At 43.0% G+C, this 70,764-nt stretch overlaps 5 protein-coding genes across 7 annotated transcripts; 2 read left to right on the plus strand and 3 right to left on the minus strand.

Annotated features, from left to right (window-relative positions):
- The first annotated feature begins 5,216 nt into the window (after positions 1–5,216).
- On the plus strand, positions 5,217–27,128 carry tmod4 (tropomodulin 4 (muscle)). Of its 2 annotated transcripts, none has more exons than XM_080470891.1 (10): positions 5,217–5,468; positions 15,900–16,076; positions 16,401–16,557; positions 17,998–18,117; positions 22,607–22,699; positions 22,786–22,916; positions 23,886–23,993; positions 24,691–24,834; positions 25,364–25,508; positions 26,671–27,128. In XM_080470891.1, the coding sequence occupies exons 2-10, from the start codon at positions 15,975–15,977 to the stop codon at positions 26,691–26,693; spliced, it is 1,023 nt and encodes a 340-aa protein (XP_080327017.1). In that variant the 5' UTR covers positions 5,217–5,468; positions 15,900–15,974; the 3' UTR covers positions 26,694–27,128. The 2 variants fall into 2 exon arrangements, with proteins under 2 accessions (XP_080327017.1, XP_080327018.1); XM_080470892.1 differs by having other exon boundaries at positions 5,467–5,697.
- A 2,773-nt stretch (positions 27,129–29,901) lies between these two features.
- scnm1 (sodium channel modifier 1) lies at positions 29,902–34,001 on the minus strand. Of its 2 annotated transcripts, none has more exons than XM_080471849.1 (8): positions 33,009–33,163; positions 32,825–32,895; positions 32,651–32,739; positions 31,765–31,859; positions 31,042–31,142; positions 30,842–30,954; positions 30,660–30,765; positions 29,902–30,578 (listed from the first exon to the last, which is right to left on the minus strand). In XM_080471849.1, the coding sequence occupies exons 1-8, from the start codon at positions 33,057–33,059 to the stop codon at positions 30,479–30,481; spliced, it is 726 nt and encodes a 241-aa protein (XP_080327975.1). In that variant the 5' UTR covers positions 33,060–33,163; the 3' UTR covers positions 29,902–30,478. The 2 variants fall into 2 exon arrangements, with proteins under 2 accessions (XP_080327975.1, XP_080327976.1); XM_080471850.1 differs by lacking the exon at positions 33,009–33,163 and adding an exon at positions 33,902–34,001 and having other exon boundaries at positions 30,355–30,578.
- Positions 33,548–36,687, plus strand: lysmd1 (LysM, putative peptidoglycan-binding, domain containing 1). Its single transcript, XM_080471851.1, has 3 exons — positions 33,548–34,081; positions 34,567–34,865; positions 35,973–36,687. Exons 1-3 carry the CDS (start codon positions 33,797–33,799, stop codon positions 36,154–36,156), a joined length of 768 nt encoding a protein of 255 aa, XP_080327977.1. The 5' UTR covers positions 33,548–33,796; the 3' UTR covers positions 36,157–36,687.
- On the minus strand, positions 36,603–45,244 carry tnfaip8l2b (tumor necrosis factor, alpha-induced protein 8-like 2b). Its single transcript, XM_080471852.1, has 3 exons — positions 44,772–45,244; positions 39,345–39,668; positions 36,603–38,182 (listed from the first exon to the last, which is right to left on the minus strand). The coding sequence occupies exons 2-3, from the start codon at positions 39,660–39,662 to the stop codon at positions 37,940–37,942; spliced, it is 561 nt and encodes a 186-aa protein (XP_080327978.1). The 5' UTR covers positions 39,663–39,668; positions 44,772–45,244; the 3' UTR covers positions 36,603–37,939.
- Positions 45,245–50,153: 4,909 nt separating this feature from the next.
- On the minus strand, positions 50,154–63,253 carry LOC308114444 (soluble guanylate cyclase 88E-like; the record flags this gene model as incomplete). The annotated part of the gene is made up of 16 exons (XM_080471317.1): positions 50,154–50,532; positions 52,550–52,665; positions 52,782–52,871; positions 53,317–53,426; positions 54,614–54,770; positions 55,657–55,803; positions 56,054–56,200; positions 56,536–56,665; positions 57,225–57,345; positions 57,600–57,728; positions 58,846–58,990; positions 59,080–59,337; positions 60,533–60,624; positions 61,211–61,385; positions 62,614–62,746; positions 63,126–63,253. The coding sequence occupies 16 exons, from the start codon at positions 63,251–63,253 to the stop codon at positions 50,154–50,156; spliced, it is 2,457 nt and encodes an 818-aa protein (XP_080327443.1).
- Positions 63,254–70,764: the final 7,511 nt, after the last annotated feature.

A 70,764-nucleotide genomic window follows, 5' to 3' on the forward strand; every position in this document is an offset into this window, starting at 1 on the left:
GCAGCGCTCCTCCTTTCCTCACAGATAACTACAACAAAGCCTTCTAGTGTCAGAGGACAGGACATTCCTCTCTCTAAGTAATACCACAGTCTGAGGAATGTCCTTCCTGTGCTTCTTTTTGAATATCTGATAAGTGTTTTTTTTTGTTTTTTTTTTCTTTTCTTTCCTTTTCGTTTTGTGAGCCACGAGGAAAACGTGCAGGACAGGAGCTTTGTGTCTGCTGTCAACATTCTCAGATGTTCTCTGGCTGCTTCACGGTGCGCACGTAACACACACACACACACACACACACACACACACACACACACACACACACACACACACACACACACACACACACACACACACACACACACACACACACACACACACACACAAAGGCTTTTTGTCTGCTGCACATAACCGGGAGATTTACGCCATCTAGTGGACGGAAAAGGAAACCACAACAACGTGCAGTTTTATTGAAATGTTTTACAAGAAACTCCTCAGTGTGTTTCCTCTTTTCACTGAATGAGGAAGCAGAAGGTTTCAGAGACATGAGAGGAAACTGAGAGAGTAAAAAAGAAGTAGGGGGGGGGAAAACAGCCAAGTGTGGATTTTGTGTCAGATAGAAGGAGGATGCAGGTTTGTGGTTTTCATGGTTAAATGTGAGAAATGTCCTGGTCTCATACTAAGGTTTCATCGATACCGACACTTTAAACAAGGTCCACTGTGTGACAGAGAATGTAGAATGAGGAAGGGGACCTTAAGCCTTATTATAGCTATTAAAAAGACACTAATAATATTGTTTCTTAAGGCCCATATACAAAACACAACACGACATCACAAGCAGACTTTTAATACATTGCATTGAATCTTTCTGAGCCTGTCCTTCTTAAAGCATCTTCATCGCTATCAAGTTTGATTTTGTTTGTTATGTTGAGATGGGGTCTGTTTTGTTGTAAAATGAAAGACCATAACAGCAAATGCAAATTTTTATTTTATTTTATTTTATTTTATTTTATTTTATTTTATTTTATTTTATTTTATTTTATACAGTTTAATTTAATTTAATTTAATTTAATTTTTTAAGAATATTATTTATACATGTGATACCTTCAGCATGTGAGCAATCCCATGCACTCCATCTATCCACATACCTGTAAATATATATACAAATCCATATATAAACCCTTTAGTGATGATACAATTATTTAAAGCATTCTATGAAAATATATCGAGAGAAAATAGACAATGTATATTCAAGTGTACACACACACACACACACATACATACATCCTATGTCCAAACTGCATGCCTATGAGCTTGGTGTCGTACAGTGTCTCTGGCTGCGAACTTATAAGTTTGTTAAAATCGCAAAGTCTGCAGGAGCGCTGAGGGTCCGTTACACGTTTGAAGTGAAAACGAAAGTTTCGCGAATACAGGGCAACGTGTTGAAAACGATGTCCATTTACACGGAAACGACAGGAAGGCGAAAAACGACGGGAGAACATAGACATTCTAGTGGACAGACAAGCAAGTTGGATTGTTATTACGGTGACTGTCAAAATAAAAGTACCAGATCCCAGGAGAATCAGGACTGGGAGAAAACGTTGTTCTTATTGCCCAGCTACTGAGCATGTGCAGAACAACTAGTTACACTGGAAAGTTCGCTTGGAAGAAACGGGATGTTCACTTTTCTGATTAAAGGGTTAAATTGCTTCGTGTGCAGTTTTGAAACGTGTGTGGATTTGATATTGATCCGGTGTTTGTGAGCATTTTAAAGTAGAAAAGAGAGAAACGTTGCAGCTCCTGTGTCAGACTGTTGAGTCTTTGTTGGTATGATTAGTCACTCTGAATTCAGTATAGTGATATTATGTCTTTTTCCAGGATTCTGATTGGCTATCATAGCATCATGCATCTCGTTACACTGCCCCCTACAGGTTAGGCTGCTCATAGTCGCTCTGAACCAGGTATATGTAATCGCAGGTTTGTGTCAGTGAAGATTTTTTTTTTTTGAGTAAATGAGACAGGGAATTATCAGTCGTCCGCACGATGCTTTAAATCAGGACTTAAAAGAGATTTTAATAATAAAAAAAATATGGCATCAAAAAGAAAGTGAGCGTTAGAGGAACTAACCCGACCTTCGGAGAGGGAAACGACACATTTTCATCACAAGATCACTTTTCATGACTCCACTGCTGTAAAACAATGTCGCTTTTCTAGATGAAACCGAGGGAAGAGTTTCACCATCATTTGGTTCGACGTTAAAATGTAACGTCTGAAGTTCAAAGGTTCAAAAGAGACGGAGTCGCGCAGGAACTGAAGGAGAAACTGGAAAACACACGGCACTGGTATGACACTCGGCAGAGGGAGGTAATCCGCGATCATCCAGAGACTCGAGGCCCCGTTCACACGAGGCTTCAAGTGAAAATGAAATCGCTTTTGTGTTCAAGCTTCTGAGAAGTTTCGCCTTTACACAGCAGCGTTTTGAAAATGCAAGATGCTGTTTGGCGGAGTGAAGAGATCCCTCATCCTTTAGTATAATAGAATAGCTCGTGTTGAGCCACTCAGGCTAAACAGTTAAAAAAAAAAACTATACAACAATCGAAACAACAATCTTACAGAAATATAATAGAAAAATTTCTTTTTAGAGTGAAAGGAGTTTTTCAGCACAAACTTGATCCGATTCAGGGTTGAGAAATGTCTCGCTGATAAAAATCTGCCTGAAGGAAGCAGGAAGATTCATATTTCTATAAAATTTAAAGATCATTTCCTCTCTGAAGTGACGCGTGAAAAAAAAAAAACTACGTGCCATTCACACACACAATTGCTGCAGACGCCGCAGATCATATCAGGACAAAGTGAACACAGGAACGGGTTTACGTGCCAGAAAAGGTAGAGGAGTGTGGGAGCGCTGCCGGGTCTCTCTTCACACTGGTTTCAGGTTTAAAAGGCTAAACGGACGGAGGGATGGATGCTGAGCTCAGCTCCGTCTGCTGAATGCAGTCAGGCAGCATTCATCTGAGAGGAGTGTGAAGTATTATACACCAAGAGATGAATGAAAAGAAACGAAATATGCAGAGTTAGAGGGATTTTACCACCATCACTCTGAAACTAAAGTGTTTTTTTTAACATCCAATCAGTTAATTGTATGTTTAAATTCACTTTTTTTTTTTTTTTTGTGCCTCATTTATAACCCAAGGAGAACATATAGTGGAGGGTGAAAACAGAGACAATGAGGAAGAGGAAGAGTTGCCTTCTTCAAGGCAATGATTTCATAAGAACTGCAAAGCTGCTGTTTACATTGATGGCGCGTGTCTGCTGCCACCTAGTGGTGGAAAATGGACAGAAGCGCAGTAGGAGTCTAGAAAATTCTGTTGAAAAGACTGAAAATGTTTGGAAATATAACATGGCAGACGAGAAAAGATTAAAACTACAAGTTTGTCTCATCAAACTTATTTATAATCTGAGTTTTTTTGTGGAACACGGGATAAATAAAAAGTTTTTTTTGTTGTTTTTTTCCCATCAAGAGAGATTATTCCTATCATGTCAATCAAGGCATTTAAGAAACCTGAAGTGGACAACTGGGGTGTCAAACACAAGGCCTGTGGACAAAAAACGGCCTGTAAGAGGTTCCAATCAGGCCCATGTCGGGATGTAAAAAAAGAATAAATACTGCAACAGCTGCAGGGGACATTTTTTGTTTCCGCTGTATTTTGGAAGTTTTATTAAAATTAGCATCATGTTGAGATTGTAGTCGTTTTCTGTATTAAATGTTTGTTTTTGTGAAAGAAGAGACATTTTCATCAGGTATAGTCTCCGCCACAACAACGTAAAAACTTCAAAATTTTAATTTAAAGGCTATTCTGGCACTATTTTACCAATCCAGCCCACCTGAGATCACCAGTCACCAGTAGAATGAATCTCAGGCTCCAAGTGAAATGGTTCATTTTGAAGCCAAATATCTCACACGGTGTGTAAAAAATCTTTTCTCCAACTTCAATGATGGATTATTTTAATAGAATTCAATGAAAACGCTTTGCAGAGATTTATCATGGCAGCGATGCAGTGTTTCCTAACGTTCCCACCTCCGCCCTCCGACGGCTCCACGGTGATTATAAAGATCTTCCTCATTAATCCGGCTCCTTCATACCTCGGTGAACTCCTGGAAACATACACATCTTCCTGTACATTCAGTCCCATCCTCCTCTTCTCCTCCCCTCTTCACACTCAACAAACTCCTGCGGGACAGTTAACACCAACCAGAGCAGCAGGTATCTCTGATGTTTGTTGGACTGTTAAAACCAAAAAAAATACAAACTCATGAAGACCAAACCTGCAAGCTGGATCTTCTATTACAATCTTTTAGTGCAGCAGTGTCCAACGTAAGGCCAGTGGGCTAAAACCGGCTCACAAGAGGTTCCAATCCGGCCAAACCACCAAGTAAGTTGAAAGGATTTCAAATAAAACAGATTTTTTCAAAAAAATTCTTAAGAGTTTTGGACACGACACTGAGAGCCGAGCTGAGACATCGACGCCGCCATGAAAGAGAGCAAACGAGCATTAGCGTCAAAGCCATGCTGCCAGGGTGTAAAAATACCCATAATGCAACAGCTATTTTGTTTGTACATTTCACTGTATTTTGCACCGGAGGGGTTTCATTCAAAATTGACTTTATGTCGAGATTGTTGTCATTTTCCAGAGTAATTGTTTGGTTTTGTGAAAACGTATATATATTTTTTTAATCACAACAAAAAAAAAAAAGAACTTTAAAATTTAAATTGTGTGGTTATTATGGCACTATTTTACCAGTCCGGCCCACTCCAGATAAAATGCATGCTCGTGATAAAACGGGAACTTTATCAAGATTTGATTATTACCCCTCATTTAATCTAAAATTAGTTAAAATAAAACAGGCAAAAATATATCTTATTTTAAACACCAAATCAAAATGAAAAGTTTCCTCCTCTGGTTAATGTGGAAGTTTAACGCTGTTTAACTGGATTCTGCACGTGTGACTTCAGGCCACTAGATGTCAGGATGCCTCCTCCGGTCTCGCTTCACTTTTAATTGAATTTCTGATGAGTTCATGTCTCACTTCTTCTTCCCCCCCCCCCCCCCCCCCCCCCCCCCCCACACACACACACACACTCCACCCCCCCCCCCCCACCCCCCCCAGCCGCCCCCCCCCCCCCCCCCCCCCATCTGTCACACAGCCAAAATAATAAAACGCTGACTTCTCAAAGTGCTGTCGGTGCGCCTGTCTCAGCACACACACACACACACACACACACACACACACACACACACACACACACACACACACACACACACACACACACACACACACACACACACACGAGAACCAAAGAGAGGGAGGAGAGGGGGCAGTAAGAGAGTGATAGGAGGGGTAGGAGGAGGAGGAGGGGGGCAGTTTGTCTAACTGCAGGCTGGTCGAGGGGCTTCAGCACTGCGCTCCTGTGAAGGTAAGTGTGCGGCTGCTTTCTGGTGTGTCTGTGTTTCCTTCACCTGAACCATTCATATACGTCTTTGTGTTTTTTTTGGGGGGGGGGAATTCTTGGTACCTTTAACCAGCCCCCCTCCCCCCTCACACCCCCCCTCCCCTCTCTCACTCTCACCTCCTGTGTGAGTTTGTGGGGCAAAGTTGCAGCAGGACTAAAGGACACAACTGTTTTAAAAACTTTGTGTTTGGAGGTGAAATGAATGTGTGAATTTATCAGTGTGGCATGTGGGGGGGTTGAACCATCCACCGGCTGTCCTGGGGTGGGTGGTGGGGGTTGGAGTTTGGAGTTTGTGGATAAAGTTTACCCCCCCCCCCCCCCTTCCTGTCAGGATCCATCACTGCTTGATATCTGTACATCAGTCTGTTTTCAAGTCTCCCGGTCTCCTGCAAACATTCCCACTTTTTGAAAGTCTCCCAGACAAGTTCTTCTTCTTCTTCTATGGTGGGGCCTGGAAATGTTTCTGGAGGAGCAACCCAAGCCGGGGAGGATTCACACGGCAGGAAGGAGCCGACTTGTGAAGCTAAAATTAATCTGAGGGCTGATTTGGAATGTTTCACTTGGGCGGTAAGACGTGGAGACGATGACCTGCGGCTCGGTGACAAGTCCCGCTGGCGGGCGGAGGACTTGGCCGGGTCGATCCAAAGAAGAAAAAAAGAACCCAGCAAATCTCTCATCCGACTTCTGTTACAGAAAATTATCCTCCTTCCAGAAGACGTGACTCCAGGGTTTATTTCGGCCCCTGTGTGGAGACAAACGCCCCCGACACAGAAGCCGGGGCGCAAATCATTTTGGGACATTTACGAGCGCGTAACCTTTGTCACTATGAAATCTAAACCCCAGTAATCTTCTTTTACTTAGACGAGATCCAGTGACTCCTCGCGGTGCTTTCTGAGCTACTGGAGCTCCTTCAAGCTCCTCTCAGCGTCTTCTCCAAGTCACTTCTTCTTCTTTCTTTCCTTCTTTCTTTCTTTTTTTAAAACTAAATTAGTGGAAGTGGAAGCCCTGAACGACCTGCTGCTGCTCACGCGAGCAGGAAGTCGACAGATGGCCGGAGAAACGGCGTCGCAGCGTGCGATCGCCGCAGTGTTGGAGGAGAGTTTTGGACCGTGGCGCCCGCGGACTTTGTGCAGAAATGAAACGGTTACACGCTTCATGTTGACTCCTTTTAAGGACAATCAGTCGCATGTTTTCAGTAATTCTGCCTGATTGGACTTTTGGATCTACAACTGAGGCCTCGCACCAGTAGTGCAGCTCTTGTTGGAGGTTGATGAGAAAATCAGTTTTTTAATTAAATATCACAAAAGATAAACTTTGATTAATCAGCCGTCGCGGCAGCTTCATGCACAACGATGTGAAAGTAAAAATATCAAAGAATGAAAACAATAGAATAACTGAAGAGTCGTATCCACGTTTTGCCCCTGAAGCTGGTGTGTGACCTGTTTTCTGCAATTATTTAAATGACTGTTTACTGATGAATTAGAACAGTGGGAAGAATCGTTACTCAGAGTCTAAATATTCATTTTAGGGCCTGACGTTACTTGAAATGAAGCCAAAAAGTCAATTTATTTGATATTAACTACGATGCAGTGTACTAGATGCTATTATTCTTGTGAATTTAGACTTTTTTTTTTTCATCTGTGCAATATGAACGTTTATCGTTCCCATCAGGATCATCTTGCTTAAGTAAGCTCCTGATTGGTCTAAAGTTTGTTAATCAGACACGAGGGAGACCCAATAAGAAATGACTGTAAATAAGCTTTGGAACGCCGAGTAAATGTAATGATGGCAGACTTAAATAGGCTGTGATGTAAAAACACAACGGTTGTAAATAAGTAAAGTTATCTTTGATGTAAAAACACAGAAAAGTTAGAGTCATTGTGCTGAGAACAGGAGTGTTAATTTAAAGTTTTACTTTGTCGTGGCGCGGAGTGTACGTGATGAAAATGTCTACAATCTCAACATGAAGCCAGTTTTAATGGTGTAAAACAATGAAAACTTCAAGTACAACTGTTGCATTCTGGGTGTTTTTACACGCCGACAGCGCGGGGAAAGTTTGGTAACTTTCATGGCAGCATCACTGATATCTCGGCTCGGGTCTCAGCGTTGTGTTGTGTCGCTTCTCTCAGGAAATTTGTTTAAAAAAAATGATGTTTTCAATGAAATCTGAACCATTTGCTCGGTGGTCTTTCTGGATTGGAGCCTCTCGCAGGCCCATTTTGGCCCACGGGCCTTATGTTTGTCCTGTTAGACTTCAAGCTAAAGTTTTATCATAAAGCACTGAAAACTGCATCTCATACGTTCTTCAATTGCGCCTCACGTTATCGTCCCAATGCGGACGGTTGGGCGTGTTGAAAAGCTTCAGCCGGTTGAGTCCAGTTTTCCGAACGGCCCCTTCAGGTTGGAGCAGTAATGAAGAAGCTGTTAAGAGACTCATCTGACGCCTCGCGGTTTGTTCCAGAAGGGAAAAACAACTGACCTCATGGGCCCGTTTTGGTGTTTCTATCAGACACGAAGTGACCCGGCGCCAGTTGAAAGTTGGTTACCGGCGGTGAAACTCCTGTTGAACGCGGGCAGGTGGAGGTGGAGGGGATGTTTTGAGGGTTTGACTGGAAAAAGAAGCATCTGGAGCCAGCTGGTGGAGACAGGCGACAGCCAGCCACCAGATTGTTCCGTTTCCTATGGAAACCCTGCTGGGACTGCATGAGCACACACACACACACACACACACACACACACACACACACACACACACACACACACACACACACACACACACACACACACACACACACACACACACACACACACACACACACACACACACACAGAAACACACTGTGGTCACATGGTTACTGGTAACTTTTTAGCTTCACGTGCGACAGCGTCCAGCCCAAATGAGACGTGTTCTTCGTTCCTTCTAATTGGCGTGCTGCTGGCATGCAATTGTCTGAGCCGTCGCTCTAAGCTCAAGTGTCAGAAAACAGCCGTGCGTTTAGCTCAACAATGAGCGGGGCTCAAAGGCTCGACTGCGGGCAAATCACATGAGCCGTGTTTGGACAGGGCAGCGGGTCGCCGCGACTCCTTAAGTCACGCGTGTCAAATGCAGCAGAAAGTGAACATGTCTGTGCCACACTGGCAGATTCACCGTGGAAATGCTGAGTTTTTTTTAAAAAGTACAAATATATTCAAACAAACCTAAATGTTTTCCTGTAACTGATTGAAGGTTCATGGTCGTTCAAACCAGCTAATTGATACGAGTTTTCAGAATTTTTAACAATTTTTATAGGATTAGTCAAGTTTGCAACGGGGATCCAGCTTCATTTTGTGCTTCTAGTTGAATTTCTTTTTGCCATCTGGTCCTTAAAGAGATGAAATAGTTGAAATTTAAAACTGTTTCACATTTGGCAGCAGCAAAAACGTCACATACTAATTTAAAGTGTCCATATTGGACACTGGATATATCTTTTTTTTAAAGATATTTTTTTCAAGCTGTGTGAATATTACTTATGCTTCATGTTAGTCATCACAGTACCAGTATAAACAATGCTTAGAGTTTAATTCACTACTTAAACATGGAACGATCAATATCAATAGTCAGGATTCCGCAAAGATGCAGTGCTCTGCTCAAGGACACATCAGCTCGGAGAATATTAGATGAATAAACAAGAGCATTTTCCTCGAAGGGTCAGTATGAGTTTTGAGTTTGGCCTCTGGGCGGCAGTATCGAGCCACACTAATACCAGGATTAGGCCCCGTTCACGCCATGTTTTTGAGTGAAAAACAAAATCGTTCAATGCGTTTAAATGACCGCTTACAGGACAACGGTGCTTGAAGCCACCGAAAACACAACTTTTTGAAAACAGCACTTGAGGCGGAACTTTTTGAAAACACTCCGATTCTGTCGGAGTGTTTTCTGAGAGGCTGCTTCTGCTCGTGCGCACCACGACTTTAGTAGCTCGTTGTTGTGCACATGCTCAGTAGATGGACAATTTATAGTGGATTGTTCTGTGCTGGATGTGTGTGTGGTTTCCAAACAAAAACGAACAGCGCCAACTCGTGGCCTGGCATGCTAATGACATCGTTTTTGGCGTTTCTACCGTTGCCGTGGAAACATTGTTTACAAAATGTTTGCCGTGTAACCATGAAACTTTTCTGAATCAAAACTGCATAAAGTACATCAGATGCAATAATCCAGTTTTTCCTTTTTTCTTCCCAGAATCAGAATCAGACATACTTTATTAATCCCTGAGGGAATTTCTTCATTATCCCTATTTCAGAACCATCTGTGAATTTTTTGTTTTCAGCTCAGGATTAACCTGGTTTGTTATCTTCAGTAGCAGTTTCTCAGCTTTTCTACTGTATTTTACTATTTGTAGATTAAATCCTGTCTTGTTGTTTTTTTGAGGATATTTTGCTGGCTCTCTCAAATACGGTCATAATTAAGGTTCGTTGTATTGTAGCAGCATTCTGTTTTACAATAGTGACACCTAGTGGTCCCAGATGGTATGTTTTAACTCAACTGTCACGATAAAAAAAGGCTTTTTTGATCAAAACCGTCAATCTGTTCTTTGAGCTGCAGCCGCCGACCCGTCATCCTTCAAAGTGCCGCCATCTTCCTCGACACTCGGCGGTGTGATCCAATGTTAGTGTCATTGGATTTACACATTAGAGCCACGCAGCATTGACGAGAAAGCGTCAGAGCAGGAACTTGTTTTAACAGGTGCCTTCAGTTGTCTAAAGATGTCTGGCAGTGCTCGTGTGCTATGTCCCTGCCAGGCTCCACATTTAAATGCTTCACATAAGTTGGCCGACCAAGAAGTCCTAATACAGGTGGTGAATTTGTTTTAGCTCACAAGACCTGGGATGTTCAGTTGTTTCTGTGCATGTAGAGTATTTTTTATTTAATCTAAAACTTATATCATCTTGATCATTCAGCAGAATGAGATGAAGCTGGCCAGGGTGTCATATTAAAGGCTATTATGTGATGTGTTGCTGTACATCTTTTAAAAAAAAAAGTACAGTCATCCAACTTGCTTCAGCTTCTTTAGTCTTGCAGTACAAGTTTACAACACTAGAGGGTGTAATGAGTTACTTACAGAAGTGGCAAGAAGAATAGTTACTACAGCAGGGGTGGCAATCACATTTTATTACAGGGGCCACGTTCAGCCCAATTTCATCTTGAGTGGATAAAATATCCTTTAAATTCAAACTTTAAAACTTTTTCTTGATTGTGGCGGCGAGTACGCGTGATCAAAATGTCTACATTTTCACAAAACTAAACAGCTACTAATGAAAACAACGACAATCTCAACATAAAACTAATTTTCATGAAACTTTCTGGTGCAAAATTCCGTGAAAAGTAAAAAAAAAAACTTCAACTTCAAAAACTGTTTTGAAGCTAATTCTAGTTAGCTTGCTTTCATGGCAGCATCGCCGATATCTCAGCTCGGGCCTCAGTATTGTGTTGTTTTCCGTTTCTCTTAAGAAAATTGTTTGTTCGGCCCACAAGCCTTATGTTTGACACCACTGTACTGAAATTTAAAAGTGACTCAACACTGCCACCCAGTGTACAATAAATGCGTAACTTTATTTTTACAGCGATTGTTATTGTCAGAATTATGGAAAAATTCAGCTTTTCTTTTCTTTTTCTTTTTTTTAGGTCACAGCGACCAAATATGACAACAAAATATTAAATATTTCAGATGAAAATTTAGAAGTAAAAGTGAGTTTCAGGAATTTATTGATGTTAATGCAAAGAGAAAATATGCTCATAGTTGCACACAATTATTTATACTGAATTAATTTATGTAATAATAAAGTATTCCAAATAAATGAATGCAATCAGCCAGACTCAATACCTCACAAAATATAATACATGTATTAGGGTATGAGAAAAATACCCACAACATAAATGAATCAACAAAATTTGCAGTGAACAAATTCAAGGTCAGGCTCGGATCGTTATTTGAACTCACACCCTTGCAATGCTCCTTAAAATACTCCCCTTACGAGGCAAAGACACTAAAAACAGAGACACACATTCCAGTATTATGTTGCACCGAGGAGGATACGAGCAAACAAACACCGTTGCTGCTGCAGAGTTTGTGTGAAGAGAGAATTGCTGATTTTATGAGTGTTTGATCCATTCAGGGATACTCTCAGAACTGCAGCGTTAATAAACCACAGAAAAACAACGTCTTAGATGCACGGAAACCGCGTGAGGCACAACGTAGTAACACGACTCTCAGGAGCTATTACAAGCTGATAGAAAAAAACAAACAAAACAAACACAAAACAACCGTCTGCTAAATGAGATCGAACACGGACACGTAAAGCCGCTGACTCACGTTCATGTTGACATTAACGGGATAGACTCTGACCGGTGGCGTTGGACGTCCTGCTGACATATGGTGTCGTAACAGACGCGCCATGAGGCATAAGACCCGTGTCCTAATCCTGTGCGTGAGGTCGTTGCTAACTTTCTCTATTTGTGAGATTTCAGCACAAATTCACGTCGAGTTCTCCATGACGTGCTGAAGCTGCTTAAATGGTTACGATTATGAAGTTTGTGGAACATTTTCAGTTTTTGTTTTTTTTTGTTTGTTAATTTTGTAAATGGAAAACCAATGTAGAGCTGCAGAGCTTCGGCGTCGGCTCCCAGTTGCTTAAGCCCAACAGTTACTATTTCACTAAGCTCCTGTTTACTGGAAGACAAGCGGCTCATCGATCCTGATTACCTGTCAAATCGGTTCTCAGGAGTCATTTTCTGCACATTAAACTCGTATAACTGAGAATCTTGTGAATTCTGAAGGTAGTTGAGTGTGTTAAATACCGAAAGTGTTTTCTGTGCTGTAATTTCAAAGAAATTCAGAATCCACATGTTTGGGTTAACCCTATGTGTCAATGTCACAAATCAGCCATAACATTATGACCACCTACCAAACGTGATTGCAACAGCTTTGACCCGTTAACACACGAACTGTCCCGACTAACTCCATCAGAACGAACATTGGTCATGGTCTCGTTGGTCCAAAAACATTGTATTCAAAGTTTATTGCGCCAAATCCAGCTTTTTCCTTGATTTTCCTCCATTTGAATATTGGATCATAGGAGCTGCATTCAGAATCTGCTGTGTCTGTGTGAGCTGGACTGGTCCCGCCCACACATGCCCATCTTGGGGAGAGGAGGAAGTACTTCCTCTCGTGGTGCCATGTGCCAGAGCAGAGCTGCCTAATTGTGGGAGGGTCAAAAGGAGGAGCCTACCTTGATTGGGATTGGCTAAACCCCCGATGACACTATATAGGGTTTGATTTCTGATTGGCTGGTTGGAGCAACACACTTTTTAAAAACTGAAACAAGCCATGGAGAGAGAGGACAGACTGTCTTCACTCAGGCGTCATTCCAGGAGGTATGGGGACGATTAATACTGTTGGAAAACCTTTAGAAAGAGAATTTTGCATAATATGACCCCTTTAACCTGAGCAGCAGTTTGAACTCCAGTAGCTCACCCACTGAATCCACTCGGCCAGCCTTTGTTTCCCTTCGTCATTGGTTCATTGCTTTTCCTACCACTTTTTCTTGACACTGACCCCTGCAGACTGTGAACACCCAACAAAACCTGCAGCTCCGGAGACGTTCTGACCCAGTTTATTGTAAAACCCGCTCAGTTTTTTCCTGCTTGAAATCAACTTCCAATTTCAAAACAACAAAGAGATACTTCGTGCTTCTGACTTTATCCATCGGTGGTCCTAATGTTTTGGCTGATCCGTGTCGACTGATAAACTGACCCTGAATCGTTCGTGGCTGAATGAAAGCACGTTGCTGGACCTGAGCTCCGATGGCTTTTCTTCTCTGTCCAAGTTGGGGGAAAAATTGGCCTGAAAATGAAAACACGAATCAGAGCGCTGCATTACTCATACTCTGACAGAATTACTGTACACGTACCACGACCCAACGTCTGAGGCCTTTTTTCTGTGCCCTGCAAACATTCTGTTATTATGTTCGTGTGCCAGTGGCTTCTGATCGCAGGACACTTTCGGCAGGTCACTACTGTATGAGTTTGTCAATGATAAATAAGGGATTGCACTTTCCACTCTTCTCTCCTCTCATTCTGCTATTCTTAGTCGCTGTGTGGTGAGCTAAGGGTTTAAAGTTACAACGACCCTCCTCCTCCTCCTCCTCTCTTTTTCTTCCTCTCTTTCACTCCTCTCCCTCTCTCGGCTCACTTTGCATCAGTGGATCTTCGTTGGCCTCTGATTTGAGGTGAAATTGAAGATTAAAGTGTTTTAGCACATTTATCCAGACTCCAGGAAATGTGTCTATTATTACCATCATTGCATTAATGGAGCATTCAGGATGGGGAGGCTGATAAGCTGGACGTTGGATCATTGAGATGTTTGCCCCGGACAGTGGTTGAAATGTGTGGCGGGGGGGGGCAGGGGGGACACCCGGCGGTCCCTGACGGGCTCCAGGAGGTTCCCAGGTGAATTAAGGTCACAGCAGCTATTCGTTTACTTAAATACACCATGGAGAGGTTTGACGGATGGATATTTTAATCAGACGGGACCTATTCATTAATCTTCTCCGTTAACTGTGCCAGAACTGTCATGTACACTGTAAAAAATAAAGGTAATGCGACCTCAAATAACCGTTAACAAACATAAGAAAGAGAAGGGCAACATGTATGTGGAGTTCCTGATTAGTGAGATTTACACCCCGTTTACACGACAATGCTTCTCATGAAAATACATCATTTTTTGGAATCTTCATTTCAGAAAAGTGTTCACAGAGCAACATTTCGAAAATGATGTAGTTCGCATGTTGGGCCACGAGTTGGCGCTGTTGGTTGTTTTTACACACATGCAACAAAACTATACACTTTAAACATTAACAATGGGAGAACATGGATATTCTCGTGGACAGACCAAGCAGGATTGTTATTACAGTGACTTTCAAAATAAAACTAAGTCCAGGAGAATATGGACTGGAAGTCATGACACAGGAGGAAACATTGTTCTGATGGTCTCGACTGAGCATGTGCTACGACTTACTATGAACTACTACTTACTATGGCTGTGGTGCACCTGCATCGTAGCAACGTTTCGGCCATCTTACATGGAGATTGGAGCCCGAATACTTTCAAAAAGTTGTGTTTTTCTTCATTTCCACGGAGTCAGTGTGTTCTCAAAAGGTTCCACCTTGGGAGCCGATTTTACATTTTTAGTGGCTCCGAGCACCGTTTTTATGAAAACAAACCCCCATAACACAACGAAAGTTTTATGTTTTCACTTGAAAACGTTGTCGTGTGAACGGAGCTGAACTTTTTACTTTTAGATTTAATCGAAAAGTTAAGGGTTTTTGTGATACCTTGAGGACATTTTAACTTGTCAATATTTTTCTTTCTTTCCTTTTGGCATTGATTGTATAATATAATGAGATAATGCAAATTTTAATAAGACATTTAACTCATTAGAGTACGTTTACACTGTGTTCCCGGCAGCCACGGCAGCCCCGTTTCAGGCCACCGTGGACAAAACGGGATGGACGTGAGACAACGCAGGGGGACGGGATGGGCAAACGTAACAGGTCGTGATGGCCGTGGTGCCGTGCCAGATTTTTAAACTGTCAAAAAATTTGCCACGGCGTGAATGAGAAACTTAGTAGGCCGTAACATGACCGTCACAAAATGTGGTAGCACGTAATTGGCCGTGATAGAACTCGGAGGCGGTCCGTAGTGAGACGGGAAGCTTTACAGGAAGTGATGTTTACGGCGCATTCTATCACGATTGTTTCACGGTTGCTTCACGTTCTATCACGTCGCGTCGCGCTTCTTCACGGTTCTCACGGTGCAGTTACGATGTATGGTAGCCGTTTCATCGTGGCTTATCCCAGCGTTTGACGGTTTGTAGACCCGACGCGTTGCGGCTTGCCACGGCGCGCACGGTCTGGGAGGAAGCCGACTCCGGGTCCGGAGGGGAGTTTCATTGGAGTCTGAGCAATTAGCGACAGAACACCTTCTACAAGCTCTGACACCAAAAAAGAAATCCAGAGGTATGTATGCACCCAGCAGAAGTCTCAGGATACAATGATTGTCTTCACTTTTGGTGGTTCTTCGGGGCATAAACGTGTTTCCAAATTTTCCGGCGTCCATATTTCCTCCGTAGAAAGTCTTGACAGAACGTGAAGAACGTGAAGAACGTGCCACGCCTTCCTCAGAATTCCCCAAAATCCCACGGCGCACTACGTTTCAGGCAAACGGGGCTGCCGGGGACACAGTGTAAACGTACCTTTAGTCTCAGATCTCAAGGTGTTTTTTTTTGTATGCAGTAACATGACTCCGTGTGACTCTCTCATGGTTTGTTTGTTTTTCTCTTCTCTCCTCTTTGCCTGCAGTGCCTTCTCGCCCGGGGGTGTGTCGTGGTGTGTGTGCGTGAGTGTGTGTGCGTGTGAGTCGGAGCCTCAGGAGCCATGTCGGACCCCAGGAACATCGACGAGGATGCCATCCTCAAGGGCCTCAGTCCCGAGGAGCTGGATCAGCTGGAGTCCGAGCTGCAGGAGCTGGACCCCGAGGTACAAACTCACACTGAGTCTGTCTTTGAAAAAGAAAAACAAACTACGACTGACGCACTGACTCCTCTATCACATGACTTTGTGAGGTTCACGCATTGATTTGCATGAAGTTGTTGAGTCAGTTTTGCACTATGTAACATCATAAAGGTAAAATTCACTTAGACTTTGACTGATTTCCTCACACATTGCTCACATGAGAAACGTTGGAAACTCAAGAAGTGCTGTTACAACTGTGGATAAAGCCGTAAAAGACCCTTCCACTGGCCTTTTAACGGCGGTGTGACAGCTGCGTCAGTGTTGATGTCAGGCCTGCTGTTCTCCCAGAATGCCATGCTGCCAGCTGGCTACCGGCAGCGGGACCAGACGAAGAAGACCCCGACGGGGCCGTACGACCGCGACGCCCTGATGCAGCACCTGGAGAAGCAGGCGCTGGAGTTCCCGGACAGGGACGACCTGGTGCCCTTCACTGGGGAGAAGAAAGGTGGGTTGGGGGGGGGGGGGGGGGGTTGCACTGAATATCAGCTACTTATATAGATTCTCCTGAGGGTGTCTTGACATCATAATGTAGAAAAGATTAAATATAATATGATACGATATGACATAATACAATATGATATGATACAAAACAGTACAATATAATACAATGAAATACAATATCATGCTATATGGTATGAAACAATATAATAAAATATATGATACATTACGATATGGTACCATAAAATATAATACAACACGATACAATACAATATGATACTGTGATACAATACAATATACAATATGATATGATACAATACAATATCGTATGATACAATATGATACCGTATGATACCATACGATATGATGCAAAAAAAATCTGATACAATATGAAACTACAAAATACGATATAATACATTCCAGTAGAAACACTCTACACGTTAAGACCTGACAGTGTAGTTCAGATGCTTTACAGTCATATTGTCTAACGTGAGAGCTTCAATAATCATTTTCTGAAGCTAATTTAAAAACGGTAACGGACATTTGTGCTTTTGTTCACCAAGCGTAACATGTAAATTGTGCAAATGTAGGTTTTTTTTCACCACAACGTTCACAAAAACGGATTCACACAATCATGCATTTGTCATCATTAACGATACGTCACTATATACAGTAGTGTTGCTTGTTACTGCTGCGTAACATCAGCACGTCGTTTGATAATAATTGGAGACTGTATATAGTTCAGAAACATGGAATTGAGACGCTTCAGCTTCAATTCCTGCACGTCTCAAACCTCCACAGTCTCATTTGTCCTCCTTTCCCGGTGAAGCTGTACAGTCGTCCCCTCAGACGCCTCACTGCTCAGTCACACTGTTCTCAGGTCTGTGTGGGGTTTTATGCACCTCACTGACTTTCTCGGCCATTTCCACTCTGTTCTGAACAGGCCGACATGCTTCGACCTCCGCCGGGAAATGACTCGTTCTGTAGCTCCGAATCCAATCCACAGAAACTAATAGGACAGCGGATACGTCTGTGCTCCGGCTGGAATTAGTTTTTAGGAATGAAATAGCAAATGGGACTGAGCGGGGGGAAAAAAACGAAACTTTTAGAAAACACAGTGAGGGTTCAGTGGAAAACTGAGTGTATTAGAGCTGCTCTGTAAATCTGTGATAAACCCTGTTTTGGGAAACATGATCCTAAGCCATCTTCCTCTAATGTATTGGTTGAGACATTCTGACTGCAGAACCTCGTTAAAAATAAAGAACAAAAACCCCCGGGAACGTCAGACAAATGCAATAAAAAGCTTCTGCAAGACCTTTCACACTTTCTCACAATCATTTTTTTCTGTCTATCCCTGCATCTCTTTTTTTTATTACTACTATGTGCATTTGAGTCTTAATCCGTCTGGTTTGTGCTTTTTCTTTTCTTTTTTCCCCCTCCCCTACAGGAAAGGCTTTTGTGCCCAAGAAACCAGAAGATCTGCCGGGACACGAGCAGGTGATGCTGGAGCCGGAGCTGGAGGAGGCCCTGAAGAACGCCACGGACGCAGAGATGTGCGATATCGCAGGTTAGAACAACACTGAACTTCATGTTCTGGAGGACGTTATGAAGAAAATGAAGAATGAAACTTATACAGGAACTTCTAAGCTGCAGGGGTGGCAAACACATTTTAGTTCCGGGGCCACATACAGTCCAATTTCATCTTGGGTGGATCGCATCAGCTAAATAGAGCAATAATAACCTTTAAATTTAACATTTTTCTTTATTGTGGCACAGAGTATACGTGATGAAAACAATCCCTGTCAAAAGTCACTGCAATCTCAACATAAAGCAAATTTTAATGAAACTTGCTGGTGCAAAATACAGTGAAATGTCTAAAAAACTCCTCCTATGGCTGTTGCATTATGGGGTTTTTTTCTTCAAACTCCCCCTGACAGCATGTCTTTGAGGCTAATGCTAATTTAGCTGGCTTTCATTGCAGCGTCACTGAATTCTCAGCTTGAGTCTCACTGTTGTGCCGTTTCCACTTCTCTTGTGAAATTTGTTGAAAAAACGATGTTTTCTATTAATTTAACTATTTTTTACAATTTTCTTGGTACTTTGGGTGAATTGGAGCCTCTTGCAGGTCGGTTTTGATTCAGGGCCCTTTTGTTTGGATCCCCGCAGCAGCTTGCAAAAAAATATTTTAATGTGAGGAATGTAAAGAAGCTTGACGCTCTTATTATTCCCAATACTATCACTTACAGAATCCTTTTTTTGAAGAAACATTAGCTTTTAACCATCATTTAACGTAATCATAAGTCTGAAAATCTGAAGTGCAACATGCACAACACTTTTAGGATTTATGTCAAATCTTATATAGACTTTTATACACATATATAAAGTTAAATCCACTAACTATCATTTTGCTGCAGATTTGGATGCAGCAGCTGGTAACAAGGAAATATTGAGGTGCAAAAAAACAGATAATATTGTTGCTAGTAATACTATCAAAATACAGAAGAATAAAAGTTTTTTGTGTTTTATTTTTTATGTTTTTAAGTGCAACTGCATGAACAAGGTGTTTTAACTTGAGCTTCATCAGATTTGGTGCACAAATGGGGAAACGGAAGAAATAGAGCATGATCGGCAGAAAATAAAAAGGTGATTATTGAAGCCAAAATCAAGGGAGAGGGGTTCATTTTTAAAACAAATATTTGCGAGGGTGTATTTTTCCCCTATCGCCATCTGTTCTCGTGCTGCTCCCGACCAGCAGATGTTTATTAACTCATAACAACATTGGCAGCGTGGCCTGGCCCGGCGGTTTTCATCACGGGGGCTCCGGCCCACATTCTCCCACTGTATTGCCGCGACCCGTCGTGTCGCCGCCATTAGATTCAAGCTGCTTCTATCAACACGGCGACAGCTCCGCAGTCCCAGGCCAGCAGACGTGGCCGGACACATGATGGAGTCTAATTCCCCATGCTCAGCAACACAGGGAAAAATAAGCCTGGCCCCGGGCCACCAGCGGGAGGGTGGAGTGGGAGGGTGGAGTGGGAGTGGGCGACAACCGATATACTGTATCTGTTTAAAAGAGGCCGGCGTGAAGAAGCTGTGTTTTGGAGATAAAGCAGCACATTTTTCCATGTTTCCACTCGGTTAGTTAACCAACAGTGAGTCGTCTGAGAGAAACGTGTCGTATATTTAACATCTGGGGAGGGAGCTCTGAGGTTCACTTGGCGTGTTGACGCACCCGAGAGAAGAAGAGATTCATACGGTTGTATGATTTGCGAGAGAAGCAGCAATAAAGTTCAGCAACGGAGAAGTTCAAGCGTTTAACGGCGGCACCGTTCACCCATGAGAACGTATCGGAGTTAAAACGGAAAACGTTCGTGTGAGCGTTCGTTTCCATGGCGACAACACTGGAAGCCACTGAAAACTCAACGTTTTGAAAGTGCTCCGTCTCCGCGGTAACGGGGGAAAACGTGACTTTTCTAAAACTCTGCTACTGCGGATGTTCACCACGCGCGTCGTAAACAGTTGTTCTGCACATGCTCACTAGACGGACAATAAGAATAATGTTTTCTCCGTGGTGTCGTGACTCCATATTCTCTTGGGATTTGGGAGTTTTATTTTGACAGTCACCAGAATAACAATCCAACTTGGTCGAGTATGTCTGTGTACTCTCATTGTTAATGTTTATGGCGTATTGTTCTCTGCATGTATGTGTGTATGGTTTCATTACAAAAACAAACAACAGCATCCACTAGTGGCCTAATATGCTAATTACATTGTTTTCAATGTTTCTGCTGGTGCCGTAAACGGACATTGTTTTCAAAACGTTACCGTGTAATTGCAAAACGTCTCTGAAATGACAAAAACAACAAAAAAAAAGTTTTCACTTGATTGTCTTAATTGGACATAATTAAAGTTTTCATACGAATCATCAGCGTACAAACGATCGCGATTCAGAGTATGACACCTCTGACCAAACAGGTTCGACTTCAAGAATTCAACAGGATCTGTAATTTGTCTCCTGGATGATTTTTAATGCTCCAAAGGATGACGCTTTAAATTGAACATGAAACCGGTATGTTTTATTGGGTGTGATCCTCTGAACCCCCCCCCCCCCCCCCCCCGACCAGTGGAACAGACGGGCAGGCATCCGGAAAGGCCGAGTGGGCGGGTGGGGTTTGTCAGAGCACCGTTTTGACCCTGGATGAAGTCCAGAGGGGGATTAAGCCTCAGTTAGCCCCTGTCATTCTTTTGTTAGAGCTTTTTGGCAAAGACACTTAAAATTGTGATGAATAGCCGGACTGAGCCGAGCCAACAAGTCAAAACGCCGCTAAATTTAGCTTTTCTGTTTCCTGCCGTCGAGTTCGTCCACTCAGAGCTACTGTAGGTTTCTCTCATGGACAAACTGGATGTTAATGGATGGTAGCTCTCCCTACAACGCCCTTCCCCACCTCTATCACCCCAAGTCCACCCCCTCACCCCCCCCCACCCCGGTGGAAGGCAGCTGTCCCTCCGGTCTCCCGCTCCTCACAAGGCCCTTCCCATGGTTCCCCGGGTAAACGAGAGGAAGGGGTGGGGGGTGGGGGGGGGTTGCTGCTGTCACAGCAGTTGGCTTGTGACACAGTTTGGTGCTGGCAAATTAAAAGAGCAGAAATCCAACCGGTCTGCCCCCTTGTGGGTACAAAGTGGAAATGCAGGAGAAGCCATTGGTTAATTAAAATCAATATGTGTCTTTAGTTCAGTGATAGTGTTGTTTTTTGTTTTTTGTTTTTTGTTTTTGCATTGCTTGCATTACCTACACTCATTTTCATGTGTTTCATGGTTTCTGAAACTCCAAGGGCTGGATGGGCTCGGGTAAAAGGCCACAAGCGGCCCCCCAGGTCTGATGTAAAATAATTATTAATGTACAGTTTTGAGGATTACGGTGAGAAATTAAAATCAATCATATATTGTGTGCCTTTCTGTAGTTATCAATTAAACCAGGGGTGTCAAACTTAAAATATGTAAATTAAGCTTTAAGTTGTTTTGTTTTTTGTGGCCACAGGGTATATGTGTTGAAAAGGTCGATATTCTCCCAAACTCCAAACTAAATGACTACAATCTCAACATAAAGCCAAGTTTAATGAAACCTCCTGGTGCAAAATACAATAAAATGCCCCAAATAACATCTCTTGTAGCTGTTGCATTATGCATGTTTTTACAAACTCTAAAAACTTGAATCCCTTGTGCAGCAGAAAGGCAAAAAACGAGCAAAGTCTACAACTTGCAATGACTTCCTTGTAAACAGTGGGCAGCTGAAAACACACTTGTTGTATTACATGTGATACAACTTGCAAAAATGCAGAAGATGAGATAAATATTTACTATTCAGAAGCTGTTCTTGGCAAAAAGAAAAAGTGCAGAATATGTATATGTAAATTACACAATAAACTTTCCATCTATCTGTCAGTCAATAATTCAATAGAATAATTTACATGTAAAAATCAATATTTTCAATGACGTCAAATGGTGAAGGTGTAAATTTCCCATCAGCAAGAATTAAATGCAGGATTATTTTCATCGCTGACTCTTGTTTTTTCAGGGTCAGATACAAAGAATTTGCTCCAAAACACACTCTGGATCTTCATAAACACTCAGTTGTGTGGTCTTTGAACGCAGCATCAGCTAGAATAACAGTGGAAAAGTCGGAGGTCCGCAGCTTGACCCTGAAACTTTGGCGTTGTCACTCACGTGGGGAGCTCTGGAAGCTGTGAGATTAAAAGAGAGTGACTGAGGACAAACAACTCTATCCTTATCTCAACAAACACACACACACACACACACACACACATTATATATATACATAAACACAGAATGTGGAAACGCCTCTGTTTTGGGTTTTGGACTCAAAAACCGAGGTGGTTCAGTTTGTCTTCACGTGATCAAGCTACAACACGGGAAATGAAAATAAACATGACAAGCAGGGAGTGATGGCAAGAGTCCAAAATCTGATCCCACTCACATGTTAAAGACGAATTTTCTGTTCGAGTCGCCTCTGCAATGTGGATTTATTGTGCTTGCAGCGATCCTGGGGATGTACACGCTGATGAGTAACAAGCAGTACTACGACGCTCTGGGCTGCCACGGCAAGATCGCCAACACAGAGGGCATCAACAGTACGTGTGAACCAGACAATCCCTTTACCGCTGTATTCACCTGCGGCCGCTTCGCGTCCTCAGCCGTGGTGTTCTGTGTCCTCCAGGCGTCGTGAAAGCAGATCCCTTCAAGATGTTCCCAGAGGAGCCGCCGAACTCCACCAACGTGGAGGAAACCCTGGAGAGGATCCACAACAACGACAGCAGCCTGACGGAAGCCAACCTCAACAACATCAAGGCAAAGCTCCAGTCAACTTAACAGAAAAACAGACGTAGACTGTTGCCTTTAATATATGATAGGCGATCACTGAAAAACTCAACATCTTCACACAACATTTATATGGAGAAAATGCTGCTTAAAAATCCAAAAATGATCAAGATGACACACATTTTGCCATTTTAAACTGAAAATATGAAATTGATCCCTGTGGCAGATTGTGTACTAATACTAAGTATGACTATCCAACAATATAGTACCTATCTGACACAAAGCAGCTAAAATATGTCCCGCTAGATTAATGAACTTACGTCCATTTGATCTCTTCCCTTTTAAAAGTTGCATTATCCAGCTTTTCAACACTTTCACATGATCTCGTTTGTCTAAAAATGTTCTATTCAAAGTTGACTTCCCCAAATCCAGCTTTTCCTTGATTTTCCTCCCATTTCAATATTGGATCATAGGAGCTGCATTCAGAATCTGCTGTGTCTGTGTGAGCTGGACTGGCTCCGGCCACACATGCCCATCCTGGGAGGAGGAGGAAGTACTTCCTCTCGTGGTGCCATGTGCCAGAGCAGAACTGCCTATTTGTGGGAGGAGTCAAAGGGAGGGCCTACCTTGATTGAGATTGGCTAAACCCCCGATGACACTATATCGGGTTTGATTTCTGATTGGCTGGTTGGAGCAACACACTTTTTTAAAACTGAAACAAGGCAGGGAGCGAGAGGACAGACTTTCTTCACTTCTGGGGCGTCAGTCCTGTTATGGGGACGATTATTACTGTTGGAAAACCTTTAGAAAGTGAATTTTTCATAACATGACCTTTAAAGGGTTGAAAATACCCCCCCATAATTCTAAAAATCTCTGAGCCACATAGTTCTACTTCTTGGCAGGATTAGATGATTTATATTTGCTGTCTCATCAGTTAGAACTTAAAAAGTTCACACCTGTGAGCCCGCTCAAGGTTTCCGCCTTCGTCTCTCCTCGCAGGACATTCCCATCCCAACGCTGAAGGAGATCTTCGAAGCGATGAAGGGAAACTCTCACGTGGAATCTCTGAGCATCGCTGCCACCCGCAGCAACGACCCCGTGGCCTATGTGAGTACGCTGGACCCTTGTATGTGTGTTATCTTTCATTTTTATCTGCTTTAATTGAAGCAGCCACCCCAGAGGATCAGGTAGCTCTTATAGTTTGCTCTTGTTGCATCTCTGCAGTCGTCATATTTAAGGCCGGTCAAAAGTGGTCAAAGTCACTGAAAATGGAACTTTTTGAAAACGGCCCCCAAACTGGAACTTCTCAAAAACGCTCTGATTCAATAGAAACAAGGGGAAAATGCAATTTTCTGGAACTGCTCTATCCCCATGGAAACGGGGGGAATGCAATTTTTTTGTTGCATTCGCACCACAGCCGTAGGAAATAGTTGTTCTGCACGTGCTCAGTAGATCTACAACAAGAACAATGTTGTCCTCGGGAGTTTCATGACTCCCAGTCCAAATCCTCCTGGGACTTGGTAGTTTTATTTTGACATTCGCCATAATAACAATCCAACTTTGTCGTCTGTCCATAAGAATCTCTGTGTTGTTCTATTGTTCATGTTTCTAGCATATTGTTCTTTTTAAATCCACTATCTCTCTGAAAGTAGCTCATGAATAGCTCCATTGATCAAAACACCCAGAATCCTGATTATAAAAAGATAAATAGAGTGGAACTGGCAGTAGTTTCAATGACCTAATAGCAGCGTGACGGTATAAAAAGTGGATTTGAGTCGGTGTGTTGCTGTGTCCGTGTCCTCAGGCATGTGCGGAGATGCTGCAGGAGAACACCAGCTTGCAGAGTCTTAATATCGAATCCAACTTCATCACTTCAGACGGCATGATGGCCATCGTGAAAGCTATGGCGAGCAACGCCACGCTGGTGGAGCTCAAGATCGACAACCAGGTTAGAAACAAACACACCAGATTATCCCTCAGAACAATGTTCCGGGCGTACGACACAGCTCTCATTGTCACGGGTTCATATGGAGCAAGAAAGTTCATGTTTGAGGAACTTATTCCTCCAACAATGAAAAACACGGACGTGAGCTTCCATATACAACAACACAGCAACATTGTCTATGTATTTGTATTTTTGTATGTATTAACCTTTTGATTTACAGCTTTTCCATAGCTGAGAAAATGTAGGCTTCTTTCATCTAAACAGCCAATAAAGTCATTACAAAGTGAATCAGTGAGGAATATAACTTCTTCTGTAGTTGATAGATTCTTTCTATATGTCTTTGTTTGGTTGTTTGTTTAATTATACTTCCCATTCTGCCCCTTGAAGTTTAATGATGCTCTGGCGTGTATGTAAAATAATTTTTTTTTTTTTACATATGTACCGTACAGATTTAGTTTAGTTTGTAAAAAAGAACTTTGTCACAAAGTCAAAATAATTTCTGAATAGCATGCTTCTCCTCCCGCTGCTACAGAGGCAGAAGCTGGGCGATTCAGTCGAGATGGAAATTGCCAACATGTTGGAGAACAATTCCAACATCCTCAAGTTCGGCTACCACTTCACCCAGCAGGGTCCCCGCGCCAGAGCCGCCATGTACATCACACGAAACAACGACATGCGTAAGAAACACGTCGCCGAGTTCTTAACGAGCAGGTTTTTAAAAACCAAACACACGCGGATGACGTGATGGGGTTTCCGATGAGTGGTAGGAAGTGAGAGCTCACGTTTTGTGGTTTTAACAGTGATCCTGCTGGATTTTTGCTGGTTTACGCTTCCCCACAGCTGATTTGAATGTAATCCCAATAAAGTCTCTGTAAGTCTCTCAGATTGTTTAAATCCGCCACAGGTGAGGTTCATCAAAACAACCATGATGTTACCTACCAGCAGGTTCTTCTACACTAAAAAGACTTTAAATGGGACATTTTGATTGACAGTGGACAGACGAGGGACGGAGCTTGTCCCCCCAAAAAAACAATTCAGAGAAGAACTTTTTTTTTTATGTCTCTGATGCCAATCATCAGTAATATTTATATATTTTAAAAAAAAACAACAACAATAAAAGCTGTGTTAATAATATATTTATTTTACTTCTGTTACCAATCTGACCGCAAACAAACGTGAAAGCTACATCATCAGTAAGATTTAGACTTTCGTCACGTTACTTCACCTCTATAGTACATTTTCACCGTCTCAAAGAACCTTACACCATTAGACCCTGTTTACATGACGTTTCTTGTGAAAACCCATTGTTTTTGTGTTTTCCTTTTAGAAAAGGGTCAGGTTTACAGAGCAACAATTTGTATACAATGTCCGTTTACACAGAAACGGGAGAAACAGTGAAAACAATGTAGTTAGAATGTCGGGCCGTCTCCATGTAAAGGGGGAAAACAACTTTTATGAAACTGGGCAACTACACGTGCGCTCTCTGACCATATTAGATCGTTCTTCTGCACATGCTCAGTAGACGGAAAATAAGAACAACGTTTCCTCCATCGTGTCATGACTCCAAGTCCATATTCTCCCGGGACTATTAATGTTTGTAGCATATTGATCTCTGCTGCATGTGTTTGTGGTTTCATTACAAAAACAACCAACAGCACCCTCTAGTGGTCTAACGTTAAAACTTCATCGTTTTCAGTGTTCGTGTTGACATATTTTTCAAAACTTTGCCGTGTAAGATTTAAACTTTTCTGAAACGATGCAGTTTCACTTGAAATGCTGTCGTGTAAACGAGGCCTTTAAAATCAACTTTACTTTTTTTTTTTTTTACGTTTCCTGCAGTTCGTCAGCAGAGATTAAGATGAAGCTGAGGTGCAAAAAGAAGAAGAAAAACTTCAGCCCGTCTTCGCAGACCCAATGACAACCTCATGCCGGCTTCACCACCGTTAAACCCCGGAGCCAACCCCCACCCCCCCACCCCACCCCCACTTCAAATTAACCCGCCTCATTTGTGCAAACCACAACTAACATCCAATCGTTCAGCCGTTTCATTTCATTTACTGCAGCGAACTTTGTGTAGACTGCTGGATTCATCATAAAGGCATGTATAGGTCACCAGCCAAACGTGAGGTGTCGTTTTTGTTGTGCTTTTTAGTTTGTGCATCACCACCATCATCCCAAACAAACGTTTTAACTCTATCCATCCATTTGTTTTGTTTTTTTCTCAATGTGGTGCTACATGGTATGTGCGAAGGACAAAAATCTGTAAATACTTTAAATAAAAATATATATTCAATTACTATTTGTAAATGTTTGACAAGTTCAGTTGTATTGCTCATTTGTGTAAAAGCAGCGCACACGTTGAATCACTCAGCCTTAACGACCCCATAATAAACACATGGAACCAATAGAGGAGCACACATTCAACATTTTCCTGCCATTTTGCACACTTACTATATGTTTTTTAACACAGAACTGGTGCGGTTTTGATACAGAAGCAGATAAAAATATATTCGAGATGCTATTTCAATACAAAGTTTTAAAACTTCATGTTTTTGTGAGAATTTAGGTTTATAGCTCTCCTAGCTCATAGCGTGAAGGTTCCCAGTTGCAGTCGGAAGGTTTGCATGTTCTCCCACGACTCAAGTTGTGTGACTATCGTCTATATTTAGAGGCATTGGTAGCGGGCTTACAGGATTTTATATCAAGAGTGATGCAGATGTTTCACACATGACATGTTCAAAACGCTGAAAAATGCAGTACAAAAAAAAAAAATGCATTCTTGACATTTTACATGGAGGGTGTTAAATGATAACATCCAACTGGAATTCATATATAAACTGCAGCTTTTATGGAAGAAGAAGCCCGCATGTGAAAAGTTACGGCACTTTAATCCCTTGAAGTCTCCTCTGATCCACTGACTTCCCCCTAAAGACCCCAGTTATTTTTACCCCCCCTCCCCCTCCCCCGCACGCTGACGCAGAACCGAACCGGGCTCAGCTTGAGTTACCTTGTTCCCGATATAGGAAGGAGCTTAAAGTTTGCTGCGCCCATGTGCGGCCCGGCGGAGATTTACGAGCAGAAACAGCTGCTAACCTCGGAGGATTTTGACGGCATTGCCCGGGTTCCTGCCCTCCACGTCTTCTAACCCCATTTCTTCATTTCTTCAAGGCCTCTCTTTGCTTAATGTCAAGTCTGGCGAGATTTTGTAGATTTCCCAAAAGGTCACGATTTAAAGGCTGACATGTGGAGTCTTGAAGTGATTTGTTTCCCTTTGATCGTTCACAAGTGTATTTTGGGATGCTCTCATCGGGTGCCACGAATGCTGCGGCAGATATATTTCTTGTATTCAATTCCTGTTTTTTTTTTTTTAACCTACCACCCCCCCCCCCCCCCCCCCCCCCCCCCCCACAGTGTTTTTACATTCATCTCAGAGGACCATGTAACATTAGACAGAAGAAGCAGGAGTGAATTGAAAGGTCACGATAATTTAATAAATGGGTTACGAAAACAATCTTAAGAGTCCAAGTCCACATGATGTGACGAGAAAGATTGCGAAGACATCAGATGTGTCCCTCGAGCTTCGGACCCATATTAGTGGTGTCATCAGAAACTAACCCATGTTAAACCCCTGCACCCCCCCCTCCGGGTGACCCTGACGGCGTTATCCAATTTATACCAACTGCGCTGAGAGGCGCTCTAAATGCACGCCCTGCGGCGAATGCTAACTGCAGGCTTCACCGCCAAGCTTAGCACCAATAACAGCCGATCTGCTGCTGATTTATAATGAAGCGGACGGAGGATCGGTCCGAGCAGGTAGAAGGCGACGGCGCTCTGATGGAAGCGGTGAAACAACACGGCGACGGGAGACGTCGTGCTGGAAAAAGTGCCCGCTGAGCTTTTAATGCCGCTCCTGGGACCCTGCAGCGTTCACCAACCGGACACGTGGGTGACTCGGTCCATGGTCGCCATGGTTACCGATGCCTCGGCGTTGGATACGGCGATTGTTTCTATTCTTAAACCTCAGTTGCAGTGACAACTGATAGCCGGTGGCGTTGTGTCTGTTTTTTGTTGTTGTTGTTTTTGTTTTTGTCAAGTTGTTTGTCCCATTCCTGTTAATTTGACATGAATGAGGGTTCGTCTTTCAGACGCTTCCTTCAGTTTCTGATCTGCATGTTCGACTTGGCACAAGCGTCAGGCCCGACGCCCTGCATGGGACAATCCTGGGTGGGATTCAAACCGCAACCTTGGACTTCAGTGCCGTGACGGTTCACGTTTCGTCTCCTGTGTTGTTTTTGAGATTCTGACTGTCTCTGGCGTCGGGCTCCTTGGCTTCCCCTCCTTGTGTTTGAGGCACCGTTCACACGGCAACGATCTGTTGTCAGAGCGATGGCAAGAGCAGTAGAACACAGACTCCTGGTGTGAGACTCTCACATTGGAAATGTTTTTATTTTTTATTTTTCAGGTCGTAACTAAGGCCACGTTTACACAATAACGTTATCAAGTGATTGTCTTCACCTGGTGGCTTTGGTTTATATTGGGTGAAGCCCGAGTGCGCTGGTTGTCTCTCGCTCTTCTGTTTCTTGTGTCTGTCTGTGTTGTACTTTTTTTTTTGCATTTTCCAGTGAACCTTTGTTTTTCTCCTTTAATCTCGTGGAGTTTTGCTTTCAGGACATTTGAATTTTTGTTCATTCTTGGAAAGATAGGTGAGCATTATGTCCGGCGTATCGAGTCCTCTCCCCCCCGCCCGATCGCCTTGGAAGGATTTCCTTTAACACAGAACCTCGGTTTCCTCTCATGGGGAAAATGGCGAAAGCTCACTGGAGCAGCACGTTGTCCATTTATGTTCAATGAAAGTCGGCGAAAACCATAAAATCCTTCAAATACCCAATTTAGAAAACATAGTTGATCGCTACCAAAATTACAGATTTTGTAAGTGAAAGAACTTCGATTTGCATTACATCTAATTGATTTGTGTATATTTTAATTAAGAACTTTTGGAGTAATGCCACCAATAGAACTTGACTGAATTTGAGTAGATATAACCAGAAAACAAAACAAAATAACCAATTAAGTTACATAAATCCCTTTGAAGTAATCGATTTATGAGATTTAATTCATGTGCCGATTTAATTAATAATACATTTTGTCAGCATCTTTCACACACCTAAGGTCACTTTACGTTCCATGTTAAAATTGCAGTTAAAAGCAAGTAAAAACATATTACCTGAACAAAAACATAGACTGAAATACATTTAAGAAGAATAGGTTTGTCTAAACAGAGACGTTTTTAGATGAGTTTTAAAAGAGTCCAGGGATTGAACTACAAAAACATTGTTTGAACCCTAAAGAAAAATATCAGGTCCATTCATTACTGTAGATTCAACAAAAAAAAAACCCCAGAATTATTAAAAAAATAAAACAAACCATTCTTGTGATGAGTGTTAAGATCAATAACTCTGCTGGTGGCCACAGGTGAACCACACGACAGTCACACTGTCACTGAAGAAGAAACTGCAGAAGCTTCACGTTGAAAGATTTATATAATCTCTTTATTGCACATTGAAAGAATGGAAACGTCCCGTTAGCTGCTGAGCGTACCACTGTGGTACAGTTTTCTCTGTGTTTTCACACAGTCCTCGGTGCGTTGTTATGAAGACGGACCTGAATCAGGCTCGTCTTCATCCGAGTCGAACTCCACGTTCTCGTCTTTGACCCAGCGTCCGCTCCGGTCCCGCAGCCAGCCGTCACTGCAACGATACACAAGGTGAAACTGAGCGAACGGAACCGGGCTTCTGATCTTTAGTTTGTGTAAAGATCAGATGCAACACCTCTTCAGTTTCAGATAGTGCTCCAGCTCTCTCTTCCTCTGCGCCGTCATTGGTTTCTCCTCCTGAGCGGCTGCAGCCGGACTTCCTGTTGCGGCTTCTTTATCGCCTAATGAAGACACGAGAGAGACGTCAGGTGGCTCTTTGTCAACGTACCGATGGAAAATAAAACTGACGTCTTTTACCTGTTGCACTTTCACTCGAAACTTTAGTTTCCTGACATGCAGACGCTGTTTGGATGCAAGTGTCGATTCTGGGATTACAACTTCTGCTTGCAGGCTCTTTCTCAGATTTTGTACTTAAAGAAAAAAAAAAAAAAAAGAAGACATTTTCAAACTCTGCTGTTTGTTGCTGCTTGAGATGAATTTGTCCAATAAGCACCGACCTGGTTATTCTGTGCCGGCTGTTATAGGGGACGGTCTTCAGTAAAGCGTGATGGGTGAGTTTACGGGTTTGTGTCAGTAAAGGAGCAGAACTGGACGCCTCCTGAAACCACAAGGAAACAATCTCAGGTCGTCTTGAGTGATCTCTGTGTTACAATGCAAAAATTGAAAGACGTGACGCAGCAATGAGTCTGAATGAAAAAAAAAAAAATCCATTCAGTGTTTCTCAACAGGGGTGATCAGTATTAAGAGTTTTCTCCTCCAGATGTCCTGAATCTCAGACTGGGAAAATAAAGGCAACTTCACTTTTTCTTCCAGGAGAAAAAAACCCAAAAAAACTGGAACAATGCAGCATCTGAAATGTTTGTCTGACCTCATTCACAATTCAACTTTTCCACCAAGAGGAAACAGCTTTGGATGGATTGTGAGTGTGTAAATTGTCAGTCATGTGTTTTGTCACAGGAGCTCTGAACAACGAAACGGACTGGAGGAGCGTCAGACACAGAAACGCTCCGTTTGTTCAGGTCGCAATGTTTTCCACTGGTGATTCATTCACATTCTGCCCGCTGACATGAATGTCAGCAACAATCTGAACTCGACATGATCTATTTTCTTTACCATCCTCATCCTCATCACCATTACCCTTCCTCATCTAGGATTCTAGTGTTTTTGTGTTTATACACAAGCGTAGATCTTGGATGCGTAGCTCTTTCATAGTTCCTCACCTGCGTTTGATCTTCAGCCTCAACATACTTTTCGTGTTGCCTTTTTTTAATCTCAGTCTTCAGCCGTGTTTTCTTCCCATAAAAAGCTTTTAATCCTGCACAGACGATAAAACATGTTTAAGGACTCGTTTGTGGAGGGGCTGTTCTCTGCAAAGGAGCCACAAGATCACTATCACAGTAATATTGCATCTTAACATGGCCTGTTTTAACAGAGTGACTCTATATAATCAAATAAGTGGTGTCAATTGATTAAAAAATAATCAAGTAGTTAATTGCACAATTTTATGTAGTTAATTTCAAATAAATTAATAAACATCTAACATAAGTCTGGGTTTTGTTAGAGTGCAGGTCCACCACTTTGAGAATCTGAATATTTCTAGAAACAAAGCTGTAATAATATACTAATACACACGAGATAAAGAGAGACACACATACATACAGTACACAGGAGAACCAGGGAAAGAGAAAGCCTGCAAGTATTTCCTCCAGCTTGAGCAGACAGCTGGCTACTGGTCAGCCAACATGGCAACCTGCTATTTTGCTGCAGAATTACTTCTGTGGTCGTTAAATTCGGCTTTACAAAGTAAAACCGATGGCTTTCACGTTCTCAACCAGCCAGGTAACCTTTTAAAGTGAAACTTCCTGCCTTAGTACTATTGCATTCTTGTTGTAGTGCTGCACCTATAGATGCTGCACATTATACTGATTTAATTAACGTGTTATTTTTGACAGCACTAAATTAATGTGATGACTCTAGATTGCCCACAGGTGTGTCTGTGTGTGGTTGTCTTGTCTCCAGTTGCCTGTGCAGAGTGTATCCTGCCCTCACCCACAGTTATCTGGGAATGGCTCCATCATTGAACAGGATAAACCGTCACCCTCTCACCTTCTAGATGCTTCTTCCCGTTCCTGTGGACCGTCAGCGTGTCGACTGTGTCAAACACTGGCCGGTAGGAGCAGACCAGACACGTGTATCTACAACAACACAAACAAACAACCTCACATAAACAGTCATTAACAATCTTAAGAAGTGGGTTTTAGGATTCCAAAACATCAAAACCTTCCATTTTTCATGAGCGCAGCCTCATCTTCTGGGATAAAATGAGACAGGAGATCAGAAACACGACGTTTCTGAAACAACAGAGAAACTTTGGTAAACATTAAACGACGGCTCCAGTGCGAGCTAACAGCATGCTAACAACACGGCTACTCCAAAGTGGGCCTCTTTTCCAGGACAACCCCACCTTTAAGAGATTCAGCTGACTCTTGTCGTCGCCTTCTCGTTTAAACGACATTTTTTATTATGGTTAAAAGCCTGAAAACGGGCGTTAATTACAGGCTCGTCGCTTCACTACAACTGGAAGCTAGTTCCTGTTAGCAATGCTGCATTCACGTGTTCATGAAAGAATGGGGGATACGAATGACCAATGCTCAATTCGTGTCATTAATTTATTTTTTAAGTCAAACAATAAATTCGAAAGCCTTGTCCATGAAGTACCTCGACAGATAAAACCGTAGAAATTAACAGATAAATTAAACAAAATATTACACATATTTAATGGAGTTCTGATCCAGTAATAGATGAACCCATATGGCAGGAAATGGTCCTTTTCGAATATCATATGAATAAATTGAATTCATAGTATTGTTTACTGTAAAATGTTATTATTATTCAGTGATTTACTCTTGCTCGATTTCTTGAAGTTGATCGCTTGTGATAAATCCGTTTTCCGAGCCGCATAAAAACGCAGCACGTCTAGTGGGAAGGGTCACTCATGTTACCATAGCAACGCACCTAGCAGACCGACAGACGTCCGACTGTAGCCAACATGACAACCACGAGTAAGTTTTACCTTTCAGCTGTTTTTATCTGACAGGTAACGCAGCGCCACTTCAGAGTAAAGCGGGATTTCAAGTTTTTTCTTTTAAAACAACTTGTCGGTGACGTGACACTCGGACGTCAACATTAATTAACTCGATAACTTAGCTGTAGCGATGCTAACTGGGCTAAAGGGGTGAAGCGGCTCCACTCATGGTGCTTCTTCATCGCGACGCGGACAACAACAACAACAACAACAACAACAACAACAGCGGCCGAGTCCCACAACACCGTCTGGGGCGCGTTTTTTTTACGAACATGTCCGGGGAGCGGGCACCTTCGCCGGCCCGGGGGAAGGGCCTCCTCCGCGGGAGCCGCTCGAAGTCTTACGGCAGCTTGATCCGGTCTCCGCTGTCTCCGGTCCGCCAGCGGCGGCTCGAGCACACGATCCAGCCCGGAGAGACGCTCCAAGGCCTGGCTCTGAAATATGGAGTGTCCGTAAGTACGATCCTGCCTGGATTCTCTTCATTTAGCTTAGAAAAGTTGTGATTTTACCTTCTTGCGATGATTAGATGTGTTCACACACATTTCTGGATGTTAGTTCATGTTTTTAAATCGTTTTTGATATCGTTTGGATCTTATCTACCACGTATATAAATTCTAACTGAATTGATCTGACTCAGTGCTCAGAGAAATAATGAATTAACCATGTCTGGTTATATCGTTTCACATGCTTATGTATTATTTATACTCTGTTCTTTTCCCATTGTGAGACAAATAAATGAATATCTAATCTATTTTCTAAACCTGGTGACAGCTTATTAATCAAATGAATTATGACATTTTGGGAAACAGCCTGTTTGTGGCTGCATGATTGAACTTCTCTGATTTCACTACATTGAGCCTAAATGTCAAATTTCAGCTTCAGTCAAGCTTAATGCGCCTATTTTCCCAAAAGCTCACGGGGATTTTCTCTCTTCCAGATGGAGGAAATCAAAAGAGCAAATAGGCTCTACACCAACGACTCAATATTCCTGAAGAAGTCTTTGTTAATCCCGGTGCTGTTAGACTTGGATAGCTGCGGTAACGGGGCAGATTTGACTGAAGAGGACTGTCATGGCGCCTCGGTTCAGGATGGGAACTCCTCTGTGAGAAGGCAAGAAGAGGGAGAACAACGAGCCTCTTCAGACCTCACTCCTGTGGACTTTCTGAAGAGGTTGGATGACTTGATCAGCCAGTCCAAGCAGGCTGCGGTGAAAGGATGTCACGAAGCAGAACAAAGGTACGGCCATGATTGAACTGTGTCTCTCAGCTTTTCTCATGGCGGAGTTCTACAGTTTTGATACATCATGTCAATTCAATTTTATTTCTATCGCACCAAATACAACAGTCATTTCAAGGCAGTTTTATAGAGAGAAAAAAACAACAATTCTACTGTCATGAGCAAGTCGATGAGTAAGAGGAAAGGAAAAACCTCTTAACAGGAATAAATCTGCAGAACACAGAGGTGGAGACTCTGCCGTTCCGGTTGGAGTTATGGGACAGAAAGAGAAGGGCAGTATAGAGACCGAGAGCAACAAACAACCAGACAGAAATCTGCTCGCTGCAGATGTGATGGAGGCTCAGACCATGAACTTTCACTCCCATTGTCAGAGATCCTGCAGGGAGGCAGAGAGTGAGTGTATTTGATTTTTATTTTATTTGAATAGTTTATTTAGAACATGTGGAAACAACAGATTAAAAAAAAAAAAACAAAAAAAAAACCACAAACATAATTGAGCAAAGTAAGCAAAATAATTAGTAACAGATAACTAAATAACTAATGGTCCGATATTCGAAAAGTCGTCGGAAGAAGCAAAGCTTATTTACTCCTACCCCTTCTCCACCTCGACCACCAGCCATTCATATCCCTGTAGTACATAATTACCAACAAAATCTATATATTCATATTTACAAGAAAAAAATTGTAAATCTAAATAAGTAATAAATCATCCTTCCACCCGTGTTTACAGCCCGTCCTCCCGGTTCTTTCTTCTCACTCCACATATCGAAAGACAAAATGACTTCAGTGCCATGAAACTGATAAATATCGCTGTATGTGGAGTGAAAGAGGAAAGAATCTCAGTCTAAACCCACAGCAGCTTCACTAGAACGTGGTCCAGTGTGGCCTGAACCAGCTCTAACTGTGAGCGAGGAGCCTTCAACGATTTCTTTGTTTATCCAAAAGTTCAACTAACAAGTTACGTTATTTGTTCCTTCTGTTCATTAAGTCGTTTGCGTCTTGCTTTGTTAGTCTTGTGTTTGCAATTGGAGGACACGGTCTTCTTGAAATTAAAGATGCGGTCCCCTCTGGCTCCAGACTTACTGTGTCCTCTTATCCTCTGTCCAGGCTGGCGGCCCTCGAAGCGGCGTGCACCAGCAGGACATCAGACTGGCGGCCGCTCACGAGGTCACAGAGCGTCATTTCGTCTCCCAGGACCCATCAGCAGGGAGCGCCGAGGGCGGCGCCCCTCGCCACGACCAAACTCGCCAAGAAACTGAGAGACCGGGAGGACGAGATCTTTGAACTGTGACATGATGTTTCCACTGTCTCGTTATCGTTAAAGAGTCAGACTCCTGCTGCTGCTGATTTCTCTCCACGCTGCCATTTCAACGGAGTTTATGAGGTGACCATCCAATTTTTAGTCAGAACTTTTCATTCCTTTTATTTATTTTTTGTTGAGATGCACTGTAGATTCGGAAAAGGAAAGTTAGTCTCCTGCTGCGGGGAAAAATCCGAGTATGAAATGTTGCAGTCACGTGTCGCTTCGGTCGTATGACCGTTCATACGGCTTCACATTAGTTTGTGTGCGACTTCACTGTTTCCTGACTGTGGAATGTAAAGAATGCGACTCATATTAACTGGAATGACAGGAAAGTTGTTCATGAGCGGGTTTGTGTGTGTGACTGCTGAAAATGTTAATTTAATTGTAGCCAAAGCTTGAGAAATACACAAAGCAATCCTATAAATTTATATTTTGAGAGAAATCCTTTATTTGTTATGGATATTTTTAAACGTTTGATTTTAGTATGATTCATTGTAATAAAAAGTACGTTGTACCATGTTGTATTTCTCTACATTGCTTCCGCAAATGAGGTTGTATAAGCTGAACGCTTGGTTTTCAACAGAGTTATGCCACAGGTAGAGTATCGGTAAGCTCACACTTTAAAACCACATAAATGCCCACGAGGGTCAAATCCTCCTTCACACATTCCGCCAAACAACTTCTGGTTAAAACGACTGCTCTCACAATCTTGGATTACGGCGATGTAACCTGCGGATCCGCCTCAAAAACATTCCTTCACAAGCTGGATGTTGTTTACGGTGAGTGCGGAAGCAGAAAGCGTCACTGTGTTCAAACTCACTGCTTTCATTTCATTCACTAAACTCCTCCGTACCAACAGTCCCTCGATCTACGTTCTAGATTCGTCTGTCACATCGGCTCATTTAGTCTCTTAAGCTGTATCACTGTAAACATTTTTTTAAGGTTGTGTGATACAGTATGTATTCAATGGTTTTCTTCATGTCTTTTGACCAGGTAGTCATTGCAAATGAGAACTAGTTCAATTGACCAATAAGAAAAAAACCCAAGTTGTAACAGTCATGCCTGGAAAATCCCAATTGAAGGTTTTTTGTTTGTTTTTTTCATCCCAATTGTCTCTTTTCTTGACTGAATCAAGAAAAAGGCTCTTTTCCGACCTCCCTCCACCAGATTGACGTGAAAGCTGATGCGTTGTGTTAAAAGTTGTGCATGCATGTTGTTCCTGGACACGTTTTGAAATAACACGGTGAGATGCGAGTGTCGCTTTCAGGTTACTTGCTTTTATTACTGCATCACTATCCAAACTCCTCAGTCATTTCACTACGCGGTTGCAGAAGCTTGGTCTCGACCACCAGATGTCAGTGCCGTATTACAGTGCCGTCTGTTCCCTGTCCTATATGTTCATGCAGTCCATCTGGCTTGTTCTTCGATATCAGTAGCTCCGAGCAACACATTTCACGGTCTCAACTATTCAACATTTGATATGCTTGTCAGACGGCTGATGCTATATAAATCCCTTTATATTCAAGTTTCTATGGACATAGAAGAGACACAACTGGACGACATACTCTTCACACCTCTACACATTGAAAAACTTGAGGAATGACTCCACAAACTCTATTCTTATCCCGCGTGTGATTGGCAGCATGGTTTGTTCTCGCGTCACTTTGTCCTGCCCTGCCAGTCCTGCGGCGGAAGGACAAAGTTTGAGTTCAGAGTGTTCGGTAAGTCTGCCCGTTGATCTCCCAGCGGCGGTGCCGACACGTCCCGAGTGTCATATTGTCTCGTCCTCCACCAGTTTGTTCAGTCCTTTACAGATCTTGGAGAGGTGGGGCCTGAGGGGGCTGTTGGGGTCGTAGAGCTTGGCCAGGAGTTGAGGGTCGGAGTAATGGTTGAAGACGTGGTTGATGCGACCGTGGGACTTGGTGGTCAGGTGGCTGTTGACCAGCTTGAGCAGCAGATCCCTGCAGCTGGACAGGATGTCCTCCATCACGGCCTTGTCGAAGGTGAAGTCCACCTGCATCGAGCGGGAAACGTGAGGTAATCATGTTAATTCACATGACTGTGAGAGGGGAAGTTGTGGAAAAAAACACTAATGGCTTTCAAAGATTTTTTTCACTTTTTTCAAATGTTTTTGCAGATTTGATTTTGACGTATAACCCGAGTGCTGTTAAAACTCACTAGTAACAGAGATAAATATCAGCACTCTAGGGCCCCGTTTACATCACATTTTAAGTCAAAATGCCTTGATTTAGCATTTTTCATTCAGAAAAAGTTCACCTTTACACAGCAACAGTGGAAATGCTGAAAGTGATGTCGTTAGCATTCAGTGTCATGAGTTGTTCTTTGCTTTTGCAATGAAACCGGACACACACGAAACAGAGAAAAATACCTTATAAACATTAATAATGGGAGTATACAGACAATCGATGAAAGTGGATTGTTATTACAGTGACTGTCAAAATAAAACTATAAAGTCCCAGGACAATATGAACTGGGAGTCATAACAGTGTGGAGGAAAACATTGTTCTTGTTGTCCATCCACTGAGCATGTGCAGAAGAATTATTTACTATGGCTGTGGTGCACAGCATTTCCCACGTCTGCAAGAAGATGGAGCGCTTAAAAAAAATAAATAAAATTTTTTTCCCTAATTTCCACGGAGACATGGAGAATTTTCAAAAAGGTCCACTTTGGGGGGGCATTTTCAAAAAGTTGTTTCCCGTCTCTCCGAGTTTCCTTGTCGTGTGAACTGACTCTAAAGTGCAACAATAGTTTTGCGTTTTTACTTAAACATTGTCGTGTGAACGTGATATAACTAGAACGTCGCATTAAACCTCCAAAATCCGCCACTCAGAGTACGAACTTTTAACTAATAGATAACCAGGATTAAATAACTTTCAATTCAATTAATTCAATTAAATTGTTCACCATTCTTTGCTTTGTGCTCAGAGTGCTGATTCCTGCTTGATATATTGAGAATAATATGTTAAATAACTTGTACAGATTCCCCCAAAAAGTGAAGCCTTAAACGGCTCCTGGTTAATTCTTTTGTCAGTGTCTAAAGCTTTCTGCCTGTTGCACAACGAGTCGCATTCTTTTGCAATCGACGAGAAACAAGAAGTCGTCCATCTGGCTCGTGACTTTCTAAATCCAAAGCTTCAAACATTGGGTGGTTTACCTCGTAGAAGCTGATTGCCGTCATGGCGCCCGTGTGGAGCTTCTTCTTAAAGTCCTGCGCCACCCGCAGCTCCTCCGTGCTGAAGCGGTTGTTCCTGAACAGCACTCCGATCTTGACCGTGATCTTGATCAGGTCTTTGATGACCTTCTGAGCCTCGGGCTTATTTCCCGTGTACTCCTTGGAGACCCGGTACAGTTCGTCCAGGATCTCGCTGGTGGTGTCGTCGATGAACATCTGCACGGAGCTTTTGGTGGCCATGGAGCTCAGGATCTTCTTCTGTGCCTGCATGGCCATGTCCTTGGCGCTGAAGGCATCCATCGTCACCTGAATGTTTGGAAGACACAATGTTGTATTTAATGACGGGACACATCGCATGGACGCGAGACCAGGGGTGTCAAACACGTTTTAGTTCAGCCCAATTTCATCCCGAGTGGTTAAAACGGTGCCACAATAACCTTCAAATCTAAACGTTAAAGTTTTCCCTTGTTGTGGCGTCGAATACACGTGATGACAATGTCTGTATTTTCACAAAACTAAACAACTACGTCTTACAATGACTACAATTTCAACATAAAACCAATTTCCATGAAACCTTCTGGTGCAAAATACAGTGAAATGTCCGAAACTTCTCCCACAGCTGTTGCATTCTGGGTGTTTTCACAAACTTGTCAGTATGCCAGCAGCGAGATGGTTATCCTTCATGGCACTATCTCCAACTTCTCAGCTCAGGTGTCCGTCTTGTGTCTGTGACCCTTAAGAAATGTGTAAAAAAAATCGATCTTTTCTTAAAAATGTTACCATTTGCTTGGTGGATTGGCCGGATTGGAGCCTCTTGTGGGCCGGTTGTGGCCCACGGACCTTATGCTCGACACTCTTGCATTAGACGTTTTAAATCTCTGGTGTTTGTGTGAGTAAAGGTGCTTGTTTCTTTACTCATTTTAATCACAAAAACAAGGAGGCATCGTGCTCCATTACAGTGGCAAGAAACTGAAAGGTTCTTAAAAAAATTTAATAAAATAAAAATGCCGATTGTTATTTTAGATGGTCTCTCTCTGTTTTCTGATGCATGTCAAACCCTGTTTGTGAGCAAGAATACTCAATTTCAGGCCTGGGTTAATAATTTGTTTCTCACAGGGTCTTGATCCTTCTTTCCAGGGTTTTTCAGTCCACAGTCAACAGAAGGATGAGCTTCTACACCTGATGGCAGACTACTGAAACTTTTACTGCTAGAAAAAACCCAGAGGTTCCATTTGCTGGAGGGGTTAAGTGCCACGTTCAAGGTTAAGCCGCTTGTTTTATTGGAGGCTGAGGAGGGGTAACACATGGTGGCCTTCTTTATTCAAATATTCCGAAGGGTCTGCGGGTGTGAAGTGAAGAACCTGCCTTCATTACTTTGACTTTCTATCCTTCAGATTGTCATCCATCCTTACCCTCCTTACATGTCCTTACACGTTAATTTGTCCGTTTGTTGACAAACTCATATTCCTTCCAGTGCTTCATGAATAAACACTACAGATGCCGCAGTCGGTATAATCTGTAGCCTGCAGTGTTTGTTTTTGTACCTGACATGTACATATGATACCAAAAGGGAAAAGAGCCATGGAAAAGACTCCACGGGGGCTTTTAGTTTCTCCACTGAGACTTTAAGCACACCTCTCATCCAACCACAGGAGAACCCCCACCACCACCACCACCACCACCCCCAGGGGAGGTCATCAGCATGCGAACAGCACGACAGAAGTACAAAATCCACCGTTTATCTTTGATTGTCAACACAATTTGAATTAATTCCTTTTTAATTCCACTTAATTTCCCCCCTAATCTCTAACAACGGAAGCAGGCAGCTTTAAAGTGGATCAGTCACAGAGGGGAAACTGCATCTCTATTTTGTTTGTGTGATGTTGTTATTGGAGGAGAGGCGCACAAAAACTGGGCGAGTTCAACGAGGGTTTATTCCCCCATCACCAAAACAATAAAGACGTGAAGCAGCACGGCGAGTGTTTTTGTTGGATACTTGAAGTAAATGGATGCAAACCAGGTACATAACCCTTTTCAAATATATCACAGTGAAATCCCATGTGGACATGCTTGATTTCTGCATCATCTGTGGCCTCATTTTTGTTTCAGAAAAATTTAGCATTTCCACGGTGACGTTCTGAAAACGATGTCTGTTTACGCGGCAACGGCAGAAATGCTGAAATTGATGTAGTTCGCTTGTTGGGCCAAGAGTTGGTGCTGTTGGTTGTTTTTGTAAGGACACCACACACACATCCAGCAGAGAACAATACTACGCTCAAAACATTAATATAGAAAGTACACGACGTTCGTATGGACAGATGACAAACTGGGATCCTATGACTGGTGACTCAACTACAAAACTAGAATGTGGACTGGGAGTCGTGGCTTTGTTTGTTATTGTCCATCTAGTCACATGTGCAGAAGAACTATTTACGGCGGCCACGGTGTCGATGCGCAGTAGCAACGTCTCCGCCGTCTAAACGGGACGAAGCCGGAGCGTTTCCACAATATTGCATTTTCATCGGTTTACACAGAGCGTTTTCAAAAAGTTGTCACCACCACGTAAACGGACTCCTAAAACGCAACGGACGTTTTTGATTTTCACCTGGACTTCGTCGCATCAACAGGCACTTAATTCACTTTGTCTCAAGCCATCAAAGGCATTACGTGTCTTTAGTAAAGACCAGTTCCATCGAGACTGGTGTCATTAGTAGCTCATTCTAGAATGCTGACTGTTCAAAAGGACATCTTTTAGTGAGATTCTCTGCCCTGAATCCCACTTCTGGCCTGTGTGGACATGCATCCGAGAGGCGCAGGGAGGCTGCATAGCTGAGGCAGGTCTCTGCCTGCTGTTTTCCACATCGTAACAGAGCGAGAGCAAGAACATAGAGTGTAAACTGGGAATAATTACTGTCGTTGGGTCCTTCTCTGGGTGAAAGAAAAAAAAACAAAAAAACACCCACACTGTTGAAAGATCATAATATATGTAAGCTTTTAGCTAAATGAGTTACTGAGAGCTGTTTTAATGTATTTATTTTTTCCCAGTTTGTGTCTATTCAACTGTGTTGGTGAAATTCAGCTCGAGTTGCAGCAGCGTGAGCAAACGACCACCTCGCCGCTACTAATAAATGAAAAGACGATCCAGTCACGGCAGCCGTTATCGTTCAAACAGGCAGCTCCGCCACGACATTCTCCATTCCTGGAGTTCACCCCCGGTCCCAACCACAACATCCACATCAAGCACACAGTCACTTTTATAGGATATCCCAGTAGGTCCCATTTCGCATGCGCGACCATTCATTTTGAACAAGTGTCACTTTTCTAATGGCTCGCTTTGTTTCGAAAGCTTTGGGCTCCCCGTGGGGAATTAGAGAACATTCATTAGATTAATTTCCCTTAACAGTGATAATGGAAGTGGAGCAGTGTGATAGCTATTTCAGATTCATGCTTCAATCTCATTTATTTGCTAAAAAGACTGTAGGGACTTGAGGGACATGCACAGTGTGCCGTCATCAGCATGTATTCCACACAGTGACGCTCCCGCAGCAGGAGGCTGCTCGCTGCTTGGATTTTCTGTGTGTCTACATTGTTTATTTTATGCGGCTCTATCAGGGGCGTTGAGACTGTTTGGAGAGCGCTGAAACGTTTCTGTATCACAGCGGCGTATTGCCATCAAATCACTTTTATTTATTTTTTTTATGTAATGGACATCATTAAATCGGTCACTCCGAGGACACGTTCGATGCTGAGCTACAATTTTCTGGTGCGGAGAGACTGGAGAGGCCCTTTAAGCATTTATCAGGTTGTTGTTGTTGACATCCACCGGGGACTGACTGCATTACACTTTCAAGTGTTTGTTTTCCTCCCAAATGGCTGCTGAAACTGACAAGCCACCTGTCTGTTAGGTGAGATCTAACACAGTCAGGGAAACGGAAACAGAGACACAGCTTGTGCCGCGGAGTCGGTTTCAGCGTTGCCATAACAGCCGGGCAGCGTGGAATCTTTAAATGTTGGGTTAATGGACAGTTGGAGGCAGCGTTGTGATTGGCTGAGCCGTCCAGGCAGGCCTGAGAGGTAAATATTTAGCATTCCTCAGATGACTCCAGCTTTCAGCCCCACTGTTTGTGTACATGTATGAACTTGTGTAGATGTCGGTTTTTGAGTAAAAGTAGTTTCCGGCTGTTTTTGCAGATTGCTTATTTTGTGTGTGTTTCTTTAACTGGTATTTCTGGGAGGTTTTTTTGTGTTTATGAAGCTAAATCCTCTCACAGAGTTCAGAGGAGTCTCTACTTGACTGATCCAGTCAAAATAGCTTTGTATTGATGTCAGGGGATTTATTTTTTATTTTTTTGCATCACCAGGTGTACATGTGCTGCGAAGGAAGTGTTGGTCCTCTCTCATAGGCACTAAGCAGATTGAACAATGAGATTATTTCAGACGAAGGCCACATATAATCAGATTGAAATAAAATGGGATTTTTTTTTTTTGTAAAAGATGAGCTGGAAGAGTAGCATCTTTTTTTTTTTTATCAGGTGAACAGAGATAATTAAAAAAAAAAAAACATCTGGATTTCTCCATCGTTACTCAGCAACTCTATGTGAAAGAGGACTATTTTTGCCGCTTCCGTTTTGTGTTTAACTGTGTTCAAGATGGCTGTGCTGAGAAGTCTCGCTTTCCACTTCAGATTCTTGTGCAACTTGCTTTTAATCTTATCTCCCTCCTGTAGCACTCAGTTCTCTTTGTGGTACTTTGAATGGCTTCGTCCTGTTTCATATTTACTTTGTTCGTGGCCATGACCGCCTTTGACGAGTATTTTGTTTCAACTAAGTTGGAACTGGGGAGACAAGAAAGCGTTTTGAAATCCTTTTGAGCACACATTGCAGTTTTTCCTCTCGGCATTGCACAACGTTTCAGAATTGTCGTTTGTCAAGCCGCCCATGTGCGAAGCCCAAAAGGGGAAGTAGAACAGCAGTGGAGCTCAGCGGTTAGGAGTCATGTCATGGTGCCCCTTGTACGGGCACCACAGAGTGACAGTAGAACACCTGACTGGAGCTTAACGCCTGACACATCAAAGTAGACCAGTCAAGAAGGGAAAGTCCACCACCTGGAGACTGGAGTTGAGCAACTCCCCGCCTGTGCAAACAGAAATGTACCTTTTACATCTTTCCCTGAGACTGAACTTGTTCCAGCATGACTGAGCGTACACGCATATCATCATGTCAAGATGGGGAAGTTTAGAGAAGTCGCACAGTTTCCAGTTGTCCATCTGGCAGGACCGAGTCCCAACTGGGCACCGACGATGGAAACGTACAACCGCGAGCGTTGACACAAAACCCCACACCCAGGTTCGATCATTTCCTCTTTTTGGGGGGGGGATTTCATTCATATGAACAACAAAACGAGTCCTACCTGTGTGTGAGCCGAGTCCCCCTCCCTCCCTGTCTTTCTCAGATCTCTCTCTCTCTGCTGTGTGGGTCAGGTAGACAGCACAGGCCGGTTCGTTTAACAAGACCCCTCCATCTTCACCAGAACCAAAATCCCGCCTTGAAAACGGCTCTCCTGCAGCGCTCCTGTCAACGCTCGCCACCTTGTCTTAAGATAATGTTGAGTTGTACTTCCTTGAGGAACTAAATTGCTATGACACACCCCTCAGCATGTGTGTGTGTCTCTCTGCCTCTCTCTTTCTCCCGCCCTCTCTCTCTCTGTCTCTCTCTCTCTCTCTCTCACCACACTATCTTGTGTTTCCCTCTCAAAGTCAAATTCAAACTCTTGAAAGCTGCTGTTTATCTCTCTCGCCCTCGCTCTTCACACGTTGACACACTCCAAACCCCCCCCCACCCCGCTCATGTCTGTATTGCTGACGTTCTGCCCCCGCTTGTTCTGACAAGTGAAAAACCCAGAAAGAATTTAAACAATAATCCAGCGATGCAGCCATTTGAAAGAGGAGCGGCTTAACCCCTTTTTTTTGTGCATTCACCTTCACTGGAATGCGGCTTCTGTCAGTGCCGTGTTCTCTCTCCCTGTATCTCCTGTTCCGTAGAATCAAAACAATGAGTAGCCAGGAGTATCTCTCACACACACACACACACACACGGTCATGACTCAGTGTCTGTACTCCGCTTCATACTTAAAAATATCCAACATAATAAATCACCGAACTTGTTTTTAATTGGTGTTTGGCTCGGTAATTAATGTTTGTCGTAATCAAGCTCAAGCCAATCATTAAAATGTTGTCCTTTTAAAAGAAATGAGAACCACAGGCCGGCTAAATCAGGTTCGGCAACTAATTTTCCCAAGGGGCCAAATTAAAAATTAGCACTTCTATTTAAGGCGGAGACTTAAGTTGACTTGAGTTTTGCTCAATAGGAATTATCTCTTGATAAAAAAGCAGGTTCTGCCCCTACTATTGCTCTGCGTCACCTTTTCTCAGATCCTTCCTCAGAAATGATGATGATAAATTTTTAAATTTCATAACATAAGTAAATATGTTACCATTAGTTCATTAATCATCTTTTTTTCCTCTATGAAACACCAATGTTGTGACGTAACAAGTGCTAGCTCTGCTTGCTAAGGTACTAGGCCCAACCAATAATGTAATAAATGCCAATAACATGAAAAATGTTACAATTTTAATCATAATAAAGGCATAATAAAGACTTCACCAAGTCCGCTTTCATTCATGAGTTTTGTTGTTATGAGTTAATAAATCCAAAGACTACTACCACCTTCATGAAGGTTTGTTTTGATTGCTATAAAAGTTATATCTGGTGTAGTAATGTGGATATTGTACATGGATATTGTACATGACTAGGTCAACCCAGTGGAATCACTGTCAAGGTGTGTGTTAAACAGGTTAAACGGCCTCGGTAGCGACAGTGAACACGTCTGAAGCTGTGAACTGAGAGATTTGTTTATGACCGGGATGTGTCCTCTCCCGCCACAGCTGTGTGCCGATCCATATATTTATCTCAATGGCAACCAGCTGTGCGTAAGGGGCTCAAGCCGTTGACGAAAACTCCGTCCGCCACAAACTCGCAAATGTTAATAGTTGTCAGGCGTCGGGGTCGAAGGTCAGGGCGAGACCGCAGCTGGACCGAGAGGCGCGGCTGGACAGGATGCCGCCCACCAGAACGCCACCGGGACCGTCACACACCTACCCCTTTTGTTTTTGCCTCCTGCAAGAAATGAACTGGAGGAAAGTCATGGTAAAACTTTGCAACGACAGAGCGAGGTCTGTCGCCGTGGCAACAGACAGGAAGTTGTGCTTAAGCGGTTTCCTGATGGCTTCCTCTTTATCATGTAATGACATCTCACAAGGAAACATCAGCAGGGAGTGCTTGACTCCAGATCTGAGTGTGTCAGTGCACATGCCTCGTGGCGAAGAAACACACACACACACACACAATGTGTGCATGCTTGCTTACCTGTCTCACCTTGACACTGTACACAGCTCACGCACTTGCCTCTTTTGGTTATGAGATAATGGGAAACTCTTGAATTATATTACTTATCTGTCATTAAGAGATCACACACACACACACACACACACACACACACACACACACACACACACACACACACGCACACACACACACACACACATAATGGCAGTGTCTTATCTGTGGATGACTAAGTCAAGAATAACCAACTTCATAACCGCTGAGGTCAGAGAATTGCAGCCGACGACTCGCAGCCTGAATTGGACGGAGGATTTAGCAAGCTTTGCTGCTTTCTACCCCCGTGTCATCTTTCCTCTCGCGTTGTTATCAGATCGATGGCGAGTGCAGATGAAGATGAGCAAGTTCTGACAGATTTACTATCATCAACCTGCAGCTAAGACGGAGTCCTGGCGTGAGATCCTTACATTGCAAATGTGTTTTATATTTCAGGTAGTAACTAAGGTCCCGTTTACACAACGTTTTCAAGTGAATACGCAAAAACTCTTGTTGCATTTTGGGTGTCCACGTAATTATAATAATAGTAATTATAATAATAAGAATAATAACAATGCATTTTATTTATAGGTGCCTTTCAAATCACTCAAGGTCACTTCAAAAAGCTAAAAATACAACTTAAAAAAAACAATACAAAACAAAATAAAACATGGGTAGTAAGTTGTCATTTACACCACAATGGTGCGCAGAGCCACTAAAAATGCAACTTTTGAAAACAGCTCCCAAGGTGGAACTTTTCGAAAATGCTCCAACTCTGTCTCCGTGGAAAACGCAACATTTCATAAATTTTTTTAATTTTTATTGTTTTTTGGATTTCACAAATGCCGTTGTTGTTTACATACACCGCTTCGTGCTCAATGGTTGTTTTGTTAACCTTGTTTATTGAAATGTCGGTGCTACACTGCCCCCTGGTGTTCCGATGAGGTGCAGGTACTCCGGTCCTCTCCATACTAGAAGAGGAAGAGATTCTGCAGGAGCTGGATGCTGCTGTTTACAATGTGAAAGCTGTGTCGGAGAAGAGAGCCTCAGGGGCTTCACTCGGACGGCCGCAAATTCTGCTTTGGTCTCGAGACTTCTGTTGCGTAATGACGTCGCATACCTGCGTTGATCACAATCCCGCCTACATTTTAACCGTACTCTCTGTCGTCAGACCGCGCAGCAGAGTTGGGTCTGGGTGCGCTTCGCCTTACCGTCTCGCCCCGGTCCACTCCGGCACTTACTGTTCAGTGGGACCAAGGCTTAACTGTCCCTGGATCTGTTTTACAATAGTTTATTACTTGTGGTTAATGTCACACCTTTAGGGTGACTGTTTAAAATGAATGGCTGAGTATTCTGCTTTCTTCTTTTGTAAGCCGAGTCGGACTAAAATGAACAGCTGTTGATCACTTGCTCACATCTCCATTGAAGTTTTGCACCTTTTTCAAATGTACTTTTTCTTCATGGCCTTGCAAATTTCTTGATAATCTTGTATTATCTGAATTATTAAGATATTTGGTTGGAATATAGTGAGAAACGTGTAGATGGAACATTGAGAGCAACGAACTGCTCGAAAAGAAGTGAAGAAGCGAGTGCAGGCAGGATGGAGTGGGTGGACATGAGTGTCAGAGCTGCTGTCTGACAGGATAGCGGCGAGAGTGAAAGGGAAGACAGCAGCGGGACCTGCAGTGATGAGCGGTTTGAAGACAGTGGCAGGGCCGAAAAGGAAGGAGGCTGAACTGGAGGAGGCAGAGATGAAGATGCTGAGATTTTCATAGGGAGTGACGAGGATGGACGCGAAGTTCAGGTCGGGAAGTTTAGGTATTAAGACGTTCTGGACACGTGCAGAGAAGAGATAGCGGATATATTGGACAAAGTGGTGACGGTGGAGCTGCCAGGCAGGAGGACGAGAGGACAAACCTCAGGGAAGATTCATGGAGATGGTTGGTTGGGGAAAGTCAGAGGAGGAAAGATGAAGTGCTCGATATGTTTTCACAGCTACACAACAAAGGGAGTTGAAAAATATACATACGCTGGTAATATTTCTAATAATGTAACAAAATTCCTGTGTTTTGTGGAACTGACTTTAGGGATGCACCGATAATACTTTAAGTACTAACCTTTAGTTACTTGCCGATTCCGAGTACCAATATGAGTACTTATTAGACACCATAAAGCCTAATTTACACACTTTAATCACATTTTGCATGTAGCATCGCTGGTGGTTAAGCCATAGATATAAAACACTTAGATGACGACTCGTTGTCGTCGTCGTGTAAATGGGGCCGTATTCTATTTCATTCTTTAACATTGGTTTTTGGTGTCGATCGGGCCTCAGGAACATAATTTCATACAAGGATGTGTAAAAATGTGTCATGGTATGACAATAAAAAAAACCTTAAATCCTTGAAATGTAAAGAAAAATATTTTATCTGTAACTGTCAAGTCAGAATGTTTTTTGTTTTTTGTTTTTTCATGGAAAGCAAAATGACAGAATCATGGCTGTATATACAGTTTTATATAAACACCATCATACAGTGCAACAAATATAGTTACATGCAGAAACTCTGTAAGGCCATGCTGTAAACATCTAGGCAACAAAATGTCTACTGAATTTACCATGCAACTAGTTTCAACAAGATTACAAACAACCTCTCATGACGATGTCCGCTCTCAGTGAAATAAATGACATATCTGTTTATGTGGAGGCTTGTAGAAAAAAAAGAAAAGTAAAATGACTTATGCTAATGAACCTGTTTTCCCACAGCAGCTTGTATTTTGTCATTACACATTTAAATGCGACACAGTAACAGCAGTAATTTGATGAGTCCACAGATGTGAAAGAAAAAAAAGACTCCTTCTTATTTGTTATTGGCGGTCGTACAGTGTTTCTCTGATTTCCTCTGGGTGTGCCACGGATGTATAGAGGATGTTGCACTTCCTTATTTTTCAACCGCTAACATTTAAATTGTGAAAGCTGAGACACTGAAACTTCAGCGTGTCAGGTGGTACTCTAACCAATCTAAACTTCCTTTCCTCGTTTTCTTTTCTTTGCCCGACAGCTGCAGTGAACGGAGGCAATTGGTGAAACAACTGAACAATGTAGAGTCCGTTCCAGAACACAGTGTCCACTAACTGTTTACCTGATTACAAGTGAAAATGTTTGAAAGCAGTTTTCAGTTTTTTTGTTTTTTTTGGGGGGTCTTTGAGCGTCACACAAGCCGATACAAGCTCCTCCCACAACTCTGAACATGACATTCCAAAAATAATTACCCCCCCCCCCCCCCCCGATTAAACCTCAACGTTATTCTCAGAATCACACATGGATTTGTCTCGTAATCTCACACGGGTAGGGCCCGGCTCACAGGATGGAGCAGGAGGCGCTGCGCATGGGCAGGTTGGTGGGCAGCTTGACGTACTGCTGTCTGAAGCTGTGTCTCTTGCTGTTGAGGAACGGACCCGGGTTTTCCAGCTCGTCGGCCGGCGACACGGACTCCGGATTTGCGTTTCCCTCGGGCACCTCCAGCTTGTTCCCCTTGTTGTTCTTAGTCTTTTTGGCTTTGTCCTTCTCCTGAGGCTCGATGGGGATGGTGGGGAGCTCGTTGGTGGCCTCCGGCGTGGGCACGGTGTCCGGGGGCAAGTCGCTCGGGCTCGGCTTCCCCTCTGCCTGCTCCTCCCCGCCGCCGCCGCCGGCGATGTTGAGGTTGGAGGCCATGCGCTTGGCGTTGGTGCTTGTGGAACTAGTGCAATTGTACATTCATAGTAAGTTTAAAAAAGAAACAGTCACACTGATAATCAAAATAACTGGATTATTTCTTTGGAGGACTGTCGTCTTGTATCGCTTGAGTAAGCAAATTAATGGCTATTTGGAGTTATGCAATATAATTTCACAACTAAATCAATACTTTGTATAAAACCTTTCAATGGACCAAATGATGTTTCACAGTTTAATACATGCTTAAAATGTTTACTCTGAGCCTTAAAGTATTTAAATGTCAAAATTGTAGGAAAAGCCTACTTAAGAGATCATCTGATGAAGGGTAAAATCTATTTAAATTGAAATTAGTTGTACTTTTAAAGAAACTAGATTGGCAGTAGCCTTCAAACCTGACTATTTCTGATGTGTGACTTGTGCATATATATTTATTTTAGGTTTATGTTGTAAGTTTGTCACAATTTCTAAATGACGTTAAAAAATTTTTTTTTAAATCCAAATACCACTAAACAGATCACTTATCTAACAAAGGGTTAAAATGGCCGGCTATTTCTAACATTGAGAAGAAGTTTGCCTGTTCTCCCTTTGCTTAGCAATTATTTTATTTCTGGGCATTTTGGCTTCCTTCCTCCCTTCCACCATTTCTTGGCGGGGATCCATATACAGAATGGGTGGATGCAAAGTGTTTAGGCCTGACGTCGGTCTGATTGAAGACCTGTTAAGATTAGCAACTGTGCGAACAGTCTGCTGCACATTTAAATGTCCACCCCCTCCTGCCACCAGCCGTCAGACGGCAGTCCGCCTCCCTACAGACGTCCTCAAACTGCAGCTTTAAAAAAAAAAAAAAAAAACCTTGTGTGAAGTGAAGAGACTCATTTTTGGTACTTTTGTCTATGAAATATATACAAGGTAGCGTGTATGAGAAACGACGCTGCGTAGCTGCTCTACTGAAGTTACGTATAACCACATCACCTCGAGCTTTTTACACTAACCTGGAACAAATAATGGCTGTTGATGGCGGTGCCACCGAGCGACACTCAGGCAAGTTTGACATTTTTTTCGCTTTTATCCGACCCGATATGAGAAGATAACCCATCACAACACCTATCTTGCAAGGTTTGCTTTCCCATGACTTAGGCCTCGTTTACACAGCGGTACAAGTGAAAATGGATCTTTTTTGCGTTTTAGTTTCAGTTTCACGTTTACACGACAGCAGTTTAGAAATGATGTCCGTTTACATGGAAACGGCTACAAAACCCTGAAAATGGTGTAGGGAGCATGTTGGTGCCACTAGTGGGTGCTGTTGTTTTTGTGATGAAACCACACACACACGGGCAGAGAACAATACACTATAAGTTAAACAATGGGAGTACACGGAAATTCGTAAGGACAGACGATGAAGTTGGTAGTTTTATAGTCGAAAGTCGACGTAATAACAATCCAAGTCCCAGGAGAATATGGACTGGCGGTCATGACACTCTGGAGGCAAATGTTGTTTACTACTGAGCATGTGCAGCATTTCAGAGAAGTTTTATTTTCACTTGTTTCCACGGAGATGGAGTCGGATCGCTGTCGAAACGTTCCAAATTGGAGGCCTTTTTATTTTTTTAAACTTTCATTTCAGTGACGCACTTTTGTTTTCGCTTGTAAACCTTAGTTGAAGGTAATGACTTCAGGACTTGATGGAATATGTATAGGTGTTATTTAAAATCTAATATTATAGTTGAAAATTGTGATTAAAGGCTTTGAATAATATCTGTCTAAAATACTATAAATTGTGCTTCATTTTGACTTCAGTACTTCCTTTTTGCTCGAGCCAACAACTCTTAATTGTATTTTTTTGGCTCGGAAAAAGAAAATTAGCCACCTCGTTTGTTATTTTCTTTTCTTTTTTTCCAAAGGAGCAACCTAAACCTCTTCAGCGATTCGTCCAGCTTGCTGGCTGTCTGGTTGCAAAGGGTAATGAGCACATCTCCGACTGACTCAACAGGGGGGCATCAGAGGAGGAGTGATTCTTCTGGCCGGCCCGCCGCTCTACTCACCCATTAGAGCTCTTGTCCTCTTCTTTCTGTTCACTGCTGTAGCGCAACTCTGCTGGAGTCTTGAACGATAGATCTTTCTTTCCCTTCAGCCAGTAGGTCTTCATGTAGCCTTTTCCCTGAGAGGCGTGAGCACGTTTTCATGTTACAGCAAGCGGAATCGTGTAAAGTATTAATCCCCATCAGACAGAACAAGACTAGTAAGGAGACCTTCATGTCTTTGGCGTCCGCTCACCTTCACAAAGATCTTCCCCCTCTCCTCGATGATGTAGGGCTCATGCTCCAAGTGGTCTTTAGTGGTCTGACTGATGTGTATCTGCATGCCCTGCTCAGACGGACGGACAACATTAATCTGAAGCCAAGCATTGAAACATGAGGCCATAAAAAAACATTTAGCTCACTCCACTGCAAGATGAGAGTTTAATGGCGAGAGCTTTCTCGCCGAATGGGAACGCATGACGAGGAAATTAATCCTATAAAAACTGCTTCCCTTTTAATTTATGCTGTTTTCATCACAGTGCGCACGGTACACAACACGGAGTCAGCTTCTATCGCTGTAAGTAATGAAAAGCAAATGAAGTGATCGGCCTGTTGCATCAGCTAAAAAGCAGCAACGCACTCCGGCACCATTAAACAGAAAATGGTTTTCTATTATAATCTAAGTGAATTTCACTGAGGGAAGTCGTGAAGGTTGTTATTTGTCCTGTTGCTGCAGGTTATTTAGCGCTTTGTGCACGGTGGGAGGCCATTAACAATGTTGGCGTAGTCACCACTCCGTTGCTCTCCATCCTCGAGGCTGTGTTCACAGTGTCGCCAAACAGACAGTAGCGAGGCATTTTCAGACCCACGACGCCGGCCACCACCATCCCCGAGTGAATACCTTTCGGACGAGAGACAGAGAACCAGTAATGAGGTGATGAGCTCAGAAAGTGTCTTAATCAAAACACAAAAAAAGTTCCTCTTTTGTCATTTCTATTCATAATTTCTCAAAACTGTGGAGATAGAATGTCATTTATTCATATCGTATTTTACATTGCAGTCGAGTGAAAGACGTTGTGAAGTGTTTTTTTTTTTTTTTGTGTGTTAGAACATTTTTGAAAAAGATGTCTTGTTTTAAGGAAACAGCATAAAAGCTGAAAACAAAGTAGTTGGCATGTCGGGCCACTAGTGGGTGCTGTTGGTTATTTTCAGAATGAAACCACACACACACACACACATGCAGCAGAGCGCAACATGCTACAAACATCAACAGTGGGAGAACACGGACAGTCGTGTGGACAGACGACCAAGTTGGATTGTTTTTACAGCGACTGTCAAAATAAAATCATTTAAATTGCATTTACCTCCGTTTCCACGGAGTTGGATCATTTTTCAAAAGTTCCACCTTGGAGGCCGTTTTGAAAAAGCTAAACTGTTTGACTCTCGCGCTCTTGACCAGCGCCGGCAGTTTACAGAATAAATCAGTAGATGTTCAGAGCTTCATCACTTACTGGGGCTGATGGACTCTAATGCCTCACTGTGAAATTTATGCTTTTATCACCGACCGTGTAAAAACCACATAAAGCAGATGTTCTCTTGCCAGTAATGTTCCATCAGTCATGTGGTTTTTAATTTGCTTGTAATAATAATAATAAAAACAAACAATTTGGTTGTAATATTCACAGCCTCTGTTCAAGCATGCTCAAGTTCTAATAATAGTTTAGTACATTCTGAAACCCAGAGGATGACATAAACATAACGGCAACAACTCTGTTTCCTTCAAAGTGGTGTGTTTCAGAGCAGCGACCCCTTGTGGCCATCTCCCGCCTGTCTTCGCTTTACATCATAAGGGTCCTCTGCTCAAGAAAATACTTTTTTCTTGTATCACTTGGGATTTTTTTTTAACTGACGGCAGAAGAGTGTTTGACTCGATCAAAGGCTTTAACCTGAACTCTGTGAAGTGGATGGTTCAAACCGCTGTATTTCAATCCAGCTGTGCAGCGCCGCCGAAACCCTCTGAACAGTGGAAAAACACCCAAAACATTAAAACAACGCGGCTGTTTCCGTCACGCCGCTATACGCTCTCACCAACTCTGATCTGGATGTTGTCCCCGGTGGACGGGTCCTTCAGGTGGTCGATGGAGCTCAGCATGTCCAGGGCCATGTCGCAGATATGATGCGCATGGAAGGTGGTTTTGTTGGGCACGCCGGCCACCACCATGTAGGCGTCCCGGATCGTCTCGACCTGCACAGACCAAACATTTCGACTTATTATCTGCATATCAAAACGTGTCGTTTTAAAAATATGTTCCGTCCTATATGCATTTATGATCTTCTCTCTACCGACTCACATATGAGCGGTGGAACGATTTGCTCTGCTGCACGTGCACCGTGCAAGCTGTGTTTCGGAAAAGTTGCATTTTCCAGAGACGAGTGTTTTCAAAAGGTTGTGCTTTCAGTGACCGTTGTCATGTGAACAGAAACCTGTTTCTGCTGCATATTTATTGAATTATTAATGGTCTCGCGCTTTGTGAGTACAATCGGCAGGAAATAAATGAAACTACTCAGTCACTGGACTCTTTTGAAGAGTTGCTTACTGACTTGGAAACTGACACGTCTGTCTGCAGAGATTTTGAATAACAGACATAAGCAAATTTTCTTTTTTCTTCTTTTTTTTTTAAATGTTTTTACATTTTCCTTATATGGTTTATGTGTTTTAGGTGCTTGTTTTGCATGAAACTTCAATGTACTGCTGGCTGTCTTAAAAATAGCTTTTTAATCTCAAGATATTTTGGGGGGTAAAATAAATGTTAAATGAATAAATAAATAAATTGGATATTTCCCAGTTTATATCAATAGATGACATATGTGTTTTCTCATACTGTGGACTTTTTGCTGTTCAGTTCTGGTTCTCTGTGTCGTTTCATGCGTTCAAACACTGTGACTTACTTCATCACAAAATTTTCTTTGTGAGCCAGTTTGGAAAATCATGTTTTTACGTCCCTGCTCTTACGGAACAAATCAGAAATGTAACGATAATCATTACTGAACATGCAGTTGAACTATATTAAAATTGCATGTCAAACACATCCTGCAACGTGAAACGCCACACGGCGCCATCTCGGACCGACCTTGTAGACGTTGTGCTTTTCACTGAGGGTGTCGAAGACGATGTAGATCTCGTTCAGCATGTCCACCACCTGCATGGGTGTGATGTGGATGCAGATCTCGTTGAATTTCACCACGTCGCTGAACAGGATGGTCACGTCCGGGAAGACCTGGCGAGCATAGACACGCGCGCTGAAACACCGGCGCGCTCAGCGGTCATTGTTCTGCAGGTGGCGTCATGACCTCTGTCCTTCAACATTGCTTTAGATGCAAGGTGTGCTCTGGTCATATTGTCCTATTAACTAAGATGGCACAAATTTACAAGCGTAAAACAACCGTTGACCTCGATGTAGCACATCCCCGTTTTCACATTTTGTGGGTATTTGTTGTCCTTGTTTCCAGAAAGCAGTCTCTTTGTACCTGGCATGTCTCCAAAGCAGTGATTCCCTTCCTGAGGCGGTCGGCCACAGCTTTAGGGATCATGGCGTACAGCAAGGAGTCGCCCCTCTTCTTCTCTTCATCCAGCTTCTTAATAATTTCCTGCAGCTGAGCATATTTTTGTTGCTCCTGGAGGATCAGAAGCGGGACACATGAGTCTACAGTTACAGTCTCACCTCGGCTAAAGCTCAAAAAATCCCTCTTTGCCTCCTCTAATCCTCCTAATCCACACCTCTCCTGCATGACTGAAGTGGATTTAATGGGTGAAATCAATAGGCTGGCAGAAGCTTTCACCTGGACTCACCTGGTCAGGTTGCTTCATACTCCCTCAAAATAAGTTCTGCTATAGTGACGTGACACTTTTAAGGTCATAAAAACCATCTTCAAACTTAGTTTTGTGTAAATGTTTACGTCACGCTGAACTCCGGCCTGCTTTGACGGAATATTCGAGGCTTCCTGTTCACCTGATCGAGGGCCAGCTGCAGCTCGGCCGACTGCTGAGTCCCAGCCAGAATCAGCTCCCTGCTGGAGTCGTGCAGATTCAGGTCGTTCACGTAGACGCCCATTTTTATCATGTCCTCCACAGTCTCTATACTGCAACACACGAAATCACAGGTTTTCATCAAAATATTGACGCGTTATGAAGTGAGGTGTCAGTGTTTTGAGGGCCAGAGTAGAATACCAGTCAGCAGAATTGCACTTAACTGCTGTCCTTCGACAAAAAAAATAACACCAACTCATCTATTACAGCAATCCACAGCTTTGACAGCTTTATGGGATTTCTTTATTCTACTTCAACACATTTTCTGCACTCTTTGTTTCTGCTTGTTTGTTTGGGAAACGGAGACAGGGTTTTTTATTTTTTTTTGTTTTTTTAAAGTGGCTTTTCTACTCGTTTCCATACAGATGGATTGGGACCGTTTTCAAAAAGTTGCGTCTTCCTCCCGTTACCATGTAGACGTTGTAGGAGCGTTTTTCAGAACGTAGTAACGCTACCTTTTTGAAACCACTGGACGAAGGAAATTACGTAATTTTGTTAGGCAAGACCCTGGAGCGCCAAACGTTCTCCTTGTTCTTATGGAGGCTGAATCGGCCTTTAGACTATCTGTAGCATGTCGTGACGTTAACATCCGGCAGGAGGCTGTGATCTTACATCGGCGTCCCCAGGAAGATGAGCGAGTCCCACTGGGGGACGTACTTCATCTGGCCCTTCAGGTGCAGAGGCTTCTTCGGGGGCTCCCGCATATCCTCGAAGATGGTTTCGCTGCACTTCCCTGAAGACCGTAGAGGAGGCGTTTCAGGATCTCTGACACAGTCAACAAGCTTTTGGGCTTCAGTCACATTTCATAAAATGATTGTTAAAAGACAGCCAGAAAGACGTTGGTCGTTTGACCTTTATAGACAGTTTATATCCAAACATGTCCCAAAAAAGCTGCAAGGTATTTTTTTTCATTTTCTTAGAAAAAAAACAACAACTCAGTTCTTAACAAATGTTACTGGAAGTGCTTGACGTGTAAAAGGTTCTGACCAGTGACAGTCTGGAAAGCCAGCAGCTCGATGTCCTCGCCTCCGGCGTTGGCAGAGCTGTTGTACTGGGTGAGCGCGCTGCTGTACTCTTGGTCCGTGCCCTTCATCTCCTCCGCTGGTTTTTGCTCTGCTGGGGAGAAGATCCACATTAACACTGGAGGAGGAGATTAGATGACCAGATGAGCCGGGGACGGGCTTAGGGTGCGAGTTAAGAAGGGCACAAGGATGTGAAGTGGGCGCCGTGAATTTCAATCGCGTATTCAGGCAGCAGCAGAGTTGCTCCGGACCACAAGAGATTAGGATAGGAGGTTTGTAATTACATCCCAAGCAATATGCTTCAAGTTATTTACTTCTAAAACTCTCATGTATTGTCACAAAATTCTGAAAAATACGCCTAGGCTAGTTTGCTTAGTGATGCACTGATACCACTTTTTTAAAGGGCGAGTCCAAGAATGACCAACCTTCAGCCGAGCCCAAGTACAGTTATGAGTACTTATTAAATACCATTAAGTGTCATTTGTACTTCATATGCAGATGGTACGCAAAGGCTATGGGTTGTCGCGAGCCGCCTCCACGCAGCTTCTGCGTCAACGCTACGTCACTTCAACAGCCTTGAAGGCTCCAGTAAAAGACTGCATATATAGTACGCGTAGTGCAGTGCGTAGCATCTATCTACGCACTGTGCTAGGTGTACTGTAGACTGTGGACCGAGCTTTCGTGACGCCACACGCTCCAGCTCACTGCTAATCACTCAGTTTAATCATGTTTAGCATGTAACACCCCGAAACTCTTTAGCATGTAGCATGTAGCATGTGGCATGTAGCAGACCAGTTAAACTACTGAGCAACTTATCTTTCTCCTTCTCTTGATATTTTGTCAGAACATGATTTACAGTTTGTCTTACTTTTGTCATTCTCAATAATATTAAAAGATTTCCAGACATCGCTCGTCCTCTCTAGCGTACCTGACGCATGATGTCAAAAAAATACTCGCTGGGTATTGTATCTGGGATTTTTCCCCCGAGTACGACTTCTTGAACCTGACACTATCCTTTGCACTGAGAAGGCAGTGTTTTTTGAGGTGTTGTCAGACAGTAATGTTATGATGAATTCATAAATATTAGATTTTGCTCTATCCAGACACCTCTGGTGATTTGATTTTATGATCCCATCCATTTGAAATGAACCCGGTTTATACATTATGAATTTGACATGGGAAACTAAAGATTGAAACGGGGAGTGCGGTACCCTTTTCTTCTTCCCTCTTTGCTTTCTCGTTCTCTTCCTTTTCGTCCGGCTCCTCCTTGTTCAGTTTGGGGATGTTGACCCTCTGCTTGCTCTCCACCACGGCTCTAGACACCAGCTCAAACACGTTGTTCAAATGGGTGTAGATCTGTAAACAGAAGAGGCATCGACAGAGCAGTCGGCAAGGGCAGGTTTTCCGATCTTGAATCTAACGTATCCGTACGGCTGCGGACTCACGTTGTCCCAGCTGAACTCCAGCATGGGCCTGACCAGAGTGAACTCTTCGTTGACCTTCTTTCCCTGGAGGTCGGAGAAGACCTCCTTGAGGCCGTCGCCGATGCGGTACATCGTCATGTCGCGGCGGAAGATGACGCTGAACGGGAACATGTCGAAGAAGATGCCTCGCTTCATCGGCAGCTTTTCGTAGCTCGGCGCCGTCTTCTGCTGCGGCATGCGGTGTTTGAAGGCTGCGTTGTCGAAATTCATCTTGTAAACCTGGAGCAGGAGACGGAGACCTCTGAATACAGTTCATGGGTTTGTGATTGTCTTTAAATATTTATATATGTACATATATTGAATTTTATAATTTCAGTTAAAAGGTGCTCATATCCAACGCAGCTTTAATAACAAACTCAATGAATGCAATCTTTTGAAAATCAAGCCTGACTAAGGGCCAGTTTACACGACACAGTGAAAGTGAAAAGTGAAAACTTTCCTCGCATTTTGGTTGTACGTTTCCACGACAACGGTGCTCGGAGTCACTGAAAACACAACTTTTTGGAAGTAACTCCCAAGGTGGGACTTTTCGCAAACCTTTCGAAAACACCCTGTCTCCATGGAAACTCAGGGAAATGCAACTTTTTGAAAATGTTCCAACTCTGTTTCCATGGAAACGTTGGAAAAAGTAACTTTTCTGAAATGCTGCTCTTGCACATGTGCACAACAGCCGTAGGAACGATTTCTTCTGCACATGCTCAGTAGATGTACAATTAAACAATGTTTGCCGAAGCGTGATGTTCTAGAAGCAACTTGACCAACATAAAGGTCCCAGTCGGTTTAAAACGGGAACTTTGTGGTCTTTAAAAGATTTAACAATGCAGTCTGCGGAGGTTTCATATAATATTTATAAAGTGTATTTCTGGTATAAATATTTATAGTATGATACCAATAATATTGGTTAAGTCTGGTGGAAAAAAAAGCAAAAACTGCTCAAAACGTTTTGAGACTAAGGTAACTTGTGGAGAGTATTGACAAGTATTTTGGTGTGTTCAATGTTTTACTCTTTATTGAATGTATTTTAAGTGCTCTTAGTTAATTCGAAGCACAGCCAAAGACCTGCATTGACATTCAGATGCAGTGAGTTCACAGGCTCTGAAATGAAATGCATTGACTTGTTTTTCTGGAGCCGCGGGGTGATAGCGGTGGCAGCTGCTCCATCACACCAGTACAGGTACACAGGGTTGCATATTTCATTTTTGTTCTCTTGTAAATTTGACTTTACCCAGAGCCCCATCCCAATAAACACTTATCGCCGTCCAATAAACACTTGCGCTCCGAGTGTAAACAAGATCTCTGCCTGTCATCTCCACCGAGGTGATGGAATCATTTCGATGCTGATTGAGCCAAAGCGGGGGTCAAGGTGACCCGCTCCGAGGCGGGAGTGACTCTTGATCAAAGTCTGAGTACGTACCACATACGTCATCTTCTCGGTTTCCTCCTTGGACAGGATTTCCACTTCGATATCTGTGTTGTAAAATTGCCGTCCCACTTGAGAGAGCTGCCCTGTAGGATCCAATAACACACACACTGGTCACAGAGGTCAATTTAGAGGAGATTTGGTCAGAATGGGCTTGTGTAAGCTTCATGAGCGATTTATAATGCCACATTGGCGTTTTATTCTGTTTTACTTGGAGTGTGACTGATAAGATTATGCTGCTCCGGCCGCTGTGTACACACAAGCAGATTACTTTTTCAATCCTTCATATCACACAGAAGTTGCATTCCAAATGTCCTTCGGGCTCTTTAAGATTTTATTCAGAAATATTGAAGAGAAAAATAAACTGTTAACGTAGGGCAGGGGTGTCAAACATAAGGCCTGTGGGCCAAAACTGGTCCGCAAGAGGCTCTAATCCGACCGCCAAACCAAATGGTCGAAAAAAGACTGCTAATGAAGCGTGCTTTCAAACATTTGTTGAGCAGACGGCGCCATCTAGTGGCTTCAGAAAATGAAGACAGTGGTTCATGAAGCTTCATTTGGCCATCACTGGCGAGAGCAACACTACAGTGAGACCTGATGACGGGGGGGTCACACGCTAGGTGCCCCCCCCCCCCCCCCCCCCCCCCCCCCCCGGGACGTGTGTCTCATTACCTTTGACGAACTGCGTGAAGCCCTTGCGGGTGCTGCGGTAGTGCAGCGTGAGGCTCGTCTCACACTCCTCCTCCACGCAGAAGCTCGGCGGCTGCACTTTGGGGAAGGAGAAACGAAAGTACTCGTGCAGGTTGTCCAGCTCATTGATGAAGTCGCGCACATTTCGGCCCAACACCTGCATATGTGGGGGGGGGGGGGTCAATAATGTTGTTGCCGTTAGAAGGCAAATTTACTTCTACAGCAGCATCCAGACAGAAATTCACAGTACTTTATAAAGAAATAAAGGACATACTTTAAAACAACGGAATTAAGGGAGGCATACGAAAAGTGAAAAATGGAATGAGTGCTGACAACAATGTTTCCTCCAGAGTGTCATGACTCAATATTCTCCTGGGACTTTTATTTTGACAGTCACCGAAATAACAATCCAACTTGGTCGTCTGTCCATACTAACGTCCGTGTACTCCCATTGTTAATGTTCTCTGCTGCATGAGTGTGTGGGTTCAATACAAAAACAAACAGCAACCCCTAGTGGCCTGGTATGCTGACTACATCGTTTTCAAAATCTTGCGGTGTAAATGCAAAACCTTTATGAAACTAAAGCCCAAAAATGATGCGTCTTTATTTGAAACACAGTATAAATGGGGTCTCGGTAAACCTCCTGAGGATCTCAGGAGTTCTGGCAGTTTCATATTCTACAAGTAAATCAATGAGATTAGAAACAAAAACAAAAAACAAAACTGTTTCCAGTCCAGAAACAGTGGATATTCATGTTTGTAACAAATTCTCAAAAAGGAAAAACATGAAAATTAAGTAAAAACTGGATGAAATGTTAATTAAAACAATAAGATTTTGTTCAATCTTGTATATATTGTTGGTGAAAGTTTACATGATCCCTGTACCATATTTATAAACAATTGAAGGAACCTTGTATCAATGGTTTGAAGAAAAGAGTTAAAATCATTGAAAGGGTAAATTATGTGTAATGGTGGAAGCCGAGATTGACATGAATCTTTGACGCCCCCTGGTGGGGAGTCACTGGTCTAAAGGAGCAATGTGTAAGCAACTTTTGTGAATATGAGCACAGTCTTTCATTATATTCCACTGGGAAATAGTGAAATCTGTGTTCACACCTCCAGTGTTCATCCTCAGCCTCAACATCGCAGTAATAATAGATTCTCTATATGCAGGAAGGTTTTTGTTTTTGCTATTACTCGGGAAATGTTTGAAACATTGTTTATATTCTAGAGGCAACGAAATTTACTTTTACTGTTTATATATATGTATAATGAACACCCAAATCAGTTTTAGTCCCCGATGTGCCGGACGATGTTTTATAGATATAATAACAGTCGATATGAGAACATGTTCATGTGTTGAGGTGGTGAAGGAGTGAAGGTCACCTTCAGGATTCGTTCGTATCCGTAGTTTCCAATTCTTTTCACCATATAAACCCCGAAGGCGTACATGAGCTCGTCGTGGGTCTTCCCCAGGACTTCGCCCGCCGCCTTCGCCAGCCGCAGGATCAGGTTGTCACTGCCGAGGACAAAGAGAAGATTACTGTGAATGCAAGGGTTGAATTGGGCTTTAATACAGTGCAAAAAAACTACCTAGATATTCTATGAAATATTTAGAATTCTTTATATTCTAAACCCAAATCATTGTAAACACAGGCCGGGCTGTGTTAGATATCTACGTCCTTGTGGGTACATTGGGTGAAAAGTCATAAACAATCCAGGTCTGCCGCAGACTAAATATTTTGAATTCTAACTTCTTTTATTTTGTTCAGATTTCTGAGTGCAGAAGCAAAACATGTATCCGTACACGAGGTTACTCCTTCTGGTGAGTCAAACAAACAAACAAAAAAAAACACTGGTCCCGGCATTGTGTCAATATTTCATTAAAAACATCGTACTTGTACATCTGATGCCTGACGAACTTGAGGTGCGGTATCTCCGCCCGGTTCTCGATCAGCCGCCACACATCCTCTCCGTAGGACTCGTTGATGTAATCGTTCACTGCTTCTAGATACAGCCCGTACATCTTCAGAGGTTGGGGAACCTCCAGACTGCCGCCCAATAAACTGCTCAGCTGAAAAGAGACCAGGTGGGGCGAGCGCACGTCCAAAAGTACCGACTCTTATCCGATCAGTAGTTTGAAATATCACATGCCATAAATCTTCGAAAACACAATCTTCCAAGAGACTACAGATTCCTGGCAAAGTCTTCTCATCAGATTAGAGCGAGCTAATCACAAGGTAGATGTACAATTTGTATTCCATCCACATGCAGCGAGGAACACGGATAAATATCTTTTTAACCTGTATCGCACGCAGCCTCATAAATTTAAATATCCTCCCCAGACTCCAGCTTTAGACAGAGAGTACCGTCTTCTGTTACTGCTGACTGGAGGTTTTTGTTTTTTTTTGCTCAGTGAAAATTCAAGCTGGAGGAGAAATCAAGCTGCTCATAATGTGCTTAACTCCTCAGTTCCCTGCAATGAAACTCTACAATATTTGCCTAAAAGGTTAATGGAAGCGCACAAAGGTGTAAAGAGGAGTCTCCTTACCTGCCTTATCCAGGCTCCAACTGTGCCAGCCTGCGCCGCGGCGTCGCTCCCCGCTGAGAGTTTCCACCTGCAGCTGACAGGTACGCTCTCCCCCTGACACTTGCTTGTCAGGTCAACAGGTGACCCGAGCTAAAATAGAAGCGCCAAGGCGTGTTTGTGGCAGGTAGCAAAGAAAAATGTTCTTCATACTTTTTGCTGCAAATGTTTCAAGAGCTCGCTTGTAGGGAGGAAGTCTGTGGCTGCTGTGTCTGGGATTCCCTCAAGGAAGATGTTTATTTTCAAGTGAAAACACATCAGGGTTTGTTTTGTTTTTTTCCCACTTTTGTTTCGGAAATGTTTAATGTTTGCACTTCAACGTTCTGAAAACGATGCCTGTTTACATGGCAGAAACACTGAAAATGATGTCGTTAGCATGTCAGGCCACGAGCTGGCGCTGTTGTTTGTTTATGTAATGAAACCGCACACACATGCTGCAGAGAATAAGAATGGGAGTACAGGGACATTCATAGACGACCAAGTTGGATTGTTATGACAGTGACTGTCAAAATAAAACCACCAAGTCCCAGGACAATTTGCACTCTACTGAGCATGTGCAGAATAACTAGCTACCAATGCCATGATGTGGAGCAGCAGCTCTTCCAGCCCGAGTGTTTTCAGACATTTTTATTTTCAGTGGCTCCAAGTATCACCGTCTCGTAAACGAACACCCAAAACGCAACAGGAGTTTTTTTGTGTGTTCGCTTGAAATGTGTAAACCAACCGTCGGTGTCTGTCCCGTGTAAACCGGAGTGCACAATGTGAGGCTCATTATCAGAAATTAGCTTGTACTCATTTGGAACTACTCATTAGGGCTGCCAGGTTTCTTGACTAATTACTTGAATTTGCATAATTGCAGCCAGGTGCAGGTTGAACCGACAGACATTCTGTAGAAAACGACATCGTGAAGGTTTTCACATTGTTTGTTGCTGTGTGAAATGAAGTTGAGTGAATTTATTTGAAAAAATTTTTTTTTTAAAAAACACTACAAAAAAACATTTGGGCCTCTCTTTATTATCAACGAGACAATCATTAAAGCTCTGATAAACATTTCTGTTTCGACTTGTATCCAAGTGACAGTTTTGACCTGCAGGAATAAAACAGGTAATTCATGATTGTAATCGAACCAGGCACTTCTGGAAAAAGCTTTATTAAATGAGTAAAGAACTCTCAGATGGGTGAAACACACTTATGATTATCATTGAGTGTTTCCACTAGGGGGCACTGTTAGAACACGATTTGATTCGCTTGCTGGTGTCTGCACTCTTTCCACAGGGGGAAATTAGATTAAAAGTAAAAAGAAAAAAAAAGTGGTTCTGGCCTTTTAGTGAGGCCAGACAGGGAAGATCAGGCATTCTGTCATTTCATGACATTTGTGGCCTTTTATATCTGCCCTGCTTAGAAATGTACACACCTGACTCAAAGCATTATTTTCCTCCACAAAAGACCCAGTGTAGTCATGAACAAAGAAAAATGACTCAACTTTTCATTTTTTATATATGTATTAAAATCCTGACCCGGAAGGTTAGAGGGATAACAGCTATCATGTGGAGGTTTAATTAAGAAAACAGTATTAGGCTTCTTCATGCAGCCGCTGCTTCCCACTCGGCCACCAAAGAGGTGCCGACAGCTAACCTGTACTTCTCCCTCTGAGCGATAATGAGACACTCTCTGTTCCATTTCTTCTGCTCCCCCCCACCCCAACACACACACACTCTATTTCCCCCATCCTCCAAGCGTTCCCCTCCTTTTTTGCCCGCCTGTAATGGCCGTTAGTGCGACTTCGCCACACCGTGGCCTGGGAGGTCTGCTGCCGCCTCTTAGCCGGGGGAACAGAGGGAGATAACAATGTGCTGATGGTGCCAACCACAACTCCACACAGATGCTGTGGGCGGTTTCATTAAAGATGACATGACTCATTTTCTTCTCCTCCGCCAATATTACACCCTGCCTTCCTGCCTTCCTTCCCCACAAAGAGAGAGGTGTTGCTGCTTCAAAAAGGTGTCCATTCATGTCATTTTTCAAGCGCTAACAGGGAGCCAAGTAAAAAAAAAACAAAAAAACCCTCCCTCCCATTGTTTGATATGAACAACATGAGCACACACGCCTACTACACACTATAACAAATGGCCACGCGGCCCGCTTCGTTTCCCCGCCACACATACAGGTGGTATCCCTTTTCTTTCCAACCCATATACGTTTCCTTTCTGTCCTTGCTTGTTATCTGTCGGAGGAGTTATCGGGCTCAGCCAGCCTAACGGAGGGATGATCCGATCTCGGGGGAGAATCAGGGTCACCGCAGGAAGCCATGCATAGTCGGGGCCCATTCAGCCTCGGCTGCCTGCATCGTTTTTTATCCTGTCAGAGCATAAAAACACCAGGAAATGGAGGTGTTTACATGTTTTACGTGCTGCACATGTAAACATCCAATTTTTTGAAATTTGCATGATGTTCTGAAATACCTGAGTGTCTGGGGCGCCGCGGGATCCTGTGACATGTCAGCACCTTAAGACCACGCTTTCCTGAACGACGGCTGCGTGTGTCAAGGAAACGCCCCAGTTTTCATTTCCGCGCTTATATTAACACATTAAAGCGGCGTCTCTGCGAGAGGCGCACCAGGCGCCGCTCTCGCCGTGCAGCAGCTGCATCTGATCCAAGATTCAAATCTATTTTTCCACGTTTCACACTCACGAGCGAAATCCAGAGACGAGACCTGTTGTTGATCGCCGTACTGACGCCCTACCTGCAGGAACGCATAGCAGACAGCATCCATCATGGTTTCAATGTCTGTTGTAGTCATGAAAACTCATATGTTCACATTTTTAAATGGACTGCCTTGAATTCAAATGGCCACACTGGATAATAATCTGCTGGGATTTGGTAGTTTTATTTTGACAGTCACTGCAATAACAATCCAACTTGTCCGTGCACTTCCATTGTTAACGTTTATAGCGTATTGTTCTCTTTGTGTGTGGTTTCATTACAAAAACAAACAAACATGCTACCTTTGTTTTCACCGTTTCTGCCGTGACCATGTCAAAAATGATGCGTTTTCACTTGAAACGTCACGCAGACTATACCATGCAAAATAATCAGCTACTAGCATTACTAGTTTATCCACAGATGGTCGTGGAGTTACTGCGGTGTAATACTTTATCATGAGTCATTTTGAACATTTGGCATTTCTGGATTCAGTTTTTGTGTTGTTGCAGAACATCATCATGTAAAAGCTTATATTCCCGGTACGGAGAGTCGGCACGTGCTAGGTTCAGTATTGACGTAAAGAAAGAAACCTGCGATGAGGTATTGAAGTGTGTGTCAATACAGTCATTGATGGAAGCATGAGCACTTTGAAGCATCTTCACTTTGGGTCCCTGATCAAAAACTTTAACCTTCACCTCAAGACATCCGGAATCACTGGATCCACCTCGGTGACCGAGACGTGAGTCAGACCGTGTTGTTATTGCACCAACACCTGTTTGTTTACAACCAGCAGCCCCTTCAAAATGAAACTGTACACCTGATAACTGTCGCGGGGACTGTAACTACACTAAAGCTAAGGGATATGAAGCAAAATGGATATCTCTTTCTCCATGGAGGAGCTGTAACTGCTATAACTCGGTGGTTGTGTGCCTGATGGGAGTCTATCTGTAATCCTCGCTCTCCTATCTTTCAATACGCTCGCTCAGCACCGACCTCTCTATCCCTCCCACCAACTGCAGGAGGATATGCCACATTTCTCTGACAAAAAAAGAAAATCCCATGGTACCTTCCTCTTATTGGTTTTCCTGGAGACACAGCGGGAGCCGGGCTATAATGCTACGCTAGCTGAATGCTAACAATGCTGGGGCTTCTTATTGTGGTTTTATGCAGCGGCGGAGGGCCTCTATTGCTGTATTTATAGCTCCTCAGTGAGATCTTCCCCCTCGCTCCTCTCCTCCCTCTGCGCTCCTCTCTCTTCACTTCTTTTCACTTTCACCTGTCAGCGTCTCTATCTTTCCCCCGGTATCCTTTACTCCAGCTGCTCGCTTTATACTTCTCTGCTTTAGATCTCGATTAACTCCCTCCAGCCTCCCATCATTTCTTTATTTATTTTTTTAATGCAGCATTTTGGCAACATCAGTCCAGATTATTGCCGTGGCTCATCAAATGCCTGCACAGCTGTATCGTCCCTCCTCTGTCTCTCTGCACATTAGCCTAATTGAATCTTCCATCGCCGCTTACAAGCGTCTGATGCGGAGATGTGTGTTGTTCTCGCCGGTTCCACGCGGCACGGTGCGGTGAAGCTAATAGCACCTGACCGTAAGCCGCTCACTTGCACCTTTTCCTCTCGACAGGCCCTTTCAACTGAAATACGGTGCTCATTTAGCTCCTAAAATAGTGTCAAATGCTAACAAAGCCATATCTAAAAGTAGGAGATAGGAGCAGAAAGGTGTGTGTGTGTGTGTGTGTGTGTGTGTGTGTGTGTGTGTGTGTGTGTGTGTGTGTGTGTGTGTGTGTGTGTGTGTGTGTGTGTGTGTGTGTGTGTGTGTGTGTGTGTGTGTGTGTGTGTGTGTGTGTGTGTGTGTGTGTGTGTGTGTGTGTGTGTGTGTGTGTGTTTGGGGGTATGGATGTGGAGGGATGTGGGGAGTTTGCATGCTGTTAGGAAAAGAAAGGAAATTCAGAGTTCCACAGTCTGCATATAAATATTCTATTAACTTCAGCCGGCTCCATAACGGCACAGCAGTGCGGTTATGCATTCAGTGCCTGGAATCTGAAATGAAATTATTGTGGAGGTGGAGGTAGAGAAGGGAGGCAGCGGTGGTGAAATAGCCGTTTCCTTTCTTCCAATTTTCTCCTCTTTCCCTCTTTCACCCTCTCGCCTTATCACGGGTGACACTAATCCAATTTCAGCTCTGCTTGTGACAGCTCCAGCGTGGTTTTGTGTACCGATTCTACCCCCACCTGCCCGCCCGACCCCTCCACCCCCACCCCCCCTCCATCACCCGTCATGTGCACTTTCAGAGGTCACGTATTCCAGCACATGCCGACACATACACTTGTTGGTAAACACACAAAGAGAATGCAATTTTCTTTTCTTTTTTTTTTTTCCAATCACTCAGTCTGTCATTTATCAGACACCCGGTTGTTAAATAATACAAAAGCTGCTCAATCTGCCGTTTTTGTATTCAGTAGTCTTCTGGTCAGCAGTTATGTAAAGATTCAGTCTGAATTACCCTTCCCGGTTTTTCCCCTGCTAAGGTTTGAAGATCTGGAGCACAGCCTCGGCACGTCGGAGTTGACTTGAATTTCTTTTCGTCAGAACTTTAAAAGACTGTATAACTCAGGAAGAGCATATCTTCTCACAAATAATGACTCGGCTGCTCTCACCAATCCACAGACCTCATGGCTTATTGAAGAACTCAGTCTTTTAACCCCATTATTATACTTCAATAAAACAAAAAAACTTAAGTTTCAGTAATCGCTGAAAGTTTGAATAATTGTTAAAGTCAATCCGGAGTTGAGCTGTTTCTAAAGTCAGGGATTACTCTCACTTCTAAGAGTATTCCGTGGCTCCGTTGGTTGAGCGGTTGTCTCTCCATTTGAATGTTTCAGGTTTGATTCCCCACCTCTGCCTATTGACATATTGAAGTGTCCTTGAGCAAGACACCGAACCCCAAACTGCTGGATGGACTGGGCACCTTGCATTTCTCCATTTGTGTGTGCGAATGTGTGTGTTAATGGGTGAATGCGACGGCGTAAGGCGCTTTGGGGGTTGCTCAAGTGGTGAAAATATCATCCAATTATCATTTTGTGTTTTAGTTTAAACTGCCAATGGCCACAGTTGTATTTTTGCACCATTCATGTAACTGCTTTTGTGCCTTAAAGCAAACAAAACCTTCCAACCAGGTATTGCTCGACGACTTTGATTGTCTTTGTAAAGCCATTTTGTGAGTATTTCTCTTTGCTGTCTTTTATTTATTTTTTTTCACACTGCCAGCAGAACACATGGCAGCATTGCCTCAGTCTCTCGGGGCCACTGTTGGTGGAGAAATTAGTCTCTTTGCGGCATCTATGATGGATTTCACCCTGTTTGATTATTGGACCTCTGTGCAGAATTGTGAGATTAGAAATAAGCCCTGGGCTCTTTGATTCCAAGTGACTGACACCAAAGCCCGACTGTTGCCAACGATGGTTAAGAAATGGCATTGTCGTGGTTTGAAGGAGAGAAAAAGCATAATCCTTCAACATAACTGACCAGAAATGGAAGCTAGTAGGAATATACTTTAAAAGTCTAACTTATATGAAATGTTGATGATATTTGTTTGTTTTTAAAGTACTCTATCGTGGTGTCAAGTACTCTGTCCTGAAATCCATCTATTATAACCTTTTGGAATTCATCCAAAGGCTTAAAATAGAAATGATCCACGAATCACACTTTACTGAGAAATGCAGTACTTAAAGAAAAAAAAAAACACAAAACAACCGTATCTTTTTGAAAAAAAAAAAGAAACTGTTGTTGATGAGTTGGAAGATACATCATGCACTTAGTCCAAAGATTAGCTGCGACTTTACTAACTGCTGCAGAAAAAGGAGACTCTCCATTAATCTTTATGTGACAAATCCAACTGAGACGCAATTTCACAGGTTTTGTATCAACAAATTTAAAGTTGCCAAAAAGCATTTTTTTTCAAGCAATAAAAAGACAGTTTGGATTATTTATGGTCGAGCAGTTTGAGGCACTTATCGACAGTATGGACTGTAGATGGAAGGTCACCACGACCTTGGTTTGAGGAAGCAGGAAGCCGTGGACACGATAGCGAGCGTTCTGCAGGGATGGGTCTCTGCAACAAAGCAAATTTTAGTCACCTAAAAGAAAGCCCACTTAAAAAATCGATAGCAGTTCAAATGTACACTGTAATTAGGATATTGCCACGGTTTTATCTCGTCCACCGACGGCTCTTTCTGAA

The sequence above is a fragment of the Lipophrys pholis genome (genome assembly GCF_963383615.2).
Source record: "Lipophrys pholis genome assembly, chromosome: 9".
Lineage (NCBI taxonomy): Eukaryota > Metazoa > Chordata > Actinopteri > Blenniiformes > Blenniidae > Lipophrys > Lipophrys pholis.

Coding starts and splice junctions, on each gene's coding strand:
- tmod4 (XM_080470891.1), top strand. CDS start 15,975: ATGTCGGACCCCAGGAACATCGACGAGGATGCCATCCTCAAGGGCCTC. Junction 18,118..22,606: donor AGAGATGTGCGATATCGCAG/GTTAGAACAACA, acceptor TTGTGCTTGCAG/CGATCCTGGGGATGTACACG. Junction 25,509..26,670: donor CACACGAAACAACGACATGC/GTAAGAAACACG, acceptor CGTTTCCTGCAG/TTCGTCAGCAGAGATTAAGA.
- scnm1 (XM_080471849.1), bottom strand. CDS start 33,059: ATGTCGTTTAAACGAGAAGGCGACGACAAGAGTCAGCTGAATCTCTTA. Junction 31,143..31,764: donor AGGCTGAAGATCAAACGCAG/GTGAGGAACTAT, acceptor TTGTGGTTTCAG/GAGGCGTCCAGTTCTGCTCC. Junction 30,955..31,041: donor AGCCGGCACAGAATAACCAG/GTCGGTGCTTAT, acceptor TTTTTCTTTAAG/TACAAAATCTGAGAAAGAGC.
- lysmd1 (XM_080471851.1), top strand. CDS start 33,797: ATGGTGCTTCTTCATCGCGACGCGGACAACAACAACAACAACAACAAC. Junction 34,082..34,566: donor CTCTGAAATATGGAGTGTCC/GTAAGTACGATC, acceptor TCTCTCTTCCAG/ATGGAGGAAATCAAAAGAGC. Junction 34,866..35,972: donor TGTCACGAAGCAGAACAAAG/GTACGGCCATGA, acceptor TCCTCTGTCCAG/GCTGGCGGCCCTCGAAGCGG.
- tnfaip8l2b (XM_080471852.1), bottom strand. CDS start 39,662: ATGGATGCCTTCAGCGCCAAGGACATGGCCATGCAGGCACAGAAGAAG. Junction 38,183..39,344: donor CGGCAATCAGCTTCTACGAG/GTAAACCACCCA, acceptor CGCTCGATGCAG/GTGGACTTCACCTTCGACAA.